This window comes from Numenius arquata, chromosome 9 (genome assembly GCF_964106895.1).
Source record: "Numenius arquata chromosome 9, bNumArq3.hap1.1, whole genome shotgun sequence".
NCBI lineage: Eukaryota > Metazoa > Chordata > Aves > Charadriiformes > Scolopacidae > Numenius > Numenius arquata.
Window position 1 is genome coordinate 13,229,537 of NC_133584.1, and position 71,488 is coordinate 13,301,024.

At 45.6% G+C, this 71,488-nt stretch overlaps 1 protein-coding gene across 1 annotated transcript; it reads left to right on the top strand.

Annotated features, from left to right (window-relative positions):
* The first annotated feature begins 22,762 nt into the window (after positions 1–22,762).
* On the top strand, positions 22,763–53,935 carry IL1RAP (interleukin 1 receptor accessory protein). The gene is made up of 10 exons (XM_074153738.1): positions 22,763–22,829; positions 34,349–34,634; positions 35,395–35,587; positions 37,350–37,515; positions 38,470–38,541; positions 39,257–39,386; positions 40,299–40,447; positions 42,635–42,784; positions 43,743–43,886; positions 53,211–53,935. The coding sequence occupies exons 1-10, from the start codon at positions 22,763–22,765 to the stop codon at positions 53,933–53,935; spliced, it is 2,082 nt and encodes a 693-aa protein (XP_074009839.1).
* The last annotated feature ends 17,553 nt before the right edge of the window (positions 53,936–71,488 follow it).

Here is a 71,488-nt window from a genome sequence, read left to right on the forward strand (position 1 = left end):
TCAAATGCCTGGAAATACACTAACCTGGGAAATGAGCTGCAAGGATGCCAGGAATCACTCCTTGTGCAGATGGGTGTTCTTCCTAACCACAGCAGTTGACATTGCCAAAAAACCTCCACCAGTGTGAACTGCTACAGCTCCATCAGTGCAGCGCTGATTAACAGGAGCAGAGGGTCCTGCCCTTTGATTAAAACACACCAACCTGTTACGGAGGAATTCCCAATTTTGGCAAGAAACAGCATCTCCCTACATCAAGGCCTTGCTAACCTGCAGCTGCCCTCTCCAAGGATTGTGTGAGCTTTTCTGCAGTTTCTTGAGTTTGCTCCTAAAATCTTCTGCTGCTTGTGTAACCTTTCTAAGAGTTACACAAAAGGATTGTTTTCCTTAAGAAATCTTTAAATTATGCACAGATAAACTGAGAGTCTAAAGGTTAATGTTGCTTCATCACTGCTGAAGTGAAATCAAAGATTTAAAAGGCCATTCTGCAGAATGATCCTGTATTTTTAGGGGAAAAGGTAAACTGTTATTGATTATAATAATAAGCTTTTGGAATGTGCTAATGGAATCTTTTTCATTCAACAGACCTGATGATCTCGTTTTTCCATAACCACTGCTGTTCATCATCAGACAGGTACCCAGAAAAGCTGGATTTTGTTCAGAAAAAAAAAGACTATTGAAAAGACTATTTAAACATAACAACACCTGTATAAACTTATGTCAAGTCAGGGAGAGCTTTTACAATTAAGTAGAATAAAACCATGATGTATTAAGGCTTTTCCTAATTTCTTAAGATCTTTTAATTAGCTCCATGTACCCAGGAAAGACAGTGTATTACTTCGCTGCCTTTTTCCTTTTGCAATGGTGTCAGTGAACCATCACCCAGAGAAGCAAGGTGTCTGAAAACAACTCCAGAGACCACTCTGTGTAGAAGTACCCAGCAGTAGGGAATTGCCTGGGTGACCAAGGCTGTATTCAGACTATCCAGCTTTATTAATCTCCTGACAGCCTGCCACTTCTTACTGGCATCAGTGAGCAAGTGAGGTACGCTGCAGCTAATTAATGCCCAGGCGAGATGCTTTCATCAAAGACTGTTTGAGACAAATGCTGGTCTTGCTCAACCGAAGCACCAACCCAGTTTGAGTGTCCCTGTAAACCCCATGGTCAGGCAATTTATACTAATTCGGTATGTTGGAATGCATTGCACAGAAGGATGTTAAGGCATCCTAAACACAAACCGTGTCCAACGTGTGTGCTTGTGAGTCAGATATCTGCCAAAAGTTGAAGCCTTTAGGAGGATGGGAAACTATTCCTCTCCATCACTGATTTGAAATAGTTTCAGCTTTTATGAAACACAGACTCATAGGACTGGAAAATATCTCTGGCCTTAGGCTGTATCAAAACATTTGTGACAGAGATTTGAATGGACTTAGGTACAAGTCATGTAAGGTCAAGTTTCCATTTGAGAACTGTTTGCATTAGCAGTCCTACCACCACGGTAACACGGAAGAAGAGACACTAACGATATTTAGCACATGAACATGGACAACAGCTATTTGCTACATCCTCAGGAACAAATGTAGATGAACTCATAACGAAGCTGTGCTTCCAATCCCTCCTCGTTGTGCAGGGTTTTACAGAGGTTCACACAACATGCCTCACCGGGGAGTGAGATGATTTGAAATCTACTGGACATAGTCAATGTAGCAAAGAACACATGATCTGCGCTAGTCAAGCTCACCTGACACAGCTACAATTGCAACTTCTCATGCATTTTGGTGAATGAGCAGTGCACACCTGTCTGAAAGCCATGTGTGCCTGCGCAGACAGGCACAGGCTCCTCGCTGGAAAATGGTCTCAGCAGAAAATATTCAGCCCTTACATCCATGTGTGGGTAACCTCAGCTTCCTTGACAGAAGCAGATGGGAGGTCCATGTGCTGCTATGTTAGAAGTGTCTGTCATTCTCCCGTTTATTCTATGTCCTGTATCTTAGGTTATCAGGCGTGCTCTTCTCAATGCCAGTTAAAACGTAGGTGTAAAACACAGAAGGCACGTTCATTTATAACTACACAGACTATAATTATATGTAGTCTAGGGCTTATTTCCTGAACTAGGAAGGAGGAAAAATGGGTTAGGTGGGTGTGAGTAAAGTAACAAGAAGAAACATGTCTTTTAGAGGTTATGAAACCACCTTGATCTCCCAGTATCAGAAATGCTGGCTAAGAACAAACAAATCAGAAAAACGCATGCAGGCTGAGAGTTGGGACAAATACAAGAGAATTGGGAACTGACAAGGGAATAGTAGCAAGTTTCTGATCCTGCCTGGGAACTTACCATTGCAAGCAAAAATGGAGGAGAAATATGAGGTCACCACTACAGCTTAGGTACAGAAAGATAAATGCAATCTTGGGATTACTAGGTGAGATATTTCAGTGAGAAACGGGGACTTTAATGTCATTGTATGAAGTATCAGTGGCACCTCCTCCCATTTAATACTATAACTATTTTTGGGCATCCATTTGCACTTTAAGATTAATTGAAACCAGAGCAGCTGGAGGGAAGAGGTCTGAGGTGAACTGAGTCATTTAGGAAAGAAGATTGAAAAGCCAGTCCTGCGTAGCTCAGGGGGGAAAGGAGACAAGAACCATCTCCATAGAAATACCTGAGGAAGGAGCGGTGAGCAAAACAGCAACCGAAATGAGAGCCGATGCTGGTGCCAGAACATGTGGGAATAAACTGGTGGTGGAAATGACACCGAGGCTCCTGACTGTCAGAGACATGGACCATCAGGGAGAATCTCCCAGAAAGACTTACAGGCAGAAAACACAAAGTTGTTTTAAGTTCAGCATAGTCCTTTCATGACTATGAGCATGTCATTGTGCCTGACATGGCGGAGAATTGGGCTGTACAATCCAGGCTCCTCCTGTGCTTCTAGCTCTAAATTGCCTAATGGGAACAGAACAGCAGCAAACCAAGGCCTTCGGCCACTTGTTCCTGGAGATCTGTGGAATATTTTCACAGCAGTCGCAATGCCAGCAGCTCCGGTGTCCTGGCTAAACACCAACACATTCCTCTGCTATTTAAGTCCCCCCCGTGGTTTCACTTAGTAATGCTACTCTTTGCTCCCTGCCCAAAAATTGTGGCACAATGCTGCTTTTTTGTGCTTAAAAAATGTTTTCTATTTACTGAATTGTTCTTCAAACTGTAGTATAATTCACTCTAGGGTGTAACTGTGTTGCATTTTAACCTGCACAGAAATAGCGTGTGCAAGTGTGGAGAGAGGATGGGAGAAAAAATAGCAATACAAAAATAATCCTTATGACAGCACTGAGCCCAAGTGAGCAATATTACCCTTATTTTACAGTAGGGAATTGTTGATTCTTTTACTCTGTAAGCAAAAAGAGTTTGAAACCTTTCCCATGAAAACACAATAAGCAGGTGTTGTTTGGGGCTTTGCTATCAGCTGTAGCCTTAAAACAATCTCTGGAAACTTAGTCTTGAACCTTAATTCATGAACCTTTCAATGAGGTCTAAAGTTGAATTCCGGCTTTCCGACAAAATCAGAGAAAATTAATGACACTGGCCTAAAGACCCTAATTTGCACTGGCAGGCTAGGATTTTGGAATGGTAGGAATTTCCCAGGGTGTATGTGTCAATGACTGTTAACCTGCATTACCAGTATTGCAACAGTGCCTGGATGCTCCCTAACATGAATGACGACATGTCCTATCCCAGATCTGTATCCATGGATGGCAGATATTACGTAGAACAAGGTATCATTATTATTTAATTCTTGTAACAATCACCGGAGCAGCTGAGCTACTCCCACAGCTACATTAAACATCACGATTAAAATATGCAATCCTTTTGTTATTTCATCTTCTATGAGAAAAGTGGACTGTCGTGTTTCAACAGCAGATTTTAAGCACATATTTCTCTGTAAGTATGTTGGAAAATACAGCTCACAAAATGTGCCTTGCTATTCCAGTTTTGCCTATATTCAGTAATGCAGCCCAGTGTATGGATAACTAAAGTAGCTCCAGACAGAACAGCTTGGATGCTAGAGCTGTGCAGGTAGCATGGAGCAAACCACAGACTAATTTGCCCCAAGAGTGGGGTAAATTAGTCTACACAGACCTCTGCTTAACAAGTTACTTTAATACTTGGATGGATTTGAGTTAGAGATGGCTGGAGTAGAGCTGACTCTAAGTAGAAGCCAAGTAGGCAGATTTTCAAGGGCATTCACCACCAGGACATAAAAGCTGCTGAGATAATAACTTTCTGCATAATTTTGCTGTGCCAGAGCCCTGGGAAGGGAAGGGGAGAGAGGTGCAAGAGGAAGAACTCTTCCTGCTGGAGCAGCAGGGACAGCACTTGGCCTCTCATTGCAGCTCCTTCACACCCTGTGGCACAGCCAGGCCACAGCCACTCTTTCTCAGGGTGGGGGGAAACTTCAGGGGTGCCTACCTTGATGAGCTGGGGTGAGCTGATGAGGGCAAAGATCCCCTTTCCCAGCAGCAGAATACGTGCAGTGGTGCCTCACATGGCCGTGCAGAGAAGATGGGGAGATGTGTGCTAGTGGTGGCTGTGAGAGCTTGCGCCAGGTGCCCTGCTCTCCAGGGACAGGTGTGTTGCAGAGGATCTTCATGGGGTGGAGTGAAATTTGATCTCCTAGATATCCTGGAGCCACCTCCTGGGGATAATGACTGAAATAGTGAACTCAGTCCAAGTGTTGTAACCAATAGTGCTAAGAACTGTTGCAGCACTTTGAACCAACAGGAGTTTCCCTAGCACTAAAAGCCTTGTGTCCAGACATAGGGCTTAGCTGTCAGTCTGCCAAGAGGTGACAAAAGCATGAATAAGGCCAGGTCACTCACTGCCATGATGGAAGAGCCTCCTGGCCAACCTGAGGGGAAAGAGAGCTTTCCTCCCAGAGCAGGGCAAGGGCACTCCTGCACTAGGGGCTGCGCTCATTATCACTGGCCATGTTCTCCAGGAGGAGTTGCCAGCCAAAATTTCTGCAGAATCTTCTCCCACTCCTCAGCCTCACCATCATTTCCCTTGGAGTCCATTTCAGGTGTCTGCTCCTCATCCATCAACAAATTCAGCATTATCCGGGCTGCATCTGGGGCAGCGACGCAGCAAAGAGGTGTTACTTCCCCGGGACGAGGTGGCACGGCAGTGTCCAGGGTGCCGCGCGGTGCTGTCCCCAACGAGCTCAGGCCAGGAGGGGGAGCCGTGGCCCGCCTCCTCCCAGCAGGACCCCGCAACCTGCCGGGGGGACCCCGCGGCAGCCTCCCGCCTTACAAACCCGCCTCCGCTCCCTCAACGCCCGCCGTCTCGGATCCCCGCCTCGGTTCCCCGGAGTGACCCCCCCGGCCGGCGGGGCGGAGCCAGCGCGGGGGGAGGACGGTGCGGACCGGGGACGAGGAGGAGGAGGAGAAGGAGGAGGAAGAGGAGGAGGAGGAGAGCGCGGCGCACAGGACGTGGTTGAACGCGCCCTCCGGTGAGCCGGGCTGGACGGGGGTGTGAGGGGTACACGCGTCTTTCTGGCAGCGTGGGCGGCACATCCTCGCGGGGCGGGGGCAGGGGGGGTCCGGCCCGCCCCGGCCGTGAACTTCCCCGCACTCGGAGGGAAAGTTTCTGGTGGAGGAGGCGGGTTCCAGCCCCGGCGGTGCTCGGGGCGGGGGGAAGCGGGAGGCGGGCGGTGGCGTCGCGCAGCCGGCGAGAGAGGAAAGGAAGAAGAACCGCTCGGAAGAGCCCGAGGAGCCGCCGCGGCAGCAGCAGCAGCAGCAGCAGCGCCCGGCGTTCCCCGGACGGAGAGGGTGAGAGCGAAGGTGCGCGGCCGCGACCAGCCCCGCCGGGCCGAGGGTACCGGGAGCGAGGGGCGGGGGGCGGCGGGCGGGCGCTGTGGCGGCTGCCGGAGCCGGGGGACCCCTCCGCTGTTCCCCGGGAAAGGACGCAGCCGGTGCGAAGGCAAGTCCGAGCCGAGCTGCAGGACCGCAGATGCGTGTCCCCGCCGGTTCTGCAGCCGCGCCGCCGGTACTTCGGATACGGAGTGGTTTGCTGAAATTCCGTCCTTTGGGCCAGGGAAATTTGGATATTTGTAGCTGGAGCGCTACGTGCACTGGCGAATGCAACTTTGATTTTCATCCGCATTGCAAATGCGTGAGCCTCTGGTACCTGTTCTCTTCTGCTGTCAAACAGATCTTTGAAATGGAAGGGGGAGAGGAAAGGGTCAGACTTAAGCCGCAGCAGGAAAATAAAGTGGAAGAGAAACGTCCAAGAAAACAGCCTGAAAGTGATTAGATGCTGGCAGCAAGATGCCTTTTTCTGGGTGCTTGCTGGGGACAGCTGCCCCCTTATGTGAATCATTTTTTTAGGGTGTATCTGGATAGAAACTGGATCGTGGGAATGCTTTCCTGAAAAGGAAGGGGCGGAGGGGAAAGAGACCATCAGGGCTCCAGTGCTTCAGGTGGCCCTTTTCTGTGCTGGTGTCACTTCCCTTAGTTACAGCAGCAGTGCTTGTTCCTCAGCCTGGACTGGTTTCTCAGAGCATGTCCATACGGTGCTTGGCACAATGGGATCCTGATCTCAGGGCCTTAGGATGTCACTGTAAACTGGATTATATATACCTTCTCACATGCACAATCTCTCTTTGTGTTGTGATTCAGAAGCTTTTGCTTTGTGAATAACTGGTTATAACGCTTGGTTAAAATTCTGTTTTTCTTTCAGATCTTCTTTTCCTATAAAATGATGGCTTTTGTTCTATGCATTTAGTTTTATTGTCCTAGGAAAGGCTTTTTACTTCTGGATTTGGGAGATAACAGCAAGCTCCTTAGCTTTTTTAAAAAATTATTTGCTATGTAATTAGAAAGTACTATTTTCCTGACACTCCATTTTTAACTGTGGCCCCTCTTGGGTAAGCAGAACTGTCACTGAACTTACACTTCCATACGTAGAAGGATTGTGGGGTATTATTTATTAACTGTGCTGTGGAGACTCCATATCTCATAACTTAGAGGGTAATTTATAACAGGTTCCTTTTGGCAGCTCCAGAAGATTTACTTGCTGTCTTGTGTTCCTTGCAGGAAAAGCCTCTCCTGTTTGCATGGTGAGCATCACTCCAGCCCAAAGGCTTTCTGGTGGGAAGGCTTGGTGCTGGGAAGGGTCCTGCTTTCTGCCTGCCTTTAATAAGCACGGGAGGGCAAGCAGAGAGGATTAAGCTCTAATACCCAGATACTCTCCTTCCCTGGAAGTAGGTACGGAGTTGTTGCTGTCACTGGGAACACCTTCTCTATAGGAGCAGTGAAGGATGCAGGATAACAAGGGATGTGGAGAGTAGGGCTGTGAGGAGTTGGAGTGGTGGATGTGTACAGGAAATGATCAGGAAACAGTAAGCTGGGAGGCTTACTGGGAGCTGCTGCATGGAAGTGGAGCAGGGAGCTGTTGGGTGAGAATTTTTCTAATGCAATGCCTTCGTGTAAGGCAGAGGGCAGGTCTGCATGCACACAGCCCTGTGACTTTCTTTCCGTGTCTCTGGATGTAGCTTGAATTTGAAGTGTCTATGTATTACATAGGAAGAGCTGTGCTTTCTCAAGTCTGCCCATGCCTGGTCCCTCCAGAGTCCGTGAAGGAAAGCTTGTGTCTTAACACCTCCAGGCTCTCTCCTTCCAGACCTCCAGGGCTCTGCGCAGTTATCCTGCATCTGAGTATTAGCCAGTGTGCAGCAGGGATGAGTACTGCACTGGTCCAGGCTTGAGCAGGCTCATACCCTTGGTCAGGTAGGGCTACCCCAAAGTGCCTGGCAAGAACACATAGTTAAGAGTGACTTCAGAGGGTTGGGAGAGTGGTGTGACAGCAGATTTGATGCTGTCTGGATACATGGAGATAGGGGAAATGCCTCCTTGCTGGTCCCGGTGTGGTAATTTCAAGCTCTGAAATATGCATATGCAGAGGAAAGAGGAGACAGACAGAGTTTGTCCCAGCTCTTATTCCTTCAGGACTTGCATGTGCCAGATGCCAGCACTAGGGAAGAAGCATGTCACTCCTTCCGAATAAAAGGCCAGAACGTGTTCTTTTATTCCTTCTCACTTATTGTTATGTTTGGATTTTTGTGCTGCTTATTTTGGCAGGCATATGATTCATATTCCTTTCCCCATCTGTCCCGGGTCTCCCACTGTTGTCAAATGTCCTCCCATTTCAGCAAGACTCTGACTTGCAGTAACTTGCCATGAAAATAACCCTTGCAGTTTGTGGGATATAACCCACAGCTTGTGGCAATGTGGAAGAGGAGGTGTCCCAGGGTGGCTCTTGAAACACAGGTTGCATTAGCAAGGTGGACAGTTAGGAAGGTTATCACCGGCATGTGAATGCATTCATATATCTGTGAGCATCCATGCTGTCCAGTCTTTCTTTTCATCATACAGCAACAGGGAAGGCTTTGGGAATAAAAATAGATATATGGAAAAGCCTATATAAGCTGAAATCTGTGAACAGCGCCACGTTATCTGGGAACTGAAACACTTTCTACAGTGGAGCTCACAGTTCAGACATTGCTTGCTCTCTTTCCTCCCCTGCCTTTCTCTTGACGCAGTTCCTGGATTTCCTGGATGTGTGACAGAACTCAGAGGGTTGTAATTAATGGAGTGGGGTCAAGTTGGAGGCCTGTAACCAGCGGTGTCCCCCAGGGGTCAATACTTGGCCCAGTCCTGTTCAACATAATCATCAATGATCTGGACGAGGGGACAGAGTGTATCCTCAGCAAGTTTGCTGATGATACCAAACTGGGAGGGCTGGCTGACTCCAGAGGGCTGTGCCGCCATCCAGCGTGACCTGGACAGGGTGGAGAGCTGGGCAGAGAATAACCTAATGAGGTTCAACAAGGGCAAGTGTAGGGTCCTGCACCTGGGGAGGAAGAACCCCAGGCACCAATATAGGTTAGGGGTGGATCTTATGGAAAGCACTACTGAGGAGAAAGATCTGGGAGTCCTGGTGGGTAGCAAACTTTCCATGAGCCAGCAATGTGCCCTTGTTGCCAAGAGGGCCAATGGAATCCTGGGCTGCATAGGGAAGAGTGTGGCCAGTAGGTTGAGGGAGGTCATTCTCCTCCTCTACTCTGCACTGGTGAGGCCACAACTGGAATACTGCGTCCAGTTCTGGGCTCCCCAGTTCAAGAGAGACAGGGAACTATTGGAGAGAGTCCAACGTAGGGCAACTAAGATGATTAAGGGATTGGAGCACCTCCCTTATGAGGAAAGGCTGAGAGAGCTGGGACTCTTTAGCCTGGAGAAGAGAACGCTGAGGGGAGGCCTTATCTATGTTTACAAGTATCTAAAGGGTGGGTTGAAGGATGATGGAGCCAAACGCTTTTCAGTGGTTCCCAGCGATAGGACAAGGGGTAACGGGCACAAGCTGGAACATACGAAGTTCCATTCAAATATGAGAAACAACTTCTTTCCGGTGAGGGTGACAGAGCCCTGGAACAGGCTGCCCAGGGAGGTCGTGGAGTCCCCTTCTCTGGAGATTTTCAAGACCCGCCTTGAGGCAGTCCTGAGTAATGTGCTCTGGGCAATCCTGCTTTAGCAGGGGAGTTGGACTAGATGATCTCTAGAGATCCCTTCCAACTCTGACAATTCCGTGATTCCATGATTTCACTGTCCCCATAAGCAGAGCCAGGAGCCATCTCCTCTGTGTCGCCAGGCTGACGCAGCTCTGTCGGTAGCATCTCTGTACTCCGGGGGTGAGAGATGACCAGATGCAGAGGAGAAGGAAGGCAAAGCTGTCCTGTTTGCCACACTTGAGCTGACCCCCTCTCTGGTGCCAGCTCTGCAGCCCAGGTGGAGCTCGGGGGCCCACATGTAGGTGGGATTCTTTCCCTCCACGGTTTGTAACCGCTTTGTTCTGCTCCGCCATCAGCAAAATGTATGGCTGAGATTTGGCCACTGCTAAACTGGAACAAAACAGCTTCTTCTTTTGGGAGGTATTTTAGGATTTCTCCCCTCTCTCTCAGTGTTTTCACAAAGCAGAAGGCTGATCTCACGTTTCTCAGCCAGTTTTGTTACGAGTAGGGCTTTTGCTTGCGACTGAGCCACATGGACCCTCGGAGAAAGTGCAAAAAGGAAACTGATTCGGGGAAATTAGTTCAAATGGTGCCTACACTTTTGGGAATTAGCCAGTGCATTTGCTACCTTCAACCTCAGAGGTCCCAATGAGACACATGCACAAATCATGGTATTCACAAATTCAGTCTTATTTGACAGAAAATAAAATACAGGAACAGGAATGTGCAAACATACATATTTTGTTATAGGGTTCCTTAAAAATAGTTGCTGGTGAAACTGATTTCTACTACAAGTGAAATATACATACATATTCTACATACCTTTAGTCAGTCCTTTGTTAATTTAGCAAGTCTATTTCGTCAAATGGGGACTGGATCTCCAGGAATTCCTCTGACACAGGTTTCCCCCAAGTCTGGATTATCCAATTACAATTTAAAGAAAATTACAGCAAGGATAACTAGCTAAAGATAGAAGTCTCTGAGAGTGTTAGGAAAAGAGAAGGAAAGTGTGAGGGAGCGAGAGCTTTGCTTTCTCGTGTGAGTGAAATGCAGAGGATTATACCAGTCCTTAACTTCTGTGGTGAGTGCAGTCACGGTCCCTGGTGTTGGGGCTGGACCTGCTTGCTTGCTTTCCTTCCTTCTTTCTTTCCTTCTACTTCTCTCTCTCTCTCTTTTGTTATGTGCCGATTCTATATTTCTTAGAATCATGGAGTATCTCGAGTTGGAAGAGGCCCATAAGGATCATCAGGTCCAACTCCCTAAATACTTATATGAAAAATGTTGATTCTTATGGAGTCTTTTTAGATTTACATGTCTTAACAAAAAGGGACAGTTAACTTAAAAGCTTTCTTTGAGGCAGAGAATTAGAGATTGCCGTGAATTCTGGGCTGAGTCAGGGGACAGAGGTGGCTCCGTCTCAGGGGAACACCAGGAAGGTGCCAGAGAGCCATCATCTTGGCAGTTCCACCCAGAGCAGGGTCACCGAGAGCTGTGGGTCAGAGGGTTGTGTGGGCGCAAGCTGGGAGCTCTGTGTTGCAGCCTGGAAGTACCACGGTAAAAGGCTGGTCATTAGCTTGGCGTGAAGCTCCTTGGACAGTTTTGTTGAGCGACTGAAAAGCAAAGATACAACATGAGTCACACACTTGCATAAATACTTTAGAAGCCTCTTCAGCTCTACTAAGACGAGGTGTTATCAGAATTAGAAGAGGACTTTAAAAAAGAAAAAGTAAGTTTTAATACCTCTCTGTGTCTTTAACTAGAAAAGCTGCTGTGTGTTTTTTGTGGATTTTTTTTTCTCCCGGTTTTGCTTAATCCCTTGCATGACTGAAATAAAAGTGTAATGAAATATCTTGACTCCCCTAGGCCTGATCCTGTCCACTCATGGGGATGTTATATTTTCGGGTGTTCAGAGGATGATTCTTATATAGTTGATCAACTTGTGTGTAAAAGCCTGCAAAACGGTGACCTAAATGTTTATCCTTAGTGCTGACAGGATGCTGTGGAGCTGTTTAACTATGTATTTATAACAATTATGCTGCTTGGCAAGAAATACATGACGTTTTCTTCTCAGAGGGAATTTTTGCTTTTTTTGCCTTTTTCTGCCTGTGATTTCTGGTTATAGTTGCCTGCCTTTATCATTTTACCTTTTGTCCTAGATGTAAATAAAGAGCTAATTACGGTTAATCTCAGTGCAAGGGAATGAAATTTTTAAAGAGTGAAAAATAACTCCCATCTGTTAGATTTTCGGTAGTGTTTTGGGGTTTGCCTCCTACTCGGAAGGAAGCCAAAACTTATCTTGCTCAATTTAAAGTTTTCCTTGCAATATTTAAACTGGATTTTTAATCATTTAAAAAACAAACAGAAATGGAAATAGCTTTTCAAATTATGTTTGGCCATTTTCTTAATGTGCTGGTTGCTAAAACCTGAAGAGCTCTGTCATATTCCTACTGAAATGAGTTGAAATCCCACTACCAAATTCTATAGGAACAGGTTTGAGATGTTATTCTGGAAAAGCATCTATTTTTCATAGTAGTATATTGCATTTCTGTGTTTCCTGCCTCCTGGGACTTCATGTGCCCAGCCGATCAGCCCCAAAATGACTTGTTCCAGGGGAACTGCTGCTTAAGTGGTTACTATTTAAGACAGGCTCAAACCCTAAGTTTTCTGTGGTGGGTATGTGGTACATTTAGCCCCATCAGCTCCGGTGACTGCTGAGCTCAGGGAATTAATCTATACTTTGCAGTCATATGTTATCTTTCATCTCAGCCTCTCTAAGCACTTTAGAGACATTAGGATGCGCAGCTGTGGTGCGAGGTGGGTAGAGGCTGTTATAAAAGTGGCTGGGGAAACAGAGGCACAGATTTCAGAAACCTCTACTGATGCGCTCAGTTCAGGGGACAGCCGTTTATAAGCTCTCTGATGCCTAATTATCAGGGAGGCGCCACGATTTTTCATATGCTGCAGTTGGTGATTGATGCCTCTGTAGGTTTCACGTAGATTAACCAGAAACTCATGTTGCTACCCTAAACTAGTAGACTGTTTTAAAATCCTCAACCTTAGACACTTACAGGAGCATAGTAAATGGCAGTGGCAGGAGCCCAAATTCCTAGTTATTTTTTTCTGAGCTTAGCCCTATTGCAGAAAGCAAGTCTCTCAAGGAACCAAAAGTAAAACAACCTCATGTCCATCCCACCATAACATCCAGGGTCCCACCTACATAAATTTATCAGCAATCTGTTGATTCAAAGCTCTGGAATCTGTAGAAAATACTTATTCTGACAGTAAGAGCCGTACAAATTCACTCTAATACAAATAATTGGATTTGTTCTGTTGAGAAATAGCTGCCTCCCCCCTCCTCCTTCAAACACAGACTACTCCCAGCCCTTGTTTATAAGGAGGGATCCGGATAACGGGAGGAGGATGTATGTGTTACTGCCCAGCATGATAACGTTGGCAGGCTGTGGAGGGCTTGTAGGGCACCCAACCTCTTTGAATGAGCATAGATGTGCTGCTGGATCCCAAAACATGTTACTCTTGCAAATTGTGCTGGTTGCAGTTGAGCCAGACAGGGCTGATGTGTTGGAATGACTGAAGAACGTGGCAAAACTCAGACTCCACTGGAGTAGCATCCCCATGGACTAGATTGTCTTTCCCCCTCAACCATTTTCCTGCAGAAATAGCGGCAGCCTCAGTGAATTTACCTTTCTCCACCTTCCTTGTTCTCTTTCATGTTGCTGTGTGGACTTTAGGGAGACTTTGTTTAATTCTAGCTCCTCGGAAAATTGTACACACAGGCACCCCTAACCTGAGGCCATGGAGAGGTGGAAATCCTTTTCTCCAGGTTTATTGTGTCCTCCTCTTCTCTTGTTGTACAGGGGAGCTGTATCTTGGCATTTCAGTCCTGCTGAATAACCCTGGGTTAACCCTGGCTACCCAGGAAGGCAATGTTTTCCTCTTTCTAAGCCTTTTTTTTCCCCCTTGTCTGCCAGATGCAATGGCACTGTAGTTGTTGACAAGAAGCGTTAAAGAGCAAGAAGGAAACTCAACCCAACTTTCCAAAGACACTCAGTGATTGCTTCCTCTCAATGCCAAGAGGTGAGCCAGCCCAGGGCTAGGGTCAGTGCGGATTTGAGAGTATGAAGGCATCCATTTCCTGAAATTGAAAGTGCTCAGAAATTAAAATTTTGGAGACTTTTCAGATTTTTGGCCCTTTGCAGCAGGGTTTTAACACATATCAGTATTTCCTCCTGTCACTGCTCCTTGTAGCCTTTGGAAATGTCAGCAGCGCATATATTGCCTTTTGTTTGTCATTCAGCAGGAGAAATGAATTCATTGCCCTCATGAGATCAATCATATTCTCCCCAAATAATTAATATTGATGCCAATCACAGCATACACCTGCCTGCAGCTCTCTCTCAGCCTTCACACTGTGTAGGTGCTGTGGGTCACAGAGCAGATCTTCTCGCAGGAGGCTCCTGGACTTGAAAATTTAGGGTGCCATTGTCTGAAGGTTGAATTTAGAGCTGCGCTGATGGGGTCAGTGCAGGCAGAGCCCGAGCAAGTTCCCTGCAATGGCACAACCTAATATTTGCAGAAGGACATGTTAAAGACATGGGGGCAAATGCGATACACATGTCATGGGAAGGATTGTCTCACTCTGTTTCTCTTTTCCTCTGTTTCTGTATGTGCTCAGATTTTTCTAGTCCCCTTTGCTGAGTGCAGCTGTAGCGTGTTGACCAGGAAGAGGCAGATGAAAGTTGCTGTGGTAGTCACCAGGAGGACCGAGTGGGTGGGATGGGAATGTGGAGGCCCATGGGAAGGCTGGAAGGACCTCTGGAGAACTGCTTGTGATTGGGGTGTTGTCCTGGGAGAGGTAGGTGGCTCCTGGGCTTTTAGTGCCTTTGCTGTTCCTTTTTCTATAGCTTTAAGTTCTGCTGTGGATTGATGTGTAAAGCACACTTACAGAGCAGCCTGTCTGAGCTGGAGAAGAGAGAATGAAGCATCTTCACATCTTATTCTTGTTTGCTTTTTTTCTTATAAGGCTAAATGTGATTAAATTAACATGATTAATATAAGTTCCAGGTGCGGAAACACTGTGTGGCTCAAGCTTGAAAGAGAAAAGATCAGCTGATTTGCCTTTACCCTTGAATAAGTTGCTTATTCCAGGGTACTTCGAGTCACTTGAGGAAATCCTCCTCTTACTCCACAGGGAGAACTGGAGATCAGGTCTTCACCGCTGGCAACAGCACCGGTAGACCTGCCAGTGGTGCTGGAGACATTGCGATCTGCCTGGGGATTTTGTGGCAATGGCACAGTGAAAGAGATACTTGGAAAGGCAAATGAAACACAGTGATGTTGTGCTCTGGAGCATGGTGGTGCTTGGAGGCTTTCTGCCTGCTGTGTCCCTCTCTGGGGGAAGAAAAAAGGGAAGATGTTGGTTGAATATAGAGCATCCATCCTGGGAATCCGGTCTGCAAACACTGAGGGCTATTCGGAGTGGAGATAAAGTGAAAAAGCAGGTATGTGGCTAGCAGCAAGGGCTTGAACTTAAGAAAAGAAACTCTCAGAGTGTTTTTTGAGACTGAGAGCCTGTTGCAGCTAGTGCTCAGCAGAGCTGGGTGCAGCCCCTGTTGCAAGGTCGGGGATGTGTAGCTGGGCTGCAGAGCACTGGCTGTGCCAGGCTGGGCTTGTGAGGAGACACCTCACCTGGGAAAGCTGCTTTGGGGTTCAAGGGTCCCAGGCTGGTCCTGTGAAAGGCGTTAAGCTGAGCTGATAAACCTACTTGAGTCTGCATCGTATTCTCTGGGTTTAGAGACTTGGGCTGAGCTGCCTTGGTGTTGCAGCTGTGCAATCTGTTGCACAGTGTGGACATGCTGTGATGTCCACAGAGACAGTGGAATAACCTCTTAGGGAAGGCAGTGGAATTACTTACATCTAAAAGCCATTTAAAAGGTCAGGAGGCAGAACGTATAAATTAAATGCTCATTCTCAGATGTCTCCATGTGCTCCATGAGACCTATTCAGGAGTCTTCCAGCGAGGGAGGAAAATCATTCTGGATTCCTTAAGTCTCCTCAGGTCTTTGAGCCACATTGGTTGCAGACTTCTTTTTTCTTTTTCATTTTTTTTCTGTGCAAAGATTAGTTTGTCAGTTTATTTTCTGGTAGCACGATACGTGGGTATTTCTCAGAGCTCTCCTTTCACTATAACATCACCATCCAAAATAGAAGCATTGTGTCTGGCTTCACGGAAGGTCTCAGCTCTCTTTGAAGCTCTGTTGGAAGCTTTTCATTCCCTGGCTATTCAGACTTAAAAAATAGACTATCTTGGCTGGATACCTTTTGCTTGAGCGCAGAAGTGCTCTTGTAGATTGGTGTTTGAACTGCTCGCTGGCCAGCGTGTATGCATTTGTAATCCGTGCTGTTTGATTTCATAACTGTGGCTCAACCTGCCCCTCTTCAGCCCACTCCACAGGTCTCTTGGTGATAGTCCCAGCTGTTTATTTGTCTTGTCCAGGTGTGCATATATTTTGGAGAGGTGGCGGGTTATTGAGCTCGTTTATTTTAAATGTATGAAATGCAGCATGCTCTGCCTGCTAAACAGCTGCCAGAGTATAATCAGTGGCACCCTGGGCTCCAGCAGAGCAGTGCGCAAGATCTGTAGCATTTGTGCTTTGCCAAGACCTGAGAGGACCCCAGGAGAACTGAAAAGGGAAGGAGGGGATGCTGACTTTCTTCAGATACATTTTCAAGCCATCCATACTTCCCTCCATGTGTCTAGATTGCACTTTTTTCCTTTTCTCTTGAGAGGGGGAGAAATAGCTTCTTCCTCTGAATTCTGGTTATTAGTGCTAAATCTGTTGAGCCAAAAGGCTGCCAGGAGTTGCTATCTAAATGCCAATAGTGGATCACAAATTCCCTGCCTGGCAATCGCCTCTGTGTCCCAAACATTGGCACTGGCAGAGGCAAATCTTGCACTACCAAGGAAGCTCCCAGAAATGACTCACTGTTAATGAACGTCTCCCTGCTTTTCCCTGAGCCTCTGAGCTCGAGGTGGGGCTGCTGCCTGCTCTGCCAACGGGAGCTCTTGGTACTCTGTGAAGGTCAGCTTTGCTCCTGCAGTTTGCACTGCTGTGTTCAAGGAGAAATAGCTTGGGACCACCTCCCAGGGTGAGCCTGGAGTGACATGTTGGGGATTTAGTAAAAAGTAATTATTAAAAAGCCAGCAGACTGCAGCCCTTGGCCTGGATGTGCAGCGTAAGAGGCCAGGGAGAGGCAGTGGTGGGTGACAGGCAATGGAATCACCTTGGATGCTGGCAAAGGGCTGGCTGAGCCGCTGACTGAGAAGACTGTTTCCAGATTCTTTTTATTTATTTATTTATTTATTTATTTTTAAATTCTTCTGGGTACCTGGTAGACCTGGGTGTAAAGCTGCATGTGAGCACTATAGCTCCCCAGCGCCAAGAGCCAGTGCTTCCAGGTTCTGTATGATGTGAGCCAGCTCTGGCCAAGGAAGACAGAAGATGCTTTGTGCCAGAGATGGAGGAGACCTCTCACCAGGGCAACTTTCCACCTGACAACCACTGGTTGTTTTGTTTTGTTTTTCCTCCTCTGCAAAAGCAGGTGTCTAATATTTGCTGTGACTCTAGCTGAAGAAAAAGTTTCAGTCTGCTCAAATCTAAATGTTTCCTTTGGTTCTGATGATATAAATTACTTCTATAATAGAAACATTTCAGAACAAAATCCTTTCAGCCCACTCTGTTGTCAGGCATGTGGTAGCCTGGTGAGTGCAGCTACCCTGGGAAAAGTGGGGCTTCAGCATCGATCTCACAGGTCCCTGCAAGGGATGTCACCATTATATGTGCTGATTGGGTTGCACTGACCGCTCCATGGTATCCCTGACTGAGGGCCAGGCTTCAGCCCTGGTTGATTCCTGCTGAAACGTTCCTGGCTATTAAGGAGCTGCTGCCAAGACAAATTGGGCTCCCTGCCCTTAGGAGAGATGCGAATGTTTTCCCGAGGATAGCGTTGGAGTCCTTTGTTGGTCAGTGTGCCTGCGTTTGAAGTGATGAGTGTGGCGTAGCGTGCATGAGAGCAGGGAAAGTGCTCTCAGCTGCTTATGGCGTTCATCACCGAATTGCTGCTTGTTTCCTCCCCATTCTGTTCCTGGAAGCTGTCTGGGAAGGACAATTTTAATGAATGTGCCAATTCCTCCTGGGGAGAAAAGGCTGGACTTCTGAAACCCGTTGCCTGCCTTTCTACCCACATCTCCGGAGATTCTAGTGTAATGTTGGGTTGCTTGGGGGGGGCTGCCACAGGACCAGCCAGCTCGCTGCAGGAGTGGCTCTGCTTCGGGCAGGGACATGAGTGGAAACGCCGATGCTGCAGCAAAGGGTGGTGCCGTGTGTTGCCCAAATGGCCTCCGGAGGAGAGGCAGGGTCGGAGAGACGCTGCGCAAATCCCAGCTAAGTGGCACCCAGATGGTTTATGCTACAGTAATTCCCCCCTTTGTCTGACTTACTCCTGCATACACTGAAAAGCAAAAGTGTTTCCTGGAGGGCTGAAGGGCCTCTTCCCACTTTCCATTAGTGTTTTTGCTATTGCTTTTCTGCAGCTGCTCTTGCAGGCTGCCCTTTGTCTGCCTTTTGGATTCTTTGAGTTTACTTGGACTGTGCATCTATTTTCCCCATAAGAAAACCCAGCAAACTCATCGAGCAGCCTTCCCCAGTGCTGCTGCACGATGTTGTAGGGACCCAGGGCTCGTGGGTATGCAGTGATGCGGGAGCAGAGGAGCTGTGCCCCTCTCCTGAGAACCAGCCAGCTCAACAGCCTTTCAGCCCCTAGTCCATGAGGTGTTGAAGCAAAGCATTTCCTAAGCTAGCCTGCCCTGGTTTTGCCAGCCTTCCTGTGTCTGCATCCCTTTTTCTGGGGCCAGTCTTGCACTCTGAAATGCTTTTGACTCAGAGGGGCTTAGGACAGAATTACAGAAGGAAAATAATATGTAAAACCTGCTCTGGCCGGTGTTATTTTTTGCTTCTTTCTGAAACAGCTTTATTTTAAATGCCCTTTCAGCCAGAGCACTTAGTGGCAAAGTTTTGAAGGGTGTTTTTGTTCTGTGTGCTGTGGTATGACTTTTCAGTGAAAAGCAAAAAACCTGTCAGCTCTCTCTGGGTGTCTGGTGTTAGGAGGGACAAAGGCATTTTCTTGGAAAATGCATCATTGTTCTGTAGAATTGGTACAATGTCTTTGAGAATAGGTGTACAGTAGTTACTTTGAGTGCAGCTCCCTTCGTTAATTATTTGACATCTGTCTTGGGTTTTATAATCATTTGGAAAATGCGTAGGCTTTGCGGGGTCCATGCTGCTAAAGGCAGGAGTGAACTAAGTCTATTTGGGAAGGGTGTTTTCTATGATAATATTAATGTGTTTGGGTTTTTTTTTATCCTAACATAAAGGCTGCTTCTGGCCAGTATCAAATGAAAAAACAAACCTTTCTACCACCTCTGCCTTTAAGAACAGGAGACACCTCCATGACTGTGTCCCCCTCTACCCTGCTTTTGTTTGCTCCCCAGTAGACAGAAGGTGGAAGTTTGAAGAAAATGCTTAGCAATGACAAGGGAACACTTTCTGATTTGAAACAAAATGAACATTTCAAGTAAGTTCCTTGAAAAATAATAATAATTCTAGCAACAGCAGTGACGGATCGTTTTCTCTAACCACTCTATGAATTATTATTATTAAAATGTTAATTCATGGAGACGTTAAGAACACCTCAGAGTATATTGGTCTTGTGAGACGTTCCTGGAAGTGCTGAGGATGTATTGGAGCTCTCCAGGCTTCTTCTGCCTGCTACAGTTGCCTGCTTTTTAGCTGTGGTATGAATTCTGAGCTGGTATGCTCTTTTGCTCACGGGTTTTATTCCTGGCTCCCTTCAGCGTTTGCTTTTTGTTTCATTTGCTTGTGTACTAAAGGTGAGGTCTGTTACCTTTTTGGGTGGACGCAGTTGGGTGAACCCCTCTTGCTGCAGCCTGGGGTTTGCACTCTCTGACCTCCGGCTCCTTGGGTTGCAGCCGGAGATGCTGGTGTTTCAGCGCAGAGGTACCGAATTGTGCAAGAAGTTGAGTAGACGCAGCTGGAATTGCGTCATACACGGGCAGAATGGCAACATGCTTTCTGATGTGACAAAACAAAGAAGCAAGTTGCTGGAAAGGGCTGAGAAAACTCTTCTGTGCCTGGCAAGACCCGGGTGGGTTGTAGTGCTGGGGCGTCAGGTTCTAACGGCATTGCGAAACCCACCCTCTCTCTCTGCCGCTGACTGGGTGCAATGGCGTCACCGGTGGAATCGTGTTGTCCTTTCCAAAATGGGAGGAGATGGTGACATTGCATGACCACAGGACTGCTGTGGGAAGACCTTTCTCTTTGGGTTGTATCACAGATTTCAGGCCATTTAAAGCAAAACATCACAGTGCTAGCAGCACTAGTACACAAGAGCTGGTCCCTGCACTGTGTTAGTAGTACAAACCATCAGATACTGTGGTATCAATTGATTATTTTTTTTTTTCTGTTTTTTTAAATAATCACGTGCCACAGGAACAGAGCTGACTGTAGAAGCCATCCTGCCCTACAGTCCTCTTTATCTTCTTGGCTGTGTGTGTGAGCTCTCCATTTCTTTCCTAAGGGGGCAGAATCTTCTCCCTTCATCTCAGCTGGCAGGTGCTGGCGTGGTCAGGACACCCAGGAGGCTGTGATGCCTCCCCACAACCAGTGACTCCATGCATGTGCCTTCCATGGCCCCTTGTATTTTGTGCAGTGTGAGAGCAGCCAGGACTGTGGTCAACTGAGTCCTATTCCCATAATGGAGAAATTGCTGTAATCTGACAGGCTCTGTGTCCGTCTGTCTCCACTGATAAGATCTCTAGAGAGCCTGGAATGAACCAGAAGTAAATCACACTGTGCAGGGACGCTTCTTTCTTGCTCTAGCCAGCTATAAAATCTGATTTTTCCTACTAGCAGGCAGAACATGGAAATCTTAGATACCTTGCTTGTGCGAACGGTGACCTGGTGGCTCTTTGAGATAGTTGAAAGAAGCATGTTCCTATGAGCATAGTTAATGGATGTAAATATTAGCTCGCTGCAGGGTTCATGTATCACTGAGTGAAACGTAGTAGTTTATTTTGGCCTCGGGCCACATAAACGGCCTTGCTCTAAACGAGGGAAACTCATCCAAAGTCAGTAGTTGTTCCTGCTTGCTTCAGGGCTGAATTCAGGCTGATTTGTGCAAAATGCAGGAGAGAATCACTGGAAAATAAGGGTGAGTCAGGACACACTTGTGCATTTATCTAATGACAAATGTGAGTGAACCATGAGGGGACCTTTATTGTGGGAATGATCCCCCTCACTGTTTACACTCCCTGTCTTCCAGCATCTGAATTTCCAAAAGTTCCTAAATTCCCCCCAGAAGTGCAGCATGTTGGTTCTGTCTGTCCAACCTGATGGCATAAAGATGTTTTATCTTTCTTCAGCATTTCAAGAAGGGAGGAGTACTTAGTTTTGTTTCCTCCCTATGGAGTCAAGTGACATTGGGAGCTGGTTGTAGCCGGTGGTAGAGGAGGATTTGATTAGCAGCTGGCATTTTAGTTTGGATGAAGGAGGTAGCATACAACCAGCCCTCTCAGCAGGACCCCAGGGAAGAAAGCTCACCACCTTCCCATCTTCCCTTCTGCTTCTGAAGGCCTTATGGCTTCCGAGGCAGTCTGCAGTCCTTCACATGGACCATGCGGGGAAGAGCAGGCTTGCTCTGGATTTCCTTTGTCTTTCTGAGATGAGCCCAGCAGAGGGAAAGCATTGTACAAAGGCTTTTCAGATGCAGGCATTGAAAAGGAAGGATTCAATATCCGCTGCTGGATTTCAAGTAGTACAGTTCACACATCCCATTCTTGTTAATCTCTGCAATCTTAGGTGCTCTCTGCTTATGCTCAAAGCCCTTCTGCTGTCTGTGTATATTATGGACAGGTTTATGAGGGACATGTTTAAGGGAGCTCTGTGGCTTCTCTCCCCACCCTTTTAGCCCACCCTGATAGAGCAGGTTTCCCTGTCATCTCATGAGCGTGCTCCTGACAGTATCACCATGCTCATTACCGCGTCTGCCCGGCAGAGCTGAGATGCTTTGATGAAGTTCAGCCTTTTAACCATCTCTTCTCCCTCTGTGATCTGACAGCACCCAGGAATATCAAATGCAACCTTCGGCCCATTAATGAGAGCATCTAGTAAATGTCAGCTTTCATGACTACCAGCTTATAAGTTGCATCCTGGAAAACCTAGAAACACAGGGAAATTTAATTCTAGTGCGGGAGCAGTTCTGAGAGCTGAATGCCAGATACTGGGACAGGCAGCAAGTGAAACTCTGGCAGTGTACATTTATCTCAAATTACAGGAAATTGTGCTCTGCAGCAGGAATAGAGAAGTCTGGGATTGTTTTCTGCCTATCAGTGCTGCTTTGAAAGTATAAACCTTTGTTCAGATAATTTCCAAAAAGTGTACAGACCTGGCACTTGTTTACTCCTGTGAGGTGGCTGTTCCAAGGAGTGTTTGACTGGAAAAGGCTGGAGCCTCGTCCTGCCTTGACCTGCCTGCAGGAATGGGGTGAAGCAGTCCAGACTGGCAGCCGGCCTCTTCGCAGGTCACCAGCCAGCAGACCTTGCAAATTTGGACTGCACCGGCGTGGTTGTCATGCCAAACTCTGATACGTGTTCAGTGCAAATGTGCTTCAGCCACCTCTTACCATCGCCAGTGCCTTCTGCACTCATTCTTAGAAACAAGCATGTGCACTGGCAGAATGACATCTTGGCAAAGGACCTTTTAGTGGTTTGGGAGTCAAAGCTTGGGATTTCTAGCCTACAAGCATCTACCTTACTCCTTGTGCTCATGGACATAGACTATTCCAATGACTTAAGTCAATGAGCTCGGCTGCCATCTTCTGAGCCGTCACCTCCCAGGCTTGGAGAGCTCATGCAGCTGCCTGCAGGCAGGACAATGCTGCCATACAGATGCTTTTCTTAAGGAATCTTAATGAAATAAAAAAGAACATACCAGAATCATTGGGTGGGCAGAGGAATAAACGCATATACTCAGAGTTAAAAAAATTGCCTGCAGTGATGAAATATTGTAAAATAACCAGAAACTCTGCATCTGCTTTGTCTCAGCAGGATGAAGATGGTGGGTGCCCTGCTGGTTACGCTCTGGCTGTGCGTGGTCACCCTCGGCAGTGGCTCTGGTAAGGACGTGGCACGCGATGGGTCTGCCCGCTTTTCATGGGAAGAGCTGATCTGAAGCTGCATAGAGAAAACTGGCTGCAGTGATTTTTTTTTTTTTTAAGCATTTACAGTATTCCTGGATGAAATGGTCGGGAATAAAATACTTCAGTGAAATGCATGAACACGACGTTAGTTCTGTGTGGGTATTGTATAATGTTCATATATAGAGGCTATGAGCATGGTGTAAACCAGTGCAGAGGCAAATAGCAATAAGCAGCATCTCAACCTGAACGTGCTTTGTGAATTCAAGCTGCCCACTTGGTCAGTATTGTTATCCCCCTTCTGCCAGGGGCGAAACCAGGGCTCGGCACGTGGGACTGGCTTGTCACTGAGTTGCAAATGGGACCTGGGCTTGAACCTGAACTCTGCTATTCCTGGTTGGATCCGGAGGGGGTTGAAATTCTGGCTCTCGGATTCTGACTCATGCCTCAGCAATGCAAGGGGAGAGGGGAACTTCTTGAGTAAGAGGAGCTCTCGTACCCGTCTCACTGAGTCACTTTCCTGACAGGAAATATGTTGTCATGCTCGCAGCTCCTCTGGCACGCATTCAGCCCAGCTCTTGTGAAGAGGCAGATTGTGTGTGTCTCGGCTCTGGACTTCCTATTTGGGGGTGGAAGGAGACAGCATGATTTTCAGGAGGCGAGTGGAAAGGGGGAGGGAGGAAAGAACAGGCACTGGCTTTATAGGGGGAAATGTTCAGAAATAAGGGCTGTGCAGGGGATTGAGCGAGTCTCTCCATGAGCCCTTGCTCCTTTGTAGTGCTGGCAAAAAAGCAGTTATAATACCCTGCACAGATGAGCATCTCTTGTATCGTTGTCTCTTGGACCATGCTGAGTTTTCGGGGCCAGATTCACAACACGCACACCAGCAAGGTTCATCTCAGTGCAGGGCTCATTGCAGAGGCTGAAGGCTTGGGAAGCTTTTCTCCTTGGGTTGCCCGAGGGCTGCAGGCATACACAGTAGGGTGTAGCCTTCACTAGGAGATGTCCCATCCTGGTTAACGGAGGCCTGGTGGAACTGGTGAGCAATGGCGAAACAGCAAAGGAGAAAGCCAAGGAGACCTGAGCCACATATTCTAAGCCCAAGGTAGTAGGAGTGCCTGGGGAAGGAGGGACCCAGCAGCATGGGTTCCTGCTGCTCGCTGGGAAAATCCCTGCTTTGCGTGCACTTCTGGACGTGCTGTTCTGCTCTCCACCAACGCAATATCCTCCTCCTGCTGAGGCAGCGTTACAACACCCCACGTGCAGTCATCTTGGGCTTTTTCAGAAATGGGAGGGAGGTGCAATTGAATCAGGATTGCCCAGGAAACGTTAAAGCAACTCTAAAAGCTGAGGCTGCCAGCTGGGAGCCGTGAAATGAGCACCCTGGCTTTTGGGTCACACTGGCTCCTGCCAATTGACCTGGCAGAACCCTCCATGCATTTCTGTGAGGTATTTAGTGCTTTTTAAATATTCCTCCTTTAGCAGAGGTTTTCTGTACAGGATGGTTAGAGCCCTTGTAGAGTGCTGCCAGAATATAAGTGTCAAAGGGTGACGTATGGGATGCATAATCAGTTAAAATATATTTCTTCTGCAAATCCACTGTAGTGTATGCATTTAATTTTCTGCAGATCCGTGGCTGACAGACCCACTCTTCAGTTCAGAGCTCCCTTTTTGTTCCATGGACATCATAAACCACTTTGGGCTGTCAAAATGTCGTTTGTGACTTATGACGGGCTTGGATGGCTGTTTGTACTTGGATGGAGGGGCAGCCGTCTGTTCAGCCCTCTGTTACACTGCGGGGTTTCCTGGGACTGGCACCAAAAGGCAACCGGAGCTCATCTCACCCTTGAAAAGTCGTAAATACAGAGCAGTGTGGGAGACCGGACATACTCTGATAATGTTACAGCATTTGGGCTTGCTTTTTTTTCCTGGAGCGGGGAGCGTAGGTGGGGGGAGCAGAGCAGAGGTTATCCAGCATGGATGCAGAAGGGCTGTGCACAGTCTGCAGCTGCCCCAGTGGTCTCCTAACATCAAGCGAGGCCATGCAGATGGGTAGCTCTCACTGAGGAACCTGGTTCCTGGAATATTTAAGACGTGTAACTTGGTAGGGATTTGTCATTTCAGCTAGATCTTTTTCTGTGCTTTGCTGTAATAGCCATGTAATGCTGTATTGTTGGGACCAGCGCTTCCTCCAGCCCAGGCTGGCAGGGGGCTGGGGAAAGCTGGAGGCAGGGGCAGGAATCCTGTTGTGGTTTGCTACCGCTTTTCCTGCCTGATTCTGCAGCCCTTCCCAAGGGAGCAGTGTGGTCAATAACACTGACTGGGCACTGCCCGGCTCTGCGGAGTCCCAAGCTCTCTGAGCTTAGAGGGGATGAGGAGCCAACATTTATTAAATTTCAGCTATAAAACACCAGCACCGCTCCGGCTGTAATGCAGATGGCCTTTCCATCCAGTTCAGCCAGTGTGGCTGACAGTCTCCCTGGCAGCGTGTCAGAAAGTTTCAGCACTGTACTTCACCCTATGTCTTTCTTACTTCCCCCCCAAATTTTGCCAACAGCAGTGTGGCTCTAAACATGTGTTCTTTGGGCTCTGCTGTGTAGGGAGGCTGGTGCTGAAACAAAATCATTTGCTGAAAGGGAGCCGCAAGCTAGAAGAGGAAAAAAATGTGATCTGAGTAGTGTAGAGTAAAAGACTTGGGAGTCTGAGACTGAATTTGTGCTTGAGTTTGCTATTCGTTCATGCCGCATGTGTGGGCAAATCTCTTCTGGACTTCAGAATATACATGACCTGCAGTGCCTGGGTTTGAATTCTTTACTTGTGACCTTTGGGATGTTGTTTGCGATGGTACTTGGGGTCTTCTGCTTTCCTCACCTCAGCAAGCCATCCTTAGATCTCTGTGCTTGTGTTGTAGGATGCTTAATGAACTCAGGTGCTCTGATATCCAGAGAAGGACAGCAAAAGCCGATGAACCCAGTTTTTGTCTTACAGTGATTTTTCTTTTGGCCCTACTGAAGTCATATAAATATACACTGGCTTAAAAGAGATGAAAAACCAGTCAGACAAAGAACATAACAACCAGTATGAATATGGAATAACGTTATCTTCTTGTTTCCAAACAAAGCTGGCCTATGTTAGATACCGACTTATTTAAAGATGTAGTTGTTATTGTGCTCTTTGTTCCATTTTTCTCTCTCTGCTAACCAGGCTACTCTTTCGTTCTCCGAGAGCTCCCAGCTTTTGCAGGGCAAGGGCTGGGGAGAGGATCGTGGTTAGGAATATTGTCTTGGGGGATTAGAAAAGCAGAAGTATATTGCTGCCAGGAGAGAAGGAGCAGTCTCATGCTGATTATCTAAAAGACCCGCCTAGCATGAACAGGTAACTGCTGTGCATAAATAGCCCTTTGGTGGGAGGAAACAACATGTTTGCGTAGGAAACTGCTCTGACATCTCCCTTGGGGGCTATCAGACAGGCTGCGTAGTAGGATGAGCACAGGACTGGGGCCAGCTTCTGCCCAGAGTGACACCCCAGCATGGCAGGCAGTGGCTGTAAGGCAGCCAGAAGCCTCTACCTTGGGAGTTTTATTTTGGCCTTTGCTGTTATTTGCTGAATTGCGAGAATGTCTCTTACACTATCCCATACCAGAGGCTCTCAGGCACTAGTTTTGTCCCCTCTGAAGTCAGCTTCAAAGTGGCAGATGTCACCAGTGCTTCTGGATTCAGGTGGTGGCTGGAGCAGTGAAGTTCTGACCGCAGCAAGCCAGAAACTGAGGTCAGGCTTCAGAGGTCAGAGCTGCCACCTGCACCATCTCTTCTGAGTGCTGGTCTGCACTGTGTGTCTCTCTCACGCTTAGCAGAGAGGCAGAGTAGTTACTTATGGCCAGGGGAAATTTGCAGATTAATAAATTACTGTCTGTAAAACACTTTGAAGATGGAAAGCCCTGTGCAGCTCCTCAGGATTATTACTATATAGCTCTTATTCTACTGATGGGTTCCAGTGGCCTTATTTTCCTTATGATTTGAGACAGGCCCAGGAGCTGAGAAGCTTATTTTAGTGTGTAAAGTCAAAAGAAAAATAGATTAAACTGCATTATTGTTTTCTAAAGAGACTAAATCCCTCCCCCATCATCTTCTCCTGGGATTTCCTGACTTCCTCCTACTCTTCCAATCTCAGCTTCTTGCTGTCCTAATTTAGGACATGATTTTATAACTATCCATACCCATCTGTGAGTTACTGTGGTTGTAGAAGTTTATGGCGCCTGGGGGCTTGTGAAGTTATTCAACACTGAGGGTGTTGAAAGGTGCATAGCCGTGAAGTGGATGGAGATAAAACCTGCAGAGCAGAGCTGGCCTGGGTGCAGGCGTGTAACCACAGCTGCCAGCCCCCCTCTGCACCAGCCAGAGTTGTGACCGCTGAGATGAGACCTCACGTCTGCTGCTTGTCAGCTGAGGAAATAGGTTGTGAGGGGTGAGTTTTGTGCAGGCGTCAATGTGATGTGACCCATCTGCATTGAAGTGCAGAAACGTGTAGATGAAAGCAGCCCGTTTTGGGTGTGTTGCTGATGGGATATTGGACCGTTGCTTTTGCTCCTCTGTGTGCATCAAATAGGGCATCGGGGGGACACTGGGGACCTGGCTCCTACCCTCCTTATCCATCATGTTCCCCTGCTGCAGCCACAGAGTTGTGTGCTCAGTCTCATACATTTTATTGCACCTTTTGGTGCATTTTACTGCCTGCTGCATTTTTTCAGTTCCCATCCTCATCCCAGGACAACTGCTGCAGTGGGGATTTTTATGCAGACATCCCTGTGGAGGTCTGGAAGGCAGTGCAGAATCATTGACAGTATTTTAAAGCAGGCAACAGAGATTCTGGCTACTTGCACTAAATAGGCTGTATGGGTTTAACTAAGCAAGCCCATGGGAGTCTGATGTCCCAGGCACACAGAAGAGCCCCTGCCAGCTTGACCACAGCTCTTTGGTGGTGCTAATTGGGTAAATATCCTTTTCATGCTGCCTCTTTTACAGATGATTTTGCAACGGGCCGTTCCATTTCCTCTCTCTGTCTCTCCTCCTGTGTTGCTCTGCTTTGCTTCACATGGCAATTTCCTCAATGAAGTGGGATGGAAAGTAGCTATTTGCTCCTTTTCTCCTTCAGGCTTTGAAACACCTCATACCCCTACCTTTATCATTTTGATCTCAATTTTAAAAAGAGCCTCCAGGAAAACATGTCAAGCTTGCTAGAGAAAACCGAATACTTTTTTTTTTTTGGCCCAGTTGCTGGAGGTAACCAAAATACTCTTTGCCACATGCAGGAAACACAGCTTTATGCCCAGGTAGAGAGTGAAGGCATGGAGCTCACTGTGGAGGAGTTTTAAAAGACAAACAACAGTTACCCCTTCCTGGGGTTACAGGCTGTGCTTGATTAGGTAAGGAAACTCTGACTCGGGAGCTATGGGGTCCCTTACAGAATCGTTATTTGGATGTTGTGCCTTGGCTGCTTCATCTGAAGTCAACAGAAGTTTATGCAGTCAGCTTGTTTTTTGTGAATTTGGCAGAGAGGCAGACCATCACACCTGTTTAAACTAGACTTTCAGGATCTAAAGTTAAACAACCACAATGTATAAGTGCTTTTGGAAATGATGAGTTGTTCTGCAACAGAAAGCCCTTTTCCGCCTTCCTTTCTTGCTTGTCCTATCTATTTAAATGATAAAAGTGGTTGTGTGGGGAGAGGGGGGAGAGAGAGAGAGAGAGAGACTCCATCCTCATGTGCAGCACTTCCATGGGGGCATCACAGCTCAGTGGCAACACAGGATGAATATGGTGAAACTTGAGAGAAGCATAAAACCGCGTCACTGGTGCCATCGCATCAGAACCGTGTGGATGGGGCTGGGCTGTGTGCTGTGGATTGGAGTCGGTCATGGGGAGGTTTGTCCCAGGGCCATTTCCACTTACTCTGTTGGAGAAGCTGTGGGAGGAAGGCAATGAGGTTATGACAGGCCCTTTTGATGACTGAAAGTCAGATTATAAATTCCAGCGGAGTTCGTGCAGCTTCCAGGCTGACCCTTCAAGGCAGCGTTGAACTACAACCAGTTTTTAGGCATTCTCTGACTGCTGTCGCTGCTGTGGAGGTAGCTGGAGCAAATGGTGAGAGCTGGCTGGTCTCTGTCGTTCCCACCAATTTCAGTGTGTTTGGGTCTGTACCTCTTCTCCAAGTCCAGGGAAGATGTTCTCATTTGTTTTGTTCCATGTTGTATGGTCAAATGGGATACAGACAACTTGGGAAACGCTGCCCTGCCACGCTGCCTAATTGCTCCGCTGCTCAGCAAAGTACAGAGCCAAGGGAGCATGGGGTGGTCTTGTGCTGGATGCGCGTGTGAAAGGAAAAACGCAGATGCTGTGGAAGAGTGGGTGCTCCTGGCACCGGTGTAAATGGGAAGCTCACCCACACATGGCTGCTGGCCACAGCTGGTACCTCCTATGCTCACAGCGTAGCTCCTCCATTCAGCCCAACTTCCTCTGCTTCCTTCTCATCAACTGCTGTGAGCCTGAATGAGGGTGGGGAAAATTATTTTTTTTTTGAGGTAGTAATGATTAATCCTCAGTTAATCACTTTGCGTGACCAGCCTTTTTTTTTTTTTTTGCCTCATTGGTGCTGATTCTTGCATTGAACTAACCACTGGCCTGGCTGCGCTCCCCGGGTGGAGGCTGACTCATATCAGCTTTGCTTTAAGATAATGCGGCAGGGGCGGCTGAAGAAAGTAGGAAGCTGTTGAGAGAGTGCAGCCCCATCGGATGCTGCTGCTGAAATGGTGTGGGGAAGAGGGCTCTGCCGTGTCATCCAACCGGCCCCATTGATGGCTTCGTGTCCTGCCGCTGCTGCACGGTCCTAGTCTGCATGCAAGGCAGGCCCCTTCCCAAAATTAGAGACGATTAAGACGGGCGCATCAATTTGGCAAATGGCTGGGTAATTTGTGCTGGCATGATAGATGGCCTCTCATAAGGATGGCTATTATTTCTTCACAGAAATTTTAACTAGGGGAAGCCTTTGTTTGTAGCCCCAGGGGAGGGAAGAGGTGAAGGTGGTGTGGAGCTGGTGAGTTTTGGTGGTCGAAAATTTTATTTTATTTTATTTTTAAATGGAGGTACTTTAAAATGACTGCCTAGAAATACCAAACTGTGGACAAAATAGGTCAGCATTTCTTGATGTGGCCTTACTGTGGCTTTTTGGTTTGTTTTTTTTTTTTTTTTTTTTTGATCTGTGGGTTAAGCTGTTTGCCTTTTCTTGAAAAATCCAAAATAATTGCACCAATTTCACTTCTGTTTTGACTGTGTGGGTGCTTGTAACGGGTGCTGCAGATGCATCTCTGGAGCATTTCAGGTGTGTGTATTCAGAGCTCTGTTCCCAAGGGGGTAAGTCAGTGCAATAAGTGAAAGGCTGGAAAAGTTTTCCAGAAACGTCTGGTTTCACCTTTATGTAGCTGAGCAACATCATTATTTTTTTATTTTCTCTCTCCCTTCATTTTCTACTTTACATCTGGAGAAGCCGCTTTCTTCAACTTTGTTTGGCTTCTGAGAAGGAGTCTGTTTTGGGGTACCTGGTGTTTAAGGGTGTTGTAGATTCAGATTCAGAAAGGGGACAGATCTGACTATTTCTGTAACAGGAGAGGTTTCTGTCCCTTGTATCAGTAGTAGAAACCCCTATGCGCACGGCTTGCAATGTACAGTCCAAGCACTTGGAGTTAACTTCGCCAGTTCACTCAGTTCCCAGTGTGCATCAAGGAGAAGCTGTAGCACAGCAACCCACTCTTTTCTTTATCTCAAGGCACATAAAATCAAGATGAGCATCCTCACCCTGACCTTTCTGTCTTGCGCTTTCTCTTCCAATGCTGGAGGTGGGTGTTTCCTTCTACCATGCAGCCTCCCTCCAGCCTGCATAATCCTTGTCCCTTTTTCCTAGCAGGGCTGTGGAAACAGGACCATTTTTTGCTTTTTTTTTCCTGCATTATCTGTCACAGGTAGGTATTATGGGTCACAGACTGCCCTGCTGTGTGATTACAGAGCACCCAGCAGTAAGAGGGGTCAGCCGAGGCATCTGCAGTACAGCTCATCGGTAATGAGAAAAAGATGGCTTCTTTCAAAAGTGTTTCGCAGGGGCATTTCTAGGAAGATGCATTTGTGGGATGGTGGATTTTTAGAGCAATTTATTGTATCCCTCTGTTATGTGTGTAGTGCTCCATTTGCTGCAGCGTGGAAGGGACCATGGAGCTGCATATAGCTCCCCCATCTCTTCGCTGGTTTCCATTTGTTACTGGACCTCTGAAGTCAGAGCATGAATGCTGATCCCGCTCGACTTAATCAGGACTTAATGCTCTTAATTCCAATGGCTGTTTTGTGCAGGAAACATTTCAAGAGAGAAGAAACTCTAGGCTTAGCCAGTGAAAACAAGTGTGAGTTGGTGCGAATGGGCACAGCACTGTAGAAGTTAGTGCTGTTTCTTACAATAAGAACTGGGTTCTTGCATCTTCTTTCTGCGGTGCCCCCTCAAATATTGTTATTGCAGTCAGGATATATCAATGTGTGTGTGTGTATATATATATTATTTTTTTTTTTCCATAATGGGAGCTGCTTTATGCCAGTGAGGTTCAGTGTGAAGTCATGATACTTTTCCCTCGGTGTTTTATGCGTGACGTAGGTCTCACTCCAGCCCATGGTGTTTCTGCTGTGGGTGACAGGTCGTGGCTTCGCTTCCTGAGCCCTGGGAGCCTGGCTTTGTCCTGGCAGCCAGGAGGAATCTTTGCCATCAGGGTGGCGAGCACAGCCTGCCATCTCAAGCTGTGCAGTTGTACCTGTGGTCTGTGGCGTAGCTGCTGGTTACCAGCATGGTGATGTCCTGTGTTCAGGGTTCAGCTCAGAGCACACAGCACCCCAAGGCAGGACATGTGTGGGGAGCCTTAGGACTAGCTGTTTGGTGTGACAGTGTTCCAGAAGTCAGGTGAATTAGCCAGCTCTGAGACAAAATCTTCAGCTACAGCTCTTACACTAAAGAACAATATCAGTTGCATCTTCTCCAGCCAAGAAGACAAGGCCTGTACATTGCTTTTGAGTAATCTAGGAAGAAAAAAAAATAAAATTGTTGTATTTATTTTCAATAACTCATTCGGGTGGAACAGGTAAGTAGTTTTACAATGCTGATTTATGAGCTATTGCAAAATGCAAGAGCTGCTCATGATTGCAAATTTCATTGATCTTGACTTCAAGAATTTCCGTGCTATAATGTTTCATATAGTTTTCTTCCTCTCCAGTCCTGCCATTTGAAGTAATAACGGCAATTTGCCTTTATGCAGCCCAAAAGGAGACACCAAAGTCAAGTGCTGGGAAGAGAACCCAGGTGTCCTGATGTACAGACCCAGGTCTGCCCCTTTCAGAGGGAAAAACAAATGCTTCCCTCCATGAATAGTAATTAGCGCTTTATCATGCAATTAGCAGGCAGTCTATGGCAGGCTCATTTGTCTCATTTACCACTCTATGGAAACTTGACCATGCCTAATACAGTACTTGATTTCACCAGCATAAAGCAGCGTACTGGTTCTCGTTGGCCTTGACCATGGTGGTGACTGTGTGCCATCCCATGGTATAAGGCTTTTAGTAGTGCTTTGAGCTTTCAAAATGAGCCTTGGCGCAGCTGGGCAGCTGTACTGGATGATGCTGTGCAGTTTTGAAAGAAATATCTGTATGTTTCTTAGATGATGAGCAATGGCACTCTCCAGCCATTTGGGTTTGGGCTTCCTATGAGCAAATACTCGTAGCTTCACTGCCTCTTCCTAGCCCAACTCATTCTCTTCCCTCCAGAAGTAGCACTGTGTCATACAGGTGTTTGGCATACCACCGGAGGAGCAGTGCCGTTTGCATTTACATTTATGTGTAAACCCACCAGAAAACATTTCTATTCTTCCTGGCCCAGATTCCTCCTCACTGTGACTAACCGTTGCTGAGCCACAGGAGTTAGCATTACTGCCTTTAAGCACTCTGGGCCTGTCTTCTCAAAGGTTTATCTCTTTGCTTTTTTTAATTAAGTATGAATTTGGGGCCAAGCTACATCCCACTGTCTATTTAAGGAAGATAAAATGCCAGAAATCCTGCTCTGGGCCTGTGAAGTCATTTCAGAAGAATTGGGCTCAAAGAGCATATTGTATTCTGTTTTTCCTCTCGGTCAGAGTTCTTCTAACATCTGCAAACCGGCGAGGCTTTGCCGTGTCGTCTCTGGTGTGCCTGTGATATGCTGAGACACTGTTCCCAGGGACCGCTGCAGGCAGCACACCCCTCTCCAACTCATTTTGGGCTCTCAGACGTCAGGCTGCCCTAGCTGATGCCCCCCGGCAGCTACAAGAGATGCTCTGGGAAGTGTGCCGTGCCACGCTCTGCCTCGTCAACTCAGGGAGACAGATGCAGTGACAGCAGCTTCTCCGTATGTGGTGCAGGCAGAGCAGGTTGCTCTCAGGTTTGCTGACACCCTGGCACCGTGCTTTGTTTGCACCAACTCCCTTCATGAGTGGGCATCCGGATGGGCAGGAGGAATGGAATGTAAAGGAGCTCTTGCAAAAGAAATAGGTTTTGACTGTGCTGTTTGTTCTGAAACTATTCACTAAGGACAAGAATAAATTAAAAAAAAAAAAAAAAAAGGCACTGAACAGCTTTTTTTTGTGCTTCCCAGTTTCTCTGTCAGCCTGAGTCTGCGGTGAGCCATGCAGCGCCTGTTGAACTGTGCTTGGGGAATGCACCCAAGGGCTGTCTGGGGATCCCCAAGATAACATACTACCACCTCCTCCATACTGCCTCTTCTGTCCCTCAGCCTGCTTTCCCAAACTTCACTATAAACAGTTGCTACATGTCATTTGTACTCTGTGTTATCATAGCATGCACAGGCGTTGTGTGAATCCATCACAGGAAAGACAGTCCTTGTTCCTAGAACCCACAGTCCAGCTGCTTCTGGCAGGAGCAATGGCCTATAGCTCTAAGGGAGGGTTGATATTTGCAGTCTTGGTTTGTTGGCCTTTTGGGTTTTTGTATTTTTTTTCTTTTTCTCCCAACACCTCTATTTCCATCCTCCTTATCACTGTGCATGGATGCTCACACACCTCTAGCATTGCTTTCATCCAAATTTTATCTTCCCACGCTGGTTATTTTTAGGGTTGAATTTTCTTGGAGCTCTCTAGGAAGCCTGGTGTTATGCAGGAATATCTTATCCTATCACATTGTCCTGATGGGGGATAAATAACTTGGAAGGAAGCGTACAAATGAAAGTAGAGGTTTTCAGGTTGTCTAGAAACGAACACAGTATTTGTGCTCTGCTTTAAAAAAAGCTCAGTTTGGCTTCACTGAGAACACAATATTTTTGCCTCTTACTTTAATGGGGACAGGACCAAGGGCTGTGGGGAACATGGGCAGAACTGTGTTTTTCCCACAGACTTGTAAGCTAAGGTACCTTGTTCTTTGTGGTTGCAGAACGCTGCGATGACTGGGGTGTGGACACCATGAAGCAGATCCAGATTTATGATGGGGAGCCTGCCAAGATCAAATGCCCACTTTTTGAGACCTTCTTGAAATACAACTACAGCACAGCCCATTCTGCTGGCCTAACCCTGATCTGGTACAGGATAGGGCAGGACCGGGATCTGGAGGAGCCCATTAATTTTCGTCTCCCAGACAATCACATCAGTAAGGAGAAAGACACCCTTTGGTTCTGGCCTGCGCTCCTCAATGACACTGGGAATTACACATGCATGCTCAGGTAGGTTTGTGCTGTGCAGCTTCTGTATGTCTTCAGCGTAACTGAAGGACTTTCATGGAAGTGGGAAAATTATGCTGTTAGCACCAGGTCTTTCTGTAGGGAGAAGACCATTTACATAAGCATTAATGGGAAAAGGATGTTACAATTATAAGACTGCTCAGTGCTGAGACAATTTACATCGTAATAATGCTTGGAGCCTTGCAAACATTAATGAACATGCCTCTCCTTTCTGGCTGTAAGTGTCCATGAAAATATTATTGCTGAGCCCATGGCAAAATCCACAGGCACTCACCATTAAGAAGCGATCTGTATGTCTAGAGTAAAAATAGCCTCAGATGCAGGGGTAATGTTTTGACTGCATGCTAATTTGGCAAAGATTCATGAAATTCAGACTTCTAGGAAATTAAAAGTGTCTCTAAGTGTGGTACAAAATGAACATAGCATCTGCTATGCACTGAGAACATGAGCTCTTTTTGATCTTCCTCATGTTGTCTCTTGTTCACTGTGTCTTTGACCCTATTATCCGCTTTATCAGCAGGGGAGTGGGTGCTGCTTGTTACTCATCTTTATAGGCTTTTCTGAACCAGTGTGGCCATCTCTGATGATGATTTCTTTCCCATTTATAAATGAGTCAACTAAGGCTGTATGTACCTTATCAGCGCTATGATGCTCGTTATTGCAGATGTGATTTTTATTTCATTCCACCGCTATAGGAGTAAACAAGTTTCAACTAATCAGCCCTATCCTCCTGTGTCCTTAGAAATACAACCTATTGCAGCAAAGTTGCTTTTCCCTTGGAGGTTGTTCCGAAAGACCAACACTCTTGTGTGAGCCATTCAATAAAACCTGTTGAGGAGATGTTCTATTTGGAGCACCCCAATGAGAAGATCATATGTCCAGATATTGACGGGTTTTACCCTCCTAGTGTAACACCAACTGTCAAGTGGTACTTGGTAAGAAGGACTTATTTGGGCGGTGGGGGAATACAGTGTTGTATCTGAAAAAGCAATAATTGGCATGAGAATCGTGGAGCTATGTTTCAGAACATCCCCAGTGATGAAGATGTTAATGAAGCTTTACTAATTTTAAGAGTATTGTTTCCATTGAGTTCAAGGGCAAAACTGCTCTTGGAAGGGAATTGACAGCTAACACTGAAACTTTTTTGACCAGCGGGCACAAGTGGAGAATATTCTAGCAGGGATTTAGGAACCTCAGGTCGGCTGCAGGCAGTATTCCTGACCTGCTGCGTGAGCCGGTCGCTATCCCTGTAAAGGAAACTGTGATTCATATTCCCTCTTCTATAAGAAAAAAACAAAACCAAAACAAACAACAACCAAACCACCTGCTCATGAAAATAGCATCCTTTCCAAAATCCTTTGAGGTCAGGAAATGAAGTAGTGCATTAAGCCTCTGCAAGAACCATGGGTGCCCTGTTTGACACAATTCAGCAAACCTCTTTTCTGAAGATGGAGACATCCCTACCCCACCCTCCTTACTGCTCTGATAATTAGGCTGTCTCCAGCCATCCTCAGGCTCTTGCCTACAGAATTACTGCTCAATTTTATTAAATTTTGACCTCAGTGTTTTTCTCTAGGTGGATGCCTTTAGTCAAGACAGAATAAGAATTCTCAGGGGATGTGCAGCCAGAGGGTTATGGGACTGAATTCTCTAACTACTTATAAAGCGCTTTTGGATTTCTAGATAGAAGGTTCTGTATGAGTGAATTTAGTAATAGAGTAAGTTGGCAACAAATATATCTGTTGATTTAAAAAAAATAATTAAAAAAAACCCATGCCTAAAGAAAAACCCAACTCTAAAACCCTTCAGGAAAAACTTACTTTAATATCCGAGAGGAGCAGTTTCACTCCAGAAGTTGAAATGCTTTACTTGTACCATTCATTAAAATTCACATCTCAACAATCAATTAGCAGAATGAAACAAAAAGCCCCATGGAAGTAATTTCTCAGGCAGCAAGTCATCCCATGCCTAATAAAAATCATTAAAAATGGTATATGACCCCTGTCTTATACTGCCCCATTAGGATGTATCTGATTTGGAAATGTACCATTCAGAAATAATTTCTTAGAAAATGTGCACATCTTTGGGTTTTATGACAATCAAGATATCATCTGCATAACCCCTTTCTGAAAAGGGATCCCTAGCTTGGTACTTGGCAGAGGTTTCCCGCCTTGCCTGACAGAAAGAGAAGAGTTAAGGTTTCTGTACTACAGATTCTCATTTGCCAGGTGCCAATTTTGGGGGCTCATCCTCAGCTGAAGTCTGTCAGAGTACCTTGATTAGTCCCAAAAGAGTTAGACATGCTGACATCAACAGGGAACATGTCCTTTAGTCTTCATATCCATCCGTGAATACATCATCGTTTTCTTCCTGTCTCTTTTTGCTTTCATTCTTCACTCTGTTGAGGTGCTCACCTTGATTGCAAATGTACTTCTGGATCAGAGATCTCTCTTTTATAAAATTGTCTATATTTAAGGTGGGATAAAACTGTTAGGGTCATCTGCTTCATCACCTCCTTTTCAAGGTGAACATACCAGTTTGTTTTCCAACGTGCTCAAAGTTCATGGTATTTAAGTCCGACCTACATCATTCCAAGTATCATATTCATAGTTGAAAAGCAGATCTTTGAAGTAGCATTTAAGCCAATATGTTTACTTTTGAATCACAAAACTCGAGTGTTTTTCTGCCTGACTCCAGGACTGCAACTTGATCAATGGCTTCCATGAGCAATACCCCCAAGGGCCCAGGCTCGTCATCGGCATTGTCCGCAGTGCGTATAAAGGGAATTACACCTGTATTGTGACATTCAAGGACCACGGAAGAACCTATAATCTCACCAGAACCATAAAAATGAAGGTGGTGGGTAAGAATGAGTTTAAAATGTGTGAAATTCAGGTGGATAGCTGCAGAAGTGGTGAAAACAGCTAGAAGAATCTGTCACAGGATCCATTTGTGTTTGTGCTCAATCTACATTACCCAACTGACCTGATACATTTTTGCTTGCTGGGGTCAGCCTCACATGACTTCCCAGGACATGTTGCACTGGAGGTCCTACCCACCTCCATGTCAAATACCCCAAACACCACAAGGGTGACTAGGCTTAAGCTGTGAGGTGCAACCCATGAGATGGCCAGGGGTACCCTCTGCTGGCGTGTGAATGCATAACTGTCGCACTCTTGCTCATTTTTGTCTTCAGTGCCCTTTGCTCATCGTTATTTGTAGGATTGTCCATTATAGCTAACTCGCCTCAGTCTTCTTGCAATCTCAAAACCTTGCATGCTGAGGCTGAGACTATAAGTTGGCAGGCAGGGCTTGTGTTACCCAGCCCAGAGCTTGGACACATCTGTCCCAGGCACAAGGGCTCAGCCTACCTGCCAGGGAATTGTAGACAGAGCTTAAAAATCTAGTGAACAGTAGGGCATGTGCTGAGTCCCATGGCAATTGCTGCTTGAAGAGTCAAATTAAATACTTGTGACAGGAAATGGTGTTTTATTATGTTTTTTAGAAGCAGCAATAAAAAGAAACTGGTACAGGTTGTGCGTTGTGGGAGATGAGAGGGGTATGGAGTTCTCCTGATGCAAAAGGCCCAAAAACTTGTACCTATACTTCTTTGGAGGAACCTCAAAATCTGGGTCTGTACCTGAGTTTGGGGACTAGGAATAGATTTCTCTTTGCATGGGGCTCTGCAGCAAGATTATATCACAAGTTAGATTGGGGCATGTGCAGTGGGGCACGGGCATCATGAGTGAGGCTGCGAGGACACCAGGTTCTCATGAAGTCTGGGTCCCCATGGGGGGCTCTCTGTTCTCTCCTGCAGGATCTCCGAACAAGGCCTTGCCACCACAGTTCACCTCTCCAAATGAGAAAGTTGTCTATGAAGTGGAAGCAGGTAAATTGCAATGCTCACTGTGTGCTGTCACTGCCCTAGCAACCTACCGGGATGGGAGACCCAGCCAGGCACAGAAGCTCTCCCCTTCCACTGCATCCCCGGTGCTTTCCCTCACAGAGCAATCAAGCTGCCACAAGTTGCCTGGCAGACTGTGTGGGGTGCCAGTTTTCCATGCCAGAATAGGAGAGTGCAGCTTTAAAAGTTAATTTTGCAAGGACAAATAAAGATAGATGTTCAGGCATGGAGATGCAGGACTGCAGCTGCAGAAGAAAATGAAATGGGCACTCTCAGCTGCTTAGAGAAATTCCTTTAGGACCTTGTCTTAGCCCCGTCCCTGACCAAGGTTTGCTCCAGCCCTCCCTCATTCAGCCCCTAGGTGACCTTCAGCCTTCTGGCCACTTCTTGCTCATCTTCTCTCCCTTTTTGGCTGATTACTTCCTAATTAATGACAGCTCTCCTTTTGCTGGTCTCACAGCTTTTTGTAATGGGGTACCATACCCCTTCCCCCACCCTATCTGTTAATACCGATAGCTCTTTGGAGCAATTCCCTATATTGAATGGATCATGTCCCATTACATTGATGTAATAAATGTGATGTCAATGATGATGATTAGCAGCAGTCTTTGCTCAGGCTGATAGGATTATGGGAAAGCACAAAAGTCAGGGTGGTGCTGTTCCTGCTTTGCAATACCTCACTATGGTCCTTTCTTCCCAGGAGATGACCTTATTCTGTCCTGTGAGGTCTTTTTCACCTTCCTAAAGGACTCCCGGACTGAGGTGTGGTGGACCATAGATGGGAAAAACACAGATGACATCATGGACCCAAAGATAAAAGTTACACAAAGGTAACATGATAATGTGAACCTTCATTTGTATTTAACCCTCTCTTGAGTCTTGTAGGGGGGGTGTAGGTACAGACCTTGCAAGGGAGTGTGGAGTCCCCCCCACTCCCTTGTTAATCAGAAACCCCTGTGTCTGCACCATGTTCTGATGAGCTCCAGGGAGGAGGCCTCCAGACCTGGACAGTCTCTCAACGTACAGCAGGACTTGAGGGAGCTTTGTTTACTAGTTCACATCATCACTCCTTCAGGTCCTGGTAGTGGTGCCAACAGCTGGTGCTATTGTGGGACTTCTAAAACAGGGGCAGACACAATTTTATTTAGAGGAATGTTCCTAAATAGCGTGATAAAGATGTTTCAAAAAACAGAGGCTGAAAACAAAAATGTAGTATTATACATAGTATTGATTATGAGGAATAGATTCGGTTACATGAAGAACCCAAATGAGGTTGAGTTTGCTCAGTGCTGAATTACACGTGGAAGGCAGTTGCTGCCCCAATCTATTTTCAAACCTACATAGACAAAGAAAAGGCAAAAGGAAATACTATTATCCCCATTTTTGTAGATGACAAAGTGACTCATCCAGGATTGCACAGGGAATGTGGCGTGGACTCTGAATCTCAAGTTCATAAGATCTTGTTGCTTTGTAGGCAAGAACTTCCTTCATCTCTAGAATACAATGTGACACAGCTGCAATGAGAAAATTATGAGTAGCAAAATAAATATTAAGGAAAATCAGATAAAGGAGCAGCTGCAGCTGTATTAAAAACTGAAATGTGTATCAATTTGTAACTATCAGTTTAGGTATTTTGGTATGTTTTTTAAAGAAAGGGTTGGGTTACATCAGGGGAAGAAGTATTTGTCACTAAGAATTTGCTGCAATTTTACATATGTAATGCTCTAGTCTTTCTCTTACAGTGAAATTACTAGAGATTTTGAAGACAAAACTATCATAAGGACTCTAACAGTAGCAAAAGCCACAGCAGAGGACTTGAAACGGAATTACACGTGCTATGCTAGAAATGCCAAAGGCGAGGACCATAGCCAGGCCATAGTGCGCATGAAAGGTAAAATTCTTGCAGAGCATGGGTGAGAAATGAGGCATGGTCAGAGAGGGCTGTTGGTCCTGCCTCGAGCCTTGCCCTGCAAAACAGTAGGGGAATAAATATCTTTATCAGAGCTGTTTCCCCAACACAAACTGTTCCGTACACAGTGCTGTATTATTGCTGTCATACTGCAATGCTTCTTGGAGGCAGGGAGCAAAGAATGTGTGTCACATATACCCTACCACAGCCAAGTGCCTGGAGAGAGAGAGGCGTGGATAGACATGTTGTTCTCATCCCGTCCATGTACCACAACTGAAGCAGGCCTGAGGGGACAGGCTGCTTGAAATGATTTCAGGTTACTTGATTGCGTGACACAACAGCTACCAGTTGGCATCCTCCAGAAGGCAGACTGCACTCATTGACCTTGCTTAGGGAGTGAGACAGTCTAACCACAAGACTCTGTGGTTTTACTCCTTGCTGTGATGATGCTCCAGTATAGATACAGCCATCTCAGCATGGATGGTAAGGATTGATCCAGCTCTGTTCAGTGGGATTTTTTCCCTACATCTTTCTTTCATTGAAGATTTTGTTCTTGTTTCCCCGACTCACTTCTCAGTAATAAAAACTAAGAGTTCGCTATAGTCCTGGTTAAGGTGTATATTTCTGCCTCCTTATCAACCTAGAGCTTCAACACCTGCCCTATTAATGTGGCTCACAAAGGTTTTAAAAGGAAGAGAGCTCTTCCAGTAAGTCCTATTCCTTTGAGACAAACCTTTTCTGGATCATTAGGAAGGAACGACAGACCAAACACACAACTAAGGCTGAAACCATCTGCCAGTGTGTTCATCCTACATACATAATTCTTCTGGGATGATAATGTTTGTACATGTAGCAGAAGCGAATCTAAAATCTTAAGATTCTTTCCCTATGCAGCAGTGCCTAAAGGCTGTTTTCTAGTGGGCTGATCTGTCCTATCCTCTCTCTTCCTCCCCCATCTGCTCCTGGGCAGTTGAGTGGGTTTGCTCTAAGCAGACCTGGTTACTCACCACCCCTCCTTTCTGCTCTGTTGCACAGCAAAATCCAAGAACCGCCCCCAACCACTGCTGGCAGAGCAACCTTAAGATAAGCTCACTGCAGACCATCCCACCACACCATCAAGCATGCCAGAACCTAACCCCTCACCACTTGTCTTCCAGTTTTCAGCAAGCAGCTATATATGTTGGCTCCAACTCTTTCATTACATTAGGTTATATATGTTTTCTGCTTTTTCTGGATTATTTCCCTGTCATCCTCATGTATTTCTGTTGCTCATCACCTAATGAAAGCTGCTAAATTCCTTCCATTTTCTTTTTTTTTTGTTTTGTTTAATTAAGTTTCTAATAAAACTTATTAGATCTTGGAAATTGTTGATGTTTCCACTCACTGCTGTTCTTTTATTGTGGAGTTTGCCAGTGTGCCTGTCAGCTGCCACCGGAATTGCCATAAAATGGAGTTGCCCAGGGATACAGTTAAAAGAGTTATTTTCTGTCCTTAATACAAAGTAGCAGCAGTGGTGTGACAGACACTGTATGAGTTGGAGGGGGGCCTGTGATGTTCTGGCTTGATGTCCACAGGTTGTCCTATTTATTTGCAAGTATTTCAGCTTTTCTGTAATGAACTCTGATTCTTCTTTCCTGGTAGAAAAGAATCACAAAACAATGGCTAGTTATATCCTTCTGTCACTCTAGGACAAGCCACAAGATCTGTGTGTGTTTGATGGGGAGGGAAAATGGTGGCTATTGTCTTTATGTTGCTGCAGGTGAGCTTTGGCTGGCTTTAGTAGAATTAAGTGCTGTTGTGTTGCCCCAAGAGTTTGCATATACTGCTGAGAAGGTCAGAGTCATGAGCTGGTTTTGGATTGTGCAGGTGTTTGCCATCGAGTCATTGTACCATCTGGCTGCTCCAAGGGTCTAACTCAGAGACACAAGTCCAGCCTGTGCTTTGACTTGCTCTGCCAGCCCAACCAGACACAGTAACCCAGAATGGGGACTCCAGGGTGGCCAGCCATCACTTGTCCTGCCAGAAAAACCTTGACTTGGCCACCTTCCTCTGAAAGGCCAACTTGGGGCTTGGCTGTTCCTCTGTGGTGCTTGTCATAAGTTTGTTCCTGCTTAGCTGAAGGTCCAACCTGTTCTGTAAACCAGACCTCCTCTTTCTTTTTGAACCCAGTTGTAGCACCGAAGTACACTGTGGAGCTGGCATGTGGACTGGGAGCAACCATCCTGCTCGTTGTGGTGCTGATAGTCGTCTATCATGTTTATTGGCTTGAAATGGTCCTCTTCTATCGGGCTCATTTTGGAACAGATGAAACCATTCCAGGTAAGGAGTTAAAGGACTCACATTTATTTTTTCCTGCTACAGGCCAGACCCTTTGTTTTCTTCTAGGAATTTTTATATAAGCTATTTTTAACCCTCTTCACAACATAATGACATTTTGACCTTCCATTTCTATACCTGCATTCAGTCATGTGGGTCATTTTAGAGCAAGAGGAGTCAGGCTTGGGTCAGAGGAAATGAGAGAGAAGTCCTCTGTATTCTTTTCAGAGGTGAAGCGTGGATGTGTTAGGCTCCCTGGGGCACTGCCCTGCTGATGGCTAGCTGTTTCATCTGATATAGATGGTCAAGATAAGTCCTCAAGTTTCAGTAAGTCCCTGGTTTCTCTGGTGACTCTATGTAAAGATTCACGAATCCAGGGTGATTTGCTTTAAAATGTGATAAGGCATCCAGAAGGATGGATCTGGAAATCACCCTTCTCTCCTCAGTTCTTCCACAGCTTTCCTGTGCTACTGGGAGTTCATCTCTTGGGACTTTGAGCTGCGATTTCTTCCTCTGTAGGATGAGGAGGGTGTTTGAGCCCTCGCAGCTTGTGGTGTGAATCTGCCAAGGGGATGCGACGGCTCTCGGAGGGTGTAGGCAGGGTGCAAGTCTCTGTCTGGTGGGACTGCTCATGCAGATAGACAGCAATGAGAGGAAGCAATGTCAGAGGTGTCAAAAGACAAAAGGACCCTAGACAGATAGGGTTGGCTGTCTTACTGTGGTCTCATGCCTTCAGCAACCCAGCAGTGTCTTGAGTACCTGCATGTTCAGGCTGGGTAATAAAAGAGGCAGCACTGCTGGCTTGTAACTATGGAAATCGATGTGCCTTAACCTGCGGTGTCTGGGCTCAAAGCAAGCCTTCATTTCTGTTTTTCCTGTGAAGCAAGTCAAAGGCTCAGCATGTGCAGTATCACAAGTGTCTCTTCTGCCATTTGTGTTTCTCTGTGCTCCCAACGCCCAGACGGGAAGGAGTATGATGTGTACGTGTCTTACGCGCGCAACGCGGAGGAAGAGGAATTTGTGTTGCTGACGTTGCGAGGAGTCTTGGAGAATGAGTTTGGGTACAAGCTGTGTATCTTCGACAGAGACAGCCTCCCCGGGGGAAGTGAGTATTTCACAGAGGGCTGTGTTCCATGCGCATCCTCTCTTTATCATTCTGTGAGGTACTGATAATGGATAGGAACTGGCCTATCCAGATTAACTTTATCCTTTATTTTTTTCCCTGTCTCCATTAATTATCTCTTGTTGGTATCTTCTAATGTTTTTGGTTCATGTGACAATGTCGCAGATGCTCCAGCCAAACGGCTGCTGTGGGCAAGTGGTGGTTGTTGGTCATTTCAGTTGCTCTCCCCAGGAGTGATGTGCATGAGTGATTAATCTATCCACATGAAGGAACTGGACCACTGACCTTCATGCAAACCCTCTGAGCTGCCTTAAAAAAAAAAAGGTGATAAAGTCAAGGCTAGAAAGAAAAGAGGCAGGGGAGTGTGATACTGGACCAGACTGGTAGCTCACAGATGGTAATGGTGAGTGCCTATAAAAAACAGTAGCGTCTGCTTCAGGGAGGTGTGGAGACCACCATGCCAACATCAGTAAGAAAATAACATGCCCTCCTAGAATGTGTGCCACTCACCCTCATTAATTAGAGAGTCTGTGTCTAACGTGGCAGACAATTAAGTTGTGATGATCAAGGGTACTTTGTTGCAGGTAGTGAGACTCACCTCTTCACTAAGATGTAATGTTTTTCTCATTGTTTCAAGCTAAATCATACAAGATTCTGAACACAGCATCTGCTGGAGGGATGCAGGGAATCGCCAAGAATGGAAGTTTGTGAAACTCTCCAGATAGTCATACACTCACACTGGTGCCACAGCAAGGGCACTCTCAATTTCCAGTGTCCTGGGGGCTGAGTTGGCTGTATGATCCTTGATGCCTACTAAAAGTTTGAAGCCTGAACTTTCACCAGTGCAGATCACCCCACTTTGAATTCATGGGCTTTGGGCCACGACCCCACTAATGACAGAACCTGTGCTGATAAAGTCCATTGGGATTGCTTTTGGGTAGACAGGAGGGACTGCTGAAGTCCCAGCCCAGCTGCGTGACAAAAAGGAGCAGAATCAGTCTGGGCTCTGTTATATTTATCTCCTAGATTGTTGCCAGGACATACTCTTCTAGAGAGACCCTGGATGATCTGGTAGGGCACCCTCCTGGCTCTATTTCCTTGATGCCAGTGCCAGGCTTAGAGCAGGTTTGCTCTGAGCTGTTCTCACCAGTTGTTCGTCAAGACATAAGTACATCTCCCTCCTGTTCCCTCTGCCACTTCTTGCCATCCTTTCCCTTTGGAGAGTCTCATTTTCTTCCCAGAATAGCTCTCCTGGGCTCCCTGACCTTCACCTGAAGTCCTCCCATCGCTGCTCAGTGGCAGTCACTCTGGAGCACTGCTGAGGTGGCTCCTCATTGCACTGTCGTTTGCTTCTGCTGGGGCTTTCCCGTTGCTTCTTAGCTGAGATTTGGCTAATCTCCTTCCTGGGGAAGCACAGCGGGCCAGGAAATAGCTTTTTGGCAGCTGGTGTCATGCCTCCAGAGTACATCTGTGTAACGGGTAGAGAGTTATGTTGTCCTTGATGAAGAAACAGTGGGAGATGGATTATCCTGTGAGTTTGCTGACAGGAACTAATCAAACGTGTTTGACAGCTAAATGGAGTTGCCTGTCAGCATTATTTTATTCTTCATTGTATTTCTTGACCAGTCAAGAGCATTCTCTTGTCAATGAAGCATGGGAGATCCTGCAGCAAAGAGTGCAAGCACTGGGATTCACACTTACAAGGAATTTTCATATTAATTACAGAAAGGTGCCTAAGGACAGTCTACCTACAAATGTTAGAAAATCAAAGAAGATCCACAGTTACTGTGACATGTCTCCAGCTTAAACGGTGTCACTTTTGGGACACTTCATTAAAAGTGCTCAGAGCAATTTACTTGTCACTTCTAGAAACGCTCAAATCCTCTTTCATCGATGACAGCAACAGGAGCAGCTGGATGAGTAACAGGAGTTAGGATGGTAATATTTCCAAAGCAGATTAACCCATGAGAACACCCAGGGAGGGTGTAAGATACTTATTGTGTGTGTTTGGTGTGGGGAAACCAAGGCAGAGGAGTGAAGGGATTACCCAGAGTCATTCTGGACATCTGCCAGAGAAGGATGTAAGTGTAGGCATTTGGGCTTCTCCACACCTCTACGTCTTTTCCTTGAGGTCATGTGTTGTCCAGGTAGCAATTTTCCTGCTTTGCTCCAGAGCGCCTCTTTTTCCACTCTCACAAGAAGGAAGCTAAATCTGAACCTACCAGAGCAGCCCTCTTGGCCACATGGCATCCTCATAGCATTGGGTGGTGTCACTGCCATGTAGTACAGTGCCTTTTAGATGTAGCTACCTCTGCGTAGCATGGGGAGGAGGAAACACATCTGTAGTCAGCCTGGGAGTAAAAGATGTCACTGTATGGAGCAGTGGAGACCAGCCAGGGTGTAGGAAGCCCTACCTGGAATTGCTTGCAGCGTTGGGAAGCACCAGTATGGTCTCTAGAAAGGGCGTCCAAGGAATTTTATTGTTCCCTGCAAGAGACATTCGGTGTCTCACTAGCAGCTCAGCAGCATGTTCTTGGCCATCACTAACCACCTCAATGTTTCTTTCTCCCAGTTGTCACAGACGAAACCCTGAGCTTCATCCAGAAAAGCCGACGTCTACTTGTTGTCCTGAGCCCCAACTACGTCTTGCAGGGGACGCAGGCCCTGCTGGAGCTCAAGGCTGGTCTAGAGAATATGGCCTCCAAGGGCAACATCAAAGTCATTCTAGTGCAGTACAAAGCCATCAAGAAGAGCAAAGTGAAGGAGCTGAAGCAGGCCAAGGCGGCCTTGACGGTCATTAAATGGAAAGGCGAGAAGTCCAAGTTCCCAAAGGGCAGGTTCTGGAAACAGCTGCAGGTGGAAATGCCAGTGAAAAAAATCAGCAGGAGCTTGAGCCTTGATGGGCTCATACGTATCCCTGAGAAATGTTTGATACCATCAGAAAACAAAACCCCAAAAACCTACAAGTTAGGCCAGGGAGTGGGAAGGAACTCGGGGTTTTTGCCGTGAAGGACTGTCCCAAGCATTTCAGTCATGCCTCCCTGCAGCTTTTCTACTGCCCTGGCAGTAGAGAGACCAAAGATGCACACACCTTCTCTCTGCAAATGCACATCATTAGCATCAGCCATACAAGCTCTCTCAAGGTTTAAATTTGGGCTATCCAGGTGGGAATGCAGCCACCACCTTGTGATAGCATGGTCTTTGAATAGGCCAGTACTCCTAGATTCAGGTCCTATCAGACCTTCGTTAGCATCCAGGACAGAGCTGCTTTTCCTCTCTTAAGTGCCTTTCTGCTTCCTGGCCAGTGGTCCCTGTTGCAGAGGCTGCGGAACAGTTTGAAAGATGGCTCTGGTATAGAGCCTTTTATACGTGTCCCAGCTGTATAGTCCTGATTGCTGTGGGATCACAGATTTCTGCTTCAGTGTGGGGAGTGTAGACTCTTGAGTGTCCTCATTTTTGATCCCCACGTTTCTGTAGGAGCAGATGCATTCAGATAGTTTGGCAATGTGAAATGGATGGTACGAAAGCTTTTTTTTTAAAAAAAAACAAAACAAAAAGCTCTGCTAGGTGATACTGTATTGTAGCATTTCTACTAATAAGTGGTCAGCGGCTGCGACTCAGCTGTCTTCTGAGTACCCCAGAACCTTCAGGGCTGTAATGCTCATAATCCAGAGGAAATCTCTCATTAGTACAGTTAGACATACATAGAGTATGTCTGAGAGATGCTTCTTTGTAGAGTAAACTCAGGGACTTCACAAGCACTGCAAGGAACCCCAATTTACTACTGAACACACTTACTGTGTCTGTGCTGCTGCCTGGGAGAATGCATCATGCAAGGTGCTGCTGAGGCCTCTGGGATGACACTGGGTATGTGTCCAGCTCCCCAGGAGACTCTATAAACTTATTTGACCTTATTAAAAACTACTAGGTCTGTCCACCCAGGTAAGACTGTGAGGAAAGGTTGAGAGAGATGGGGTTGTTCAGCCTGGAGAAGAACTGAAGAAGGCTCTGGGGATACCTTGTTGTGGCCTTTCAGTACTTAAAGGAGGCTTATAAGAAAGATGGGGAAAGACTTTTTAGTAGGGCCTGTTGCAACAGGACAACTGGTAATGGTTTTAAACTAAAAGAGGATAGATTCAGACTAGATTAAAGGAAGAATTTTTTTACAATGAGGGTGGTGAAACACTGGAGCAGGTTGCCCAGAGAGGTTGGTAGGTGCCCTGTCTCTGGAAGCAGTCAAGGTCAGCTTGGACAGGGCTCTGAGCAACCTGGTCTAGTTTGAGATGTCCCTGCTTATTGCAGTGGAGTTGGATTAGATGACCTGTAAAGGTCCCTTCCAACCCAAACTATTCTATGATTTTATGAAAATGCAGTGTTCTCTGCCTGGCTATGAACAACATCACATTTGTAATTCAGGACTCAGGTTTAAACTAGCCTTGGCTTTACAAAGCAAGTCTCCACCCATCACGTTTCCAGCTTAGAGTTGCAGAACAGAGGATGTACCTCAGCTTTTGCAACCTTTGCACAAAATGGAAATATAAAAAACCACTGAGTACCAGTCTTTCCTTCAATGGGAGTCAGCAGGCATAGGAGTGGACCTGGTGAGTTAACCCTGTCAGGATTTTCAGACCAAGGAGGGGAGAGTCCCTTCCCTTGTAGAAAAGACCAAAGCACAGCAGGACCCTGGCTTTGACTTGTACTGTTGTTCACCGTGTTTTCACATAAAACTAGAAGCTCTGGGAATGTCTCCATACTCCTGTAGCTCCCAGTGCAAGGGCCTGCCCACTTAATTGTGAAATTCAGTATTACGCACACTAAGTGCATGCTTATTTTTTGTCAATAACGATTGCTCCTGAGTCAGCTCTGACTCATGCTTTTGCCCTGTTGGTGTCCAGCAGGTGAAGCGTAGCCATTCATAATGGCATTAAAAAAGCACTACAATTAGGAGTCTATGCACTAGTCACCCAGCTGAGCAGGGAGGTTTGAGGCCATCCCTGTAACCAGCCCAGCCTTAAAGGTGTGGGGCTGAATCCTGGTATCAGCAATGCCCCTTCCTCTTAGCATCTTATGATTAATAATGTTATTTCAGGGCAGCGGGGAGCCGCAGCTACCCATGTCACTGGGCAGGTACTGTACAAATGTGGAACCTTCCCCTCCATCCTCCTCCTCCCCATCCCCTCTCCCCCTTCCAAGTAAGCTCTGCTTTAAGCAGGTAAAATTGCAGTCAGCTTCACTGAAGGCAGTGGAGCTCCTCAGCTTCTCAGAAGTGCTTAAAAGCTTTGCTGTTACAATCTTTTCTACTGTGGCTGTCTGTGGAGGGGCAAATCTCCTTCCCACACTCCAGAAAGCTTTTTTTGTATGAGGTAACACCCAAAACCATACTCAGCTTTGTGAAGCCATTGCAACTGCATCATTTTGCCCAGCTTCACCTTTTTGTTTGTGTTTTCAGCGTCCCTGTAATCATCTGCCAGATCTGCAGGCAAAGGGAAAGACCTGAAGCCAAAGCAGAACTGTGTTAAATTCCAATGTAATTTTTAAAAAATTGACTCAAAGATATGCATATATTCAATTAACATTGCAGACCTCACTACATCACATCTCACTTTTGGCTGAAGTACCAAGAGAACTTCTGCTGATGTTTCAGTTAGTCTGATTATTTTAAGAAGTTAAATCCACCTCATTCATTTTGCTGTTTTTATTCAAAGAGTTTTTCAAACAAACAACAGACCAGGACTTGCTCTGGCATATATCGCAGTGGCCTTTGGTGCCGTTGCAACCCCAGAACAGCATTACTGAGAGACGTCAGCAGAGCACCCACATGGCAAAAGGTGCGATGGTGTGAAGGGTGAAGGAGGCCTGAGAGGTCCAGAGGGAGCAGCGTGGAAGGAATAGTGCTGGAGCAGGCTCCGCTCCCCCAGGAGCTTTACTACTGGCTTTGCTGGTAGCTGTCAGGCCAGGGGTAAACCCCAGTCCCCGCTGTAATTCAGATCTGCAAAGTACCTCAAATACGCCTGTCATTTCATCCTATGCCACGTGTGGTTTCTGTTACGGGATTCTGTCACAGCGTCTGTCTAGTTCAGTTGATTCATTTGAGTTTCTGTGTTCTAACATTTATCAATATGCAGCTCATACAAATTTCCTCATTGTTATTTCATGGGTAAACAGCATGGCACAAATTGGAAAAAAATGTCTTCCCCCCATACCATTTGATGTTGTACAGCTGTTCCAGAGTTTTCCCTTCTCTTTTCTGTATGTTGTTGCCTTTGTGTTATTTGGTCTGTGAAGTGTCAGTATTATTTTATTTTGCTTTTCAATAAAACATTTTCACTTTTGCATTTCAGTCCTTGTGCATTTCTCATAAGTATCATTTTCCTCCCCATTACGTCTGTGAAAGGCCATTAAGGAAAGATGACTGTGTGTAGTCCAAGCCTTAAGATAGGGGACACCTCCTTAGAGCAGGGCATTTTCCTCGCTGTTTTATGGTGTGCCTGCAGAGATCCTGAGGCACCACCACTGCTACCAAGGCCGTGAAGGCAGAAACACAGTGACACGCAGCATTCAGATGTTACCCAGCAGTGGACCTGTACACACAAAAAGTCTCTGGTATGAAGAGTATTCACTCATCAGTCACAAGGTATAAAGGTGGGAAGGAAACACCATCCCTTTTGCTTGAGAGACCAAGCCAGAATGTTGAACAGAAATCTGCCTGAACCATGGAAATCAAACTCACTCTTAGGCTGCTTTGCCCGTGACCTTCCAGGTAGTTGGGTAGAAAAGGTTCATTCAGCTTCCTGTTTTCTCATCCAAGCCACTTTTTTGGCTTTGTCCTTTGTTTGCATGCAAACAGGTAAGTTGAGAGAGAGCCTAGCACTTCCAGACTACTAGCAAAATGAATACTTGTGACAATCTATGGATTTAGGGTCTATGGAGTATGGGATCTATGCTCCCCTCTCCTCCCAGCTTTTATTGTGCTGGGACAAATGTATGGCTCTTGAAATACTCTGTTACATCTCTAGGGTGCATTAGAGGAAACACAAGTAAACCAACAAAAATATGCAGGGTCCTTCATAACCATGTAGTAAAGATAGAAGTTTTTTAGGATAAAGCAGCTATCCAAGAATATTAAGTTCCCAGCTCTGTTGGTACCCAAACCCCCATAGCATTATTGCTGCCTGTCTGATCCTGTGCTGTTGGTGTCACTGGGGGAGACCATCCTGCCTGCACACTGTGAAGTGGCCCCTTACGATTTTTCGTGAGCTGGGATTACATTGTGAACTGAACATCCCAAGATATCCTGGTCAGCCAAGTCTAAATGCACCCGATTCTCAGAAATAAAATCTATCTTTGGGAATTTGAGCATTTTCCCTGCCAAAAAAATGTCGACTCTTTTCAAAAAGTGTTGCAAATTAAAATTGATAAAAGAAAACTATCACTGTTAGCTCAATAAAAACATTTTATTTCAGCAATGTTGGAATCATTCACATTAATTGAACCTGTGCTTTTTGAGCAGGCAGGTAGAATAGGTGACCTCCCAGGGGCTGTTCCTGCCTACGTTTCACTGTGATTCTAGTTTCAAAAAGAAAGACCTTTCAAACCAGCAAAGGAGCTTTTTCTTACACAAAATGTTGAAGCTTGGCTGATTTCAGAATAGATCTCAATCAGTTATAGAAAAGTTTGAATGAGGTCTGGACTCAGTAAATTGGGAGATTGCTGCCAATTCTTTGTGCCTTTGAAATAGGGTGGTAAGAACGTTTCATGGTGCTAAGAGGCAATTCTGACAGGACTGACTTTATCATCTACTTTTGGTTTCTGTGAGTTAGTGTTTTCCTGTGTGTGCTGGGGGAAAATCCCCCCAAACCTTGTATACAAGAAAAAAAACTCTGCAACTAATTTGATTTAAATTCCAGTATTACAGTAAAGAACCGAACAGTGCCTTACTTTCTCCATTAGAATACTATTGTTCAATCCTTTTTCCTATCTCAAGTTCTTGGTCTCCAAATAATCTAGTGACAATGAGTTTTAGACCTAGTCATGTATCTTTGAAAAAAAAAAAAAAAGTATTGCGCTGTACAATATTAAAATAAGGTGCAGTCATGTGCAACACGGTGCACCTTCTGCTGTGAGATAAGGAAAGAGACAGCCAGGTGCTGGAAGAATAAGAGGCATTGCCATTGCAGGGAAGGTACAGTATTTTTATTTATAAAAAAGACATTTGTTCCACTGGCAGGGAGGGAGGAGAGTCTCCAGACTGAGGAATCAAGGGTTTAGCTGTGTGAAAGGCAATGGAAGCAGCAGGTAGCTCTTCTCCCCAGAACAGCTCTTTACAAGACATTCCCACAGGGAGGCTTTTCTCTTTGAGTGTGCAAAAGCTCTTACTGCAATGATCCCTGTCCTGCTTGAACACCACCTTGTCCTCAGATCCTCTCCCATCTCAGGCACCAGTACTCAGTAAGCGGGTGGGTTTTTTTAAAGTTTTTACAGTTCTATTAATCAGCTTGGGTTAATTTGCTAAGTACCATAGCCCTATTAATTTCCATCCTTTCCACTGCTCACCCATTAGCCATGACACCTTCAATATGCTTACTGCATCCCAAGCCGTAGATAGAAGTCCAAGGACATCCTTGAAGTTTGCCACTTTTCTACATTTGTAATAAAAGAGATGCTGCCCTTGCCTGGCACCATTCCAGCTAAGCGTCTTGCTGATCTTTACAAACTGCAATTAATCCCAAGAAATGCTTTGAAGAGCAGTATTTTCACCCCCCGTCACAGCTGGGGGAACTAACAGAGAGGTTTAAGGCTGACATTTTTGCTTTCTAGGTTTGGAGGTTTCCATTTCTAGATGAGAGAGCATGAGCGGGAGGGAGGTGGATCTTAGCCTTGGCAGTGCGAGCTGTGACACGATGATGTGATTGCTTCATTTTGTTCCCCCCATGTAAAGGGCTGCCAGAGCTCTGGGCAGGTGGTTCCCAAATGAGACCTGCCCTTTATCAAATGCTTGCACTTCCCTGGGCAGGAGTGATGCCGTGCAGTGCAGAAGTCAGAATACAGTCTTGGCTTATCCTGCCTTCTCATTTACCGCTTCAGCCTTCTCAAAAACCCACTGCAAAGCAAAAATGCTGCTATTGCTCCTGCAGTCCCTGCCAGCAGGAGCGTGGGCAAATCGAAAGTCACTGGGCTTGTGCCAGGTTTCCCTCTGTGGGAAGGGGGGGATCTGTGCAGGTATGCCACCAAACAGCTTCCTTCAGCTTTTCTCTCCCCGCTCCTTCCCCCTCGTGCACCCCAATTCCTCTGCTCTTGCACTCTTAGATACCACCGAGGCCGTGTTCGACTTCATCCAGAGGAGCCGCAGGATGATCGTGGTCCTGAGTCCCGATTACTTGACGGAGAAGAGCATCAGCCTCCTGGAGTTCAAGCTGGGCATCATGTGCCAGAACGCCATCGCCACCAAACTTATCGTGGTGGAGTACAGGCCACTACAGTGCACCCACCCCAGCATCCTCCAGCTGAAGGAGTCTGTCTCCTTCGTCACCTGGAAGGGGGAGAAGTCCAAGCGCTCCGGCTCCCAGTTCTGGAAGGCGTTGCGGCTCGCCCTGCCGCTGCGCAGCCTGAGCGCCGGCTCTGGCTGGAATGAGAGCTGCTCCTCCCAGTCAGACATCAGCCTGGACCCTGTCCAGAGGAGAAGGAGCCGGCTGAAAGGGCAGCCTGACCCACGGGGCACTGCAGCAGGGACTCTCACTCCCAGAGGGACAGCCCCGACCCCTGAGTCAAAGGCCAAACACCGAGCCAAGCACTTCTTGACGTGCCAGTGTTGTGGGACCTATTGCAATGGCAGCAATAGACTCAAGCGCAAGCATCGGGCTGTGCCTGAGCCCAGGTGGGACACTCATCTCTGCAAGCCAAGCTCCGGCAGGCCCATGGCGCAGGGGCTTCAGGGCAGAAGTCAACCCGAGCCACCACCGGCACAGGCTCCTGCTCTTGCCCTCTGCCATTACAGCGACCTGTCCAACAACAACGACTTCTATGTACTCTAGCCAAGAGGCTGACGGCACTGCAGGTGCTGGGCCAACAAAAGAAACTCACTGCAGCCTCAGCTAAGATATTTTTGTGATGTTGCAGGCTGACACGGTGTCATTCACCATCAGTCCTGTGCCAGCACAGAGGACTGCAGCAATATCACCGGTACTGTCGATCTGAGCCAGGGACCTGCAGTCACACACAGAGCAGCAGCTGGGTGCCACCTGCCCAGGTCCTTCTCCTTAATTTAAATTGCAAAGTGGAGCCTAAAATGTGTTTCTCTGGTGTTACTTTTCCCCAGCTGTGGTAGCAGGGCTGCTGCTGGGGTTGGGTACGGGAGGACAGGTCCCCAGCTCAGGGTCCGGAGGGAGGGAGGGGGGAGAAGCAGTGCTCCTGGCAGTAACCTCTGAAGAAGGGAGAGAGCAAGCCTGCATTTTGCAAAAGATAAAACTTTGCTAATGAGGGTAACAGGAGCCCCGGCCAGTACAGGAATATGCTGTGCAGTACGGTGCATTATCCACTGTGTTTTAAAAGACCTTGGTCAAAAGTTTTAAGAGAAGTCCTATCTCTCTAAATAAAACTGATTTCTTTAACCTGCTGTTGTTACAAGTGCCATGGGAACTGGTAAATGCCAGAGCCTTGTTCACCAGGCAGTGCCTGAGGACGTGGTTTGCTCAAGCTGGCTAAGGTCCTCTCCTGTTCCCAGTGCTTCCAGTGGGCTTCTGGCCTCAGTCGCTCTCCCGGCTTCACCATGTGATGAATTTGTTCTGTCAGTTGCGTGGCCTTTCACACAGCAAGAAAGAAACCCATTACAAATCTAGGGAAATATGATTTAAAAAATTCTCCGAGTAGTCAATGAGCTCAGGGATAGGAGCAAGACCTAAAACATTCACAGAAAACCTCAGGCGCTGAAGCTGAGGGGTCAAAACTCAACCACACTTCATTAAGTAAACGAAAGAGCCTTTGAATAGTCTCCCCGGGGCTGCTGTTTCATCAGCCCATTGAGCTGGCTGTCAGCACTGTTTCCCACACTTCATCCACAAAGAAAAGTTCATTTGCCTCATTCCATTTTGTGTAATGACTTCTCTCACCACCGAGGAAAGGTGCTTATCTTGAGAGTTGGCCACTCGCCTTCAGCTGATGCTCAGACACCCCTTTACACTGGGTAATATACTGCATTTGTTTTCTTTCCCTGAGACAAAAATCCCCACTGGTGGTTCACCATTCTGGTCAGTCTAATTGTTGTTTCTCCAGCTGGCAAGCAATTATTTTTCTTCCGCCTTGAACTGAACTCTTGAAGTACAGGGTCTGTGGCCTGGGACAAACCCTTTTCTGTTATCCTCCAGGTGCAGCCCTGTGAGGGAGGAAGGGGGCACATCTCACCCATTTCGACAGTGCTGAAGCCCAGTTATAATTCACACATTGCTTTTCTTGCCTCAGCAGCCCCTCTTCTCCAGTATTGCCCTGGCTTTTTCGATCCTTTCCTTCAAGATGGAGCACAGATGATGGCTCTCCCGTTACAAGTGTCTGTGAGCTGAATCCTAACAACCCTGCTGCAACAGACCGAGAAAATAGAAACCAAAAAACCTGGTGCTGAGTCAATCTAAATAAAATAAGGGCAAAAAAACCCTACCAGCTCATAGGAATTAGAAATTCAAACTCTAGAGAACTCTCCAGGCATGAATTTCTCTGTAATTTCAAGCAGGCGTTGTAAATGGCTCAGAAAAGTTTTGTCTATACATGGCCATTCTCAGTAATCAAAGAGGAGGAGCAGGAATGAGATATTTGGGAAGCAAGTGATAAATTGCAGAATGCTTTGTAAAAAGCAAAGTACCATTAAATGGTTAAATGGTTCCAGTTGCTTACAGTTAGATGTGGGATGGTACTGTCAATGAGTCTGGTAGAGCTGAAAACACAAACTACAAAATACAAACAATTTGCAATCAGTCAACATCCAGAGTCAGCATATTTGTTATTTGTTGGCATTTAAACATCTTTTATTTACAGACTTTGCCCATATTTGACTGTAGTGTTGTCTCAGTCAGTTACAGCAATACAAAGATGCAGGAAACAACAGCTGTAGCTTGTAGCAAATGTACAAAATGGCCAGCTCCAGTCGTTTTGGTCAAACTGTCATCTTTTCATGAAAGAACAAATGGAAACTGGTAAGGACCATTGCTTCTTCCGTTGCTTCCACAGAGCTAGTACAATTTTAATACCCACCAAACTGACCTAGGGTTTTGGTTGCTCTTGTAATAAATACTGAGACATGGTGGATTTCACTGTGTGCAGAGCCTTTTCTCCCTGAGGCCAGGCTCCCAGAGCCTGAAGGCATGATGTGCTGCATGGGGTGTGTCAGCAAGGACACAGGGACTAAACCCTAGAACCAACTTGAGTTGTATTTGGGGGGTATTTCCAAGTTGTTTGGAAATACCCCCAAGCATCAGCAGAAGGTCCTGCATTAAGACCGGATCTAACTCTTTGCACGGGGTTTGAATTCTTCTCTCTGAAAATCAGTTAAAATATATTCATGTCCTATCTGACACTGACTGGTGCAGATGGGCTATAATCACTGCTCTCTTCTCTGGTACACATGTATTTGTCAGTTGTATATAAAAATACAATTGTCTCCAAAGTTAACAGTCAGCACAATACTATGATCCCTTCCACTCACCCAGTCTTCTCAAAAGAGCTGTTCAGAGGGGAGTAGTTAGTATATATGGAGAATTTCCACCATATCCTAATATAAAAAACGTTCACGTAACCTTGTATATCCTACTTATGGCATGCAATGGTACAAGGCTACTAGGTCAGAATGTGCAAAGCCATTAGTACAATATTTCTGCTGATACTAGAGGTTTTTAATCTATGGAAGGCTGGTGGTGGCATGAAGACACTGAACAGAGCTAGTTAGGGAACGCAGGAAAGTCACTTAGGCCATCTCAGCATCAACCTGTCTTCACTTTAGTGACTGCAAAGCTCTGGCACCCAGGAAATCTATCCCTAGCAAGTTCCACTGGACATATATAGCAGCCAAAAATGGGCTGCTCCTCACATCTGAAATGTTGGATCAATCACTAACTGTAAGAACTTATATAAATTCTCTTCTTAACATCAACAAGAATTTTGTTCCCATTATGCTAGATGCTTATCTCAGAGCATCTGATCTAAATGTATTTATAGCAGACATTTTCCCAAATGATGACAAGACCATGAAGGAACCGGCAAATGCCAGAAATAGGGGGAAAAAGATGCTTCAAACCCTTGCTCTACATATATATATTTTTTTTTTTCTCCTAGTGTTGGTCTCCCACAAATCTCTGTTAACGGTGGCAACACCTCTGGGGTGGTGTCTGCCCAGTGTGACATGCCCAGTGTAAGGGTATAACCCAGAGTCACATCAAGCAGGTGAGAGGAGACCATATGAAGGTGCACAAGAGGGTGCACCCATTGCACAGAACTGCAGCCTGGGGGACGTAGGTGCTCCCTGCTCACCACCTAAGGACTCAGACCCATCTGTCACATGTGGTGCTGTTCTGGAAATGTGTGAGTTAAAACATTGTGGCAGGAGTGGGGAGAAACACTAATGAATGACCCCATAACTGCCTACCCAAATCCATGTGAAAGAGGCAAGGTTTGGCTCTTGTTCATGTTGTGTTCATGCTACATAGCATTACTGGTCATACTGTGGAGAAGCTGCAGCTTAAAAAGGAGTAATAAATGCACCACTCAGGCCCCTTTTGTAAAGATGTTAATGAGACACATAAATGTTGCAGAATGATTTGTAGAAGAATATGACTTTAGTTCTTCATACCAGACACGGTAATGGCCAGACACAAGGGACACAACATTTACACCGTTATGCCTGTAATCAGGCTAATGATTTTTACTTTACTAAAACATATCTGACACAAAGTCATTTGGTTTGGAAACATCAAAGAGTTTTCCAACTCATCAGTATTTGTTCAAGTGAATAATCAGCCTCACCCTTAATATCATGCCTGATTGCTGTTTTGCCTGGTTTTTACTTCCAGACAGGGTTCTTGTTCTACCTTAAACTGCTGCAGCAAAGAAGACTTCTCAGGATTTTTTCTGTCCATGGGGGTATTTGCACGCTATTGCCAAATCACGTGGCAATCCATTGCCCATGAAAGTTTTGTTCTCAAGTTTTCCAAAAGGTTTTCTCTCTTTTCTTTGTTATTTAATCATTTTCAGATCACGGGTTACAGAGACATCTCTCCTGTTGCCTGGGCTGCACAAAGAGGTAAAGTTCCTGAGCCACCGTTTTTCACTGTTTCCCACTGACTCTTTCCTTCACATCCTTCCTTTTCCACTACATCTCGGTGGGAATCCAGACTTCATTGCTCATCCACTCCAACACCTTTTCCAAAAAGGTGTTATGGCTGAGGTGCCCCCCAGCACTCCACCAGCATGATCTTAGATGAAGTTTTTTGTTATGCAGCACTGTATCTGCTTGGGGCCAGTTCATCAGGCAAGCCAGATCACGTTGCATGCTTGGTGAAGCGGGAAATAGTGATGACAGACAATCTTTGTGCCATCTGCCACAGTTATTAGCAAATGATGTTTTATTTATCTCCAGATCATCCATGAAGCCACTGACTCCCATTAGAAACATGCTCAATGACAAGTTCTCGTCTTTTGAGATCTATAGGTTAATGGATGAAGAACCAGAAACCTGCTGTTAATGTGCACAGGGTGATGTTCACAAAATGCTACCACACCTGTGTACCCATGGTTACCAGCCAAAGCTGGAAATAGTAGTGATAGAAAAAGGTCATTTGGGAATATCTGCTCCCATAGAGCCATGATCACTTGCTACTAATTAAATACACCTTGAAATTCCATATGTGGGCAATTCCATACTGACTACTCTGGGAATAAGCCTGCAGTGACCTATACAGATTCACAAAGAATTTGAGTTTCCCTTTCACAGGAAATCCCATTGTTTTGGGGTTTTTTTTGGTCTCCTCTCCTGTCATCAAACAGAGCACAAATAGCGCAAGACGACATCAAAATTTTCAATGAAATTTTCTTGGCAATCTATATCTATAGCAAATGGAAAACACTTGATTCCCATTTAAATTTCTATTTTCTTTAACATAAACATGTTTTGAAAAGCTTTTTAAACAAAGCTCAAAATGTGCTATACTGAGAGTGTCAAAAATATGTTGGTATTTCAATTCTGTTTTGCTTACAGAATGTTTTGTTAAGACTAGTCCCTTTTAAAACATTTCAACTTAAATGAAAACAGTGTTTTCCTTTGAAAACTAGCTTCTATTATAAACACACCATCAGATATGCATTGGTTATCAAATTTGTCCTTTTCTGCATATTGGCCCAGCATTCTCAGTTTTCAGTATTTTCAGTTTCCCATTCTTCTAAGATTTATTAAAGAATTAGGTCAGTGATGCCATGGGTTCCTCAACCAACCCTCTAGCAATTGAAAAGCCTCCAACTGTATTCTTACAGCTAGCTGGAAAAAATCAACGTGTTTGCATATCAGATCGTATCAGCTCCTCAAATCTCACTCATGTTTGTGTATTAGGTCCAAGAACTTGGCTGTGGATAATGCCTTACTACCTCTTTCCCCCTGTATATTGCCAACACAAATGGAGATGTCTCTGAAGACAGTAATCCATGCCTTCTGCTTTGCTCACACTCTTTCAATGCACAGTGTTGCCAGTGAAGGAAAATTCTGATCCATTCATGCTTCCATTTTAATTGTATGCTCCTTTCTGGAGGCAGGCAAGAGTAACATCTATCATTTTGTTTCACATCTCTGCCTCAAAAGCATCTCCTCCACTTGTGGTGATGCACGAGAGAGCAGCTCTTTGCTCCCATTCGGTATCAGCCTCACCGGCACGTGTTCATTTACCTGCATTTAACATCCTGAGAGAGTCGGACAGCATTTCAAACTCACTCACTATACCCTTCAGATTTGCACACATGAAAAAAATTAAAAATCAAACATGTGCCTATTGTCCCCTAATATCCGCATCTATTTTGGCTGGTTTCATGCACTGTAGCAGCACAATCCTGCCAGAGTCCTGATTCACCCAAACTACAGTAAATGCTCAGTTGGTCTACTTTTGCCCAGCTTTTGGCACAAAGCTGGACCTGAATGGAGAAAAGTGAGGGCACCTGAGCTTTGTCAACACCTGCTATCCAGCTTCTCAAACAACCATCAGACGCCGTATAGGGCTGCTCTAGTAATGCTGGGTGCTAGTTTTCTGCTTGCCTGGCTCCTTTTTTCCCTTGAGGTCTTCAAGGATACAGTTTAATAAATGCCAATAGTGTTAGCAGAATCCATTCATATCACTCTAATTTTAGTATTTATTATTGCTTCTTTTGGGATGCATGGAAATAAAGACTGGAAAACTAACTGAGCCAAGTTACCCTTTTCCCTGGGAACACCTTGCACCGCTGTTTTGCTTTGTTCTTATCAGTGAGCCAGACCTCTCCCATGCCCCCTCTTGCTTCTGCCAAGCTCCTACACACAGAAATCAGTGGGAAGATGCCCAGAGCTCACTCCAAACCTAACATTTTGCTCAGTCCAGTTCAACTACTTGCAACTCCTCTTATATAAATTTTATGCCCGGCGGTGAACAAAGGTAAACTTTGTTACTACCTTGTAAACTAGATCAAGATGATTTAGCTTCCCATCCTCATTTCTAATTTAGTTACCTGTCTTCCTTGCCTGCCTGTATCTGAAGCTTCCTGATAACCATTTTCATGCACACAAGCAGCATCCAAATATTTCCAGTTGCTCTGCACAGCAGTCTGACTATTAAAGGGAGACAGACTTAGCAGGTGGCTGGGACTCGCTGTCTGGATGTGCTCCAGCCTACCTGCTTGCTTGCTTTCTCTCACTTATTCCTCACTGAAGTATAGCAGCTTGCCTCCTGCCCTCACACCTCTGCTATAACAGTATCTGGACAATTCAGTCTCTAGCATATTCTTTCTCTCTATCCTCCATGGGTAAGGAAGTGTGTGCCAGGTGCTGCACAGATGTCAGGGGACACCTTCTGCTCTGAAGACGCTCTACTCTTATTTTGTGCAATCCCAGCTGCCGTACGTAGCCTGACAGTAAACTTCCTGAAGGTACACTCAGTCTCCCCAGTCTGGCCCTGCATACAGCAAAGAGGTCAACACAACAGATGCTTTTAAGCGGTGACTTCATCAGCAGACGTGTTCCAAATCTGTGTGCAGACGTCTGTCTGCCAGTTAGCAGCGTAATGCCAGAGCATCCAGATTCGACCGGCCTGCAGGGTGTCACCTCCTGTCACCGGCTGTTTCAGTTTGGTGGGTAGCTTATATTTAGTTTCTAGTAGGTGATGTTATGAAAGGAGATGGAACAAGGAAAGATGTGGCACAGAAAATAGATCACAACATTCCAATTAAAAAAATTTATGCATCCTAGCATTTTCAGTTGTACTTTTATTTATGGTAGAGTCATGGTTTTTTTATTTTTTAAATACAACATTTGGCAGGCAAATAGCAGCTCTCCATTACAATACTACGAAGTGAAACTGTGGCCACTCACTTCATGGACCAAAGGTAACCTTTATTATTCTCTGTTTAGGCAATGCTTTTACAGAAATACTAGAATAAGGAGAGCAACTTGCCCAAAAGCAAGCTCTAGGGCTATTGTTGAGAATTCACAGCTGCCTGGCTGGCACCTTAGCACTATTCTCCATTAGCTGCTGTCACCTTTATCACTCAATTGGAATAACTACTACATTATTTGGTTTTCATTGCTTTCCTCTCAGGTTGGCATTTGGCCTTTCTTTTTAAATACCGTACACTGTAACCTCCCTCCCCTTGTAACTAGGGATAGTTAGAAGCTCTTGCTAGCTCTCAGCCCTGGCTGCAAAAGCTGAGCAGATAGGATTAACACTACACAGCAGTTACATTAATATTTTCCTTCATTTTTGAAAGATAGAAAGCACCAAATAATTAAGTAACATTTCTACCAAGTAGCAGGGGGAATCCTTGCAACAAGCCCCACCTGCAGCAACTCCTTTACTGCCTCAAGCAACTCCCTTAAGAGTCACCCCATTAACTAATCGGTCAATGATTATTAATTACATCAGCTGTGTCTGAGGAATATAGCTAGGCAAGTGAGCCTCCTCACAAAAATGACTGAGAAGCAGTGTTGGGCTGAGGTATAATGCTATGTGGCTGCTTTGGAAGCAGGAGGTGGGAGTGAAGGTTACCAGAGATCACTTTTCCTATGGGTCGCAATGGTAAAGTATGACTTATTATCTCCCTTAAGAAGTAACACTGGGATAGTTATCTGAGTACTTCCGGATACCTTATTCTGGATAAATGCCTGTGGTTACATAGAGACTTCATTGTAGAGCAGAGAGATTCATTTTGCATCTATTTAGTTTAGCTTGTTCAGTTGAAATATAGCTTCTGCATTGTCTCTATAGAGAGATTGAAGGCAAATGTGCTGGTGCTTCCCGGTCACTTTCAAAATGAGCTCCTTTGAGTTTTGGAGGTCCAGACTCCCAGTACTTTCAGAGATTACTAGACCAGACTGTTCTCTTCTCTGTGTATCCTCATGTTCTCTCACGTGCCAAATGAACATTCTCACTAGTGAATTCAATAGTCTTTAACGCTCTTTCCCTCCCCATGTTTTTGTGAAGTTAGCCTTCTTTATGCAGTTCCCCTAGACTAGCTGTTACAATGCACAGCCTATTCTGGACAATCCCAGTGTGGATCAACCCAAAGCACATTTTTTTTCTTCCTTGTCCCCCCCTCCCCAATCCACTTACTGCTGCTTCTCTGCTGGCCCATTTAGTTTTGAAGAGCACACACAGAATCTTGCAAAAAAGCCTGACGTGTTCTTGACTTGCTGTACACAGTAGTCAGATAATCAGCAATGATAAATACATGTGAAATCCGTAACTAGTTTATACCTTTCCCACTGTGATATCAGCTGTAGCTAGTACAGGCCGACTAACACGTTGGGAGTGTATCACACCTTTCTGAAGAGCCTGTGGAGTGTGTGTGTGGGAAACGTGAGTAGGTTATTTTGTCCTGATCTGCACTTTTAGAGATGTTTGAGCTTCTAATATATGGCTTTGTACACAAGTGTGAAGGGTTCACTTTTTTCCTTGTAGCTGGAGCCTTCTAGAAACTGCGCTTCCCTGTTAACCCTTGCTGTGTTTCCAGGGCTGGACAATCATCTGCAGAGATTAGTGGTGTTTTCTATAGATAGTCAGACAGTGGCCTTCAGGAGCAGCTGAAAAGGCAGGTTATCCTCATAGGAAATGTAACCAGCAGTTTGCCCTTCCCTCTGCATTAAGAACACACGAGAAAGGTCAGTAGATGGCTGGCAGGGGGCCCTTCAGAGAGGATGGCAGCACTGGGCTTGGCTGTGGATCGTCTTGCTCAGAGCACTTGTGCTGGCATCCACCTCTCGTGGGCACTGGGTTCATTCACGTTTCTACAACAGGACTACACACCCTGCCACTCCGATAAGGCAGGTCTTTTGAGACATCTTGCTTGCTCTGGACACTCTTGCATTGAGGCGTCAGTTCCTATTGCATTAATGTGCGTATCAGGAGTGCTGTGATATTTGCTCTGTGCTCAGGATGGGAGCTCTTCTGGCTTCTCCCACCTACTTCACACACAGATACACACACTTCAAGCTGTCCAGTGTATCTCAAGAGAGCAGAAAGTATTTGCTAAAAATATTGATGCTGAAGTTATTTATGGCCTGGCCCACACCAACCCTGTGGCAGCTGATGCACAATGCCGCACAAAGAAGCCCTTATCTGGAGGAGCACACAGCCAGTTTTACAGTCCACAAGTTACCAAGAGGCAATCCTACTGGCTTTTCACTCAAATCCTAGGAATTTGAGGCCTGGGAATTCAATTTAGATATCAAATCTTGTCAAGCAGACTCTGTCAAGCTGTTTTCTAGTGCTTCCCATTTTGAAGGGAGCTGTGGTAGAGAGGATCAGAAGACACAGAACATTTCCCTGAAAAACCTGAGGATAGGCGAAGAAAATCTCCTCCCCAGCTGTAATGTAGTTCAAGATTGTAATTATTTTCTTTCTCTCTCTCCATGTTGTAGAAAACATCACAGTAGCCTATGCAAGGGGAAGGAGACTTACCCCTCTGCTGACACTGGGCACAGAAATCGGATCTGGCTCACAACATACTTCACTACTAGTCTAGGTGGCTTTTGGTTCAAACCCTAATAAAGCTACGGGGATTTTATAAAACCCTTATTTTTTTTAAATATATGTCTAGGTTTGAAGAGCAAAAATGTCTCAAAATTCAGTGCAAGGGAGATTCAGCCTTTTGTTCTGGACTGTCTCAACCTTCAAATATCTCTTCTGATTATATTTATGGTCTGCAGTGGCCTCACAGGTCCTGATCTTTAAAGGTCTGTACTAAAACTTCCAGCCTCGCCTGTTATGGTGAGAACATGAGAAATGAGCTTATGCAGGTAAGAAAGCAGAAGATACTCTTGATAATGACACTGGTGGGATGAAAATGTATTAGAGGAATGACAGGAATATTAACACTTCCCTGCCCAGCTGCTCAGTACCGGTGACCATGAGTCACCGGTGGTTAGAGCATAATTCCTCAGATCACTTGTGAGATGGCAGGGGAGAAAAAGCATTGAAATCCTTACTGCTCTCAAGCTAGAATTGCATGCATCAGGTTCCCCTTCTCCATCGGGTCACTCACCTTCTCAAGGAATTCAGTTTGATTTGACACACTTGTTCTCATCAAATCCCTGGTGGCAGGTCCTTATCATTGCATTATCCATTCGGTACTAATGACTCAGTAATCACTCACATGTCCTGGTTCCTGGAAAGTCTAATCCCCAGAGTCCCTCTCTGCCCTCTTTTTAAGATAAGCATTGCACTTGTCCTTTTCCACTCCTCTGGGACCTCTGCTCTCACTTTTGCCTCCTCAAATGCAATCACTAATGGTTCAGAAGTTTAGTTCAGCTAATTCTTTAAGCACTCTAGGGGGAATTTCATCAGCCATTGCCAGCCTGAATATATGATTTGTTTTTTTTTTTTTTAAGTCTACATATTTCTTTAAATCATTTTTCCACTATGGTCCTTCAGAGTAACCTATTCCCTTAATACAATTAACCATCTTAATTGCTTGGTTAGAATTTACTTGTTTGTGAAAAGAACAAGATTAATTTTGAGTACTTCAGCTTTGACATGCTTTTTTCCCATTTGCTCTTTTGCCCCCCACTAAGTAATGGGTCGGTAGCATCTTTTGTCACAGCCTGTTCCTCTTTCCCCTGCATCTTCACCTTCCTTCTTGTGGATGGCCAGGCCAAAGCACTGCCTTCTCAGGACTTTTCTTCTCAGGACTTTTCATAGAAAAAGGGACACAAAGAAACCTTCAGAGATGGAGAACTGGGTGGGATGTACATGCTGATAACACCTGTCTGCTCTTGGGAAAACCTTCATGGGACTGTGGGGACTTTGTCAGCAGCACTTGGGTGCAGGTGGACAACTCTGAAGGGAGTTTGTGCCCTCTTCTACATTTGCTAGTTTCAGTGCTGTTAGATCTGCCTTGGGTAGATTTCAGCAGTGTTCAACTGAACCTGTCTTGGTGTCTTATCTGAATTCCCCCAGGCTGAGGAGAAAAGCATCCTTGGAGCTCTCACCAAGGAACCAGAGGAGCCTCATGCTGCCTCAGCTGTGTCCAAGGCTATCCTGCAAGTCTGTAGAGCTGGAACTGCCCATTACTCCCATGGTTTTGCCACTGAGGACACACCTCTACATGAAATGGACATGAAACTGGCTCATTTATATGGAAACTCAGATGAGATCTGCTTCTGATTAACCCTTTCTATTGCTTCCTGGCATTCCTGAGTTGTTTTGTGGGATGGCTGTCAGCTGCCACTGTTCAGAAAAGAAGATCAAATTTCTTTTCCTGGTGCTTTTCTACCTCTTGCGGCTCAAGAGGTAGTCAAGAAGAGCTAAGGAACATGATCCATGGAAAGCCAAATGATTCGGTTCTAGTTTTCCAGGTTTAAAACTCTTATGAGCTACTAAGATCAGTAGCAAACTAATGTGCAATAACAAACTAATGTGCAAGAGACTATCAAACAACTGCTGCTGTGGTTTTCCTTCCTGTGAAGCATTTAAACATTTGGTTATTATCAGAAGCAAGATCTTGAGCACTTGGTTATGGGTTATGGAACTGTCACTGATGTCTCTAAAGGGTCAAAAAAACAGGAAGAAAGTTTTAAAAGCCTCAAAAGCATTGTTTTAGCCAATCGGTGTTTTCAGGCTGATCTGAGTTTTGGAAGGACTGTCTGCATTAGCTTATTACTGGGGATAGTAATTATAATAAGATAGCTTATTACTGGGGATTAGCTTATTACTGGGGATAGTAAAGCTAAGTGTGGATAGGTGTCAGCATGCACTGTAGTTGACAGTGAGTGCAGGTAATTTGCAGCCCATGCTGTACAGATAACTGGGTGTATCAACCCATTTTTAAAACTAATTTAGCAAGAGCCTGTGCTGACTCACCTTGCTTAATGCCATCCAGTGGCTGCTGAGGGCCAGGAGCTCTTAGGTAAGAGAACAAAATTTGTGGAACAGCTTTTTTTTTTTTTTTTGAATTAAACACTGCAAATAATAGTTATACGTGGAGTCATAAAGGATGAGCCTGCTCCTAAGCATCTGCTGGCATTAATCAAGCCACCAAATCCATGGCAGAGACATAGCTCGTCAGAGTTTGGTTACCTGTAGCCTAGGAAAGCCCAGCAGGAAACAATCTGTGGAAGTAAATTCTGTGTAGAAAAACAGAAAGGGAACATTCTTAAAAAACCTAGATGTTGATGTGAAGCTCTGGGTATGGATATGGAGCTAACAGGCAGGTGGCAGTTTCAAACACAGTTAACAGACTTTGTGTGAGTCTTTCCCAGTTTCTTCCAAACCTTTCTGCAGTAGGTCTAACTGATTTAACAAGTGGACCCAAACATTCCTCTTCTACCAATAGTATCTCAGTGGATGACACTGATTTGCAGAAAATCCTAATTAAGACTAAGTTCTTAGGTGCAATTGTAGGTGCTGTAATACCCAAATGAAAAATATGCTTTGAAATAGACAACTGAGCAAGTAATTTAAGCAGTCTCTCTTCTTTTATTCATGAATTAGTTGAGATAGACTTTGATTTTTACTGCATCTAGTGATTGGTGTGAGAGAATGACTTCCAGCCTGCCTGGAATATCCCTGTTAATCTTTGCACAAAACTAATGATTATTTCTGGGCTAAAGTTTTCCATTAAAATTCATTTATGGCCACTAAACCAAGGGGTTTTCAATTTAGAGAACATTAGTATTCAAAGTGCCTTTTTTAATGTTCTTGTCTGAGTATTTGAGAAAATGCAAATATTTACAGGACAAAACTGTCTAAATTGAGTATGTTTCCATAAAATTGCTAATTTATATATATAACTACATGAAAAGGTTTTTTTATCACATGATCATAACCCTATTTTCTGACCACAAAAATTTGTACGAGAATTTCCAAATGGAAATTTTATTGCTTTCCATTTCTGTGATACTAAGGAATCTAACTACATTTGTTAATTTTGAGATATTTTTGCTACAGATAATCCAAGAAAGCAAAGACAGACTAGTACTTTCAAAATCTAAAATAGTAGTATTTATTCTTACATTTAAAGGAAAAGAGTTTGTTTCAATACAGTGTTTTCAAAGAACTTGCTTTCCATGCAGATCAGCTACCGCAGCTATCTAGCTACTCTAATCCCTATCTTCCCTTTCTGCAGTTTAAACAAAGATCAGTGTTATTATTTTTCCAACTAAGAGCTCTTTGAATAGTCACTTACACAGACCATAGTTCACAAAGTCTATGGCCCCATAGATCACAAAATATGAGCTCATGTTCTGATGAATCGTCGGTTGTTTCCAAAGGGTTCATAGACAATACGGGTTTGGAAAGGAATGTGGAACGACTATTTTTGCTTCCATTATTCACCCATTCCTTTTTCCCCCAAATAGCCTCTTTTCAGTTCCAAGGCATGTGCAGACTAGAAATAGCATCAGCCTTGGAGGATTTTCCTTTACAATTCACTCGGACGTTCATTCCCCAATTTAGGGTGTCTGTTCTCAACTTTTCAGAACAGCATCTCTTTTCCTTGCTCCATCCCACATGCCTCCCAGACAGAGCGGTGGCCAAGCTGCCTCAGGAGAGGAATAGTCTCAATTAGGTCAAACGAAGTCAGAACAACCCCACTGCTTGTCTGCCAGCAGCTATAGCAGGACCTGATTTTTATTAATCGGAATAGATGGTGCAAAATTCCCTGTTTTATGCTTAGTGGTCGCTAGAGGGCAAAGCAGGTCTCCGTAAGGCAATCCTGCAGCCCAAAGGGAGGTTATCCGGCTCTTGCCCTAGGCTCATGAGGTTCTGGTGTGGGGCCCTGTCTACGGGGACAGAGCTAGACAGTCCCAGCCTGACTGCTGAACTTCTCTTGGCTCGGGAAACTACCGGGTTGCCTCAAATTTACCTGTTTTGGGACATGATCAAGTTTGCATATTGTGTATTTCTGGGTTTGGAGTGGAGTTTTGGCATCTTTGTTCCTGTTTTGTTTATGTAAGAGCATCTTATAAGGTCAGGGCAAGGGTCCTTGTAGCCCAGTGACCATCCAGCCATGCATTTCACTAACAGGAGATGCTGAAGGGAAAAATCCATTGAGCCATCATATCCATTGAGCCAATGCATTCATATTCCCCTGAATATCCTCCCAGCCAACTGTGGCCTGCAGCTCAGCTAATTCAAGGGGCAGATCTGGGACCTTTGTAGGTAACATGTAGTTTTTTTCTTTAATTTCTCTGGTTGCTCTTTGAATCCCAGTAGTCCTTACAGTGCTCTTGCACAGAAGGCTCAGACTTTACTTTGGTATTGTATGAAAAAAGTACTTCCTTTTGCCTCTCTTGAAAATGCTGCCTTCTCCTCCTCATCAAGCCCTTTGTAAATTAAAGTAGCTCTGCCATGTTCTCACCTCTGCTTCTCTTCTGGAATTAAAATCTCTAATGTATGCAGTGGTCTGGACATTCACTAAGTCATTAATCCTGCATGGCAGATCAGGAACCACCCTGTGAAGTCAGTGTGAAGCTAACCAGGGAAAAGGCAAGTGAGACGTCAGAGGAGGACACTGGGAGAGTGAAACCTGGAGATGACAGCTCCAGAGCAATAGAATATTTTTCTTGGCATGGCTGTGTCCTCAACATATTGAGAACCCACCTAAGCCAAGATAATAAAAAGTGCCAATGAAACCTTAACTATCACACATGTAGGAGTATATTCTGTTGATACTGTCCCAAACTTAAGCTATTTTCTTATCAGTGTGCACTAAAATGCCTTTGGAGAGTGCTTAGGCAGCAAGAAGTCCTGACTCTCTAAGCCTGAGAGCTATGCTGCTGAACTTCCCAGTTCTCAACATCTTTGTGAATATTAAGGCTCACAAAACTAAAAGCAGAAATATTTCAGTGTTACCGAAATAAATGGTGGACTTCAAGACCTACACACCAGAAGAGACTTCAATTTAAAGCGTTTAATGTTGAGTGAAACACTTAAAGTCTACTGTCCTTTACAGACCTGAAAACCCAATCTTCAACCAACTCTGCTAGAAGTTTTTGAGTACCAGGATTCAAACCAACATCTGCAGTCAGTCTCCATCACTTCATACTTTGACACTTACTAAATCCTGCTCGTGTGGGGAGTGGAGCTCACTATGGGCCAGCTTACATGGCAGAAAGGGTTTGGCTATTGGCAGGTGTACCTGGTGCCACAGAGTTGGATTGAGCTCCAGATGGAAAGAGCCTGCACTGGGCTAACAAGGGACCTCATATGAGCAGCAGTGCTTCCCTTTCCAGAGTGCCAGCATATTTTTCCTGCTCAGGAAAGGCTTTTCATTCCACAGTGCTTTACCCTGAGATGGTGAGTTAGGTCATAAATAGCACCTCAGGCAAATCAGTACACCCAACCTTGAGCCAAAATCAACAAAGCCTGTACTCAGGCCTTGCTGCTCAGAAATGATAATTGCTTTTTGAGTTGTGCGAATGTCTCACATAAAGCCACTTAGCTGAGCTCTTTTATTACCTTGAAATCCCTAAAATGAGTAGGATGCATGTAATAGATGGGGAGGTCTATGGCAACCCAGAGGACGTTGGAAAGGCCAGGACTTTCCAGTAAATGGGATCATGGATTTCCACCAGCGGGCATCCAGCTCAGATTTGCACTTTCAGCAGAGACTGCTGGAGTATCTCTGGGCAGCCTACATGATGCAGAGCAGGGCCAGAGCGTACAGCAGTTGCTGAGCCATAAGCTGGAGCTACTCTTCTTTTAGGAAAGACCAACTTTCCCAGCTCACACCAAGAGTCTCATGAAAGCCAATGGGAGGATGTATTTTATTTTGAGGTATCTACATTTGACCTTACTGAAGGAAGGACAAGGATCTAAGGCTACACTTTTTCACTTCTACCCATTTAAAATGAAGCATCTAAATGCCTAGTCTGGACTTTTTGATTGCTAAGCAGCCACAGTTCACACTGAGCACAGGGATAATCATAAGTTCTCATCACTTCTGGAAAATGGGCCATTAAATAGGTCATTAAGTATAGCATTAGCTGCCTCATTTCAGCCACCCAGGCTGAAGAAATTTGGCTGTTGAAAGGCAAACAGAGGCACAGATTAGCATTAGGTGCCGGCTGTGCTGTTGTTTCCTGTTGCACTGCAACTGCACAGGCAACCTGGGAGCATTCAAACAAATGCCATGAAGTCCACACTGGTATTTAATAATCCACCTTCTCAGGGGGAATCAAACTTTTCTTGAAATCATGTTCCCAGAACATAGAGGAGATCCACAGCCCCACAGGACCCCTGAAAGCGGTAATCAGAGTTTTACATTTTTAGATAATTGACTCATGCCTGGTTCAGGCTGGAAGGTCAAACAGTGGCTCTTGGCACCCTGCTGTGAAATGAACTGACTATTGTCCATTCTGGAGCCTGTACACAGGAGAAGGACCCTTGTTCCCCACATAAGTGGTCTCCTTTGAACACAGAATGGCTGTACAGCCTCAGCCCAAAGGTGCATCTACCCCATTGTGCTGTCTCCAGCAGTGGCAAAAGCAATCCACAGGAACACGTGTAAGAGCTTGGTCAGGACATATGACTCTCCCAAATCCAACTGTTTGCTGTTTAGGAACTGCCAGAGCCAGAAGGAATTTCTCTGTCTTTAGTAACTCAATGCATTTCTCTTTCAGGAAGTTTCTCTGTCCTCCTTGGTCTCATGTAGACTTGTAGCATCCACAGCATCCTTCAATGGGGATAGGCTGAAAGAAACTGAGAAGTGAATTAGAGAGAGGATATGAGGAACAGTAGGAAGCGGCATGAGAAAGCAAGTCAGCTCTCTTCTGGCTCTGTTTCTCCTTGAAGGAGACCTTTTCTCAATATGCTGAGTCTTTGCCACAGCAAAGATGAACCAGTTTGGGAAAAATCAGGAACATATTGGAAAAAAAATATATT

Coding starts and splice junctions, on each gene's coding strand:
- IL1RAP (XM_074153738.1), top strand. CDS start 22,763: ATGAAGATGGTGGGTGCCCTGCTGGTTACGCTCTGGCTGTGCGTGGTC. Junction 37,516..38,469: donor CATAAAAATGAAGGTGGTGG/GTAAGAATGAGT, acceptor TCTCTCCTGCAG/GATCTCCGAACAAGGCCTTG. Junction 38,542..39,256: donor TGTCTATGAAGTGGAAGCAG/GTAAATTGCAAT, acceptor CTTTCTTCCCAG/GAGATGACCTTATTCTGTCC.